Source organism: Nicotiana tomentosiformis, chromosome 12 (genome assembly GCF_000390325.3).
Source record: "Nicotiana tomentosiformis chromosome 12, ASM39032v3, whole genome shotgun sequence".
Lineage (NCBI taxonomy): Eukaryota > Viridiplantae > Streptophyta > Magnoliopsida > Solanales > Solanaceae > Nicotiana > Nicotiana tomentosiformis.
Genome location: NC_090823.1, coordinates 67,939,111 through 68,011,199, shown reverse-complemented (window position 1 = coordinate 68,011,199; position 72,089 = coordinate 67,939,111). Strand labels below are relative to the sequence as shown.

Sequence of the window (72,089 nt, the reverse complement as noted above, 5' to 3'; positions counted from 1 at the left end):
TTAGACCAATTTTAAGCACAAATCTGGCCATAAAGGCCCAAATCGGGAGCCCATTCCCCTCAGCCCACACACCCCATTAGATTTTACAACCCTAAAGACCCTAATTTCATGGGAGGAGGAAGGGAAAAAAAAGGGAAATCGGCCGTTTTTTTTTTGAGAAGGCATCCTCCTCCTCCTTCAAAATAAATCACAGCAACCATATCCCATTAGAAATAAAAATGCCTCCCTTTGCAAAACCAACGACCAACCCCCGACTTCTATCACCCTTACCCCCCGAACTTTATCCCTCTCGTTCTCATTGCTTCAAACTCGGCCACGTAAATGGCAGCGCCATCGTAGTCACACACGCACACACATAGAGATAGGAGGAAGAAGGCTAGGGTTTTGGGGATTTTTTCGGATAGAAATTTCTGGAGAAGACAGGAAAAGTTCTAGGGTTCTTTTCAACTTTCAGATTTCTTCTAAGCTTAGTTTGAATTCTAGAAAAACGAAAAAATAAAAAACTAAAAAAATAATTTGAGTTAGATTCTGGTTCGACTTTTTGTTTCCATTTCAAAAAAATATATATGAAAATACCCCAAAAAATATTTTTAGTTACTTCATTTCAATTTTTGGTTTTTGATTTAAAAAATAGAGTTTGTTTGAGGTGGCTTGAATCCGTCCACGGTTGTCATCCAAGGTTCGAGGTACGCGGCGTAATTTTCTATTGCCGCCGTTTTCCATTCTTGTTTGACTCTCGTTGGTGTTTCTCGGATTGATGCTCTTGACACCAGAATCTCACTTGTAATCGTACTCTTCGCCATATTTATTATAAAGCATTTTCAGGTTCCTTTCTGATTCCCTTTCTCCCTAATTTTAGTGTTGATTAAGCATAATGAGAGTTGATGCCTAATTGGCTATAGATTGTTTGATGCTTGGTTAATATTAGAGGAAAGTGTTGGCTCTTGAGATAAACAAACGAAACTCGAATGGATTTCGTGACTGTTAACATTACTGTGGTCGTAATGTGATTGTTTGCAATTTTCATGAATATTTCTGCTTGATTTGGCTGAGTTTACATGTGAAATGAGTTTATGAAATTATTCTTTGTTGTTCTCTATCTGTTATTGGCTTGGTTAGCTTTGTTTAGTTTCTAAAAACTGTATGAATCCTTGAATCTTAATCGAGTCAATCCCAGTAGTTTGTGTGTGCTTAATTCATCATTCTATCATGATTTCTCTGATGCTGCAATTTGATATGAATCTGCATAATCTCCTGCCCTGTTTTTCCTCCATGACTGACTGATAATCACATCAGAAAGCTTCCTTTTCTTTGCTTAAAGCTGTCGACATCCTTAGCCAAAGTTTTGATTAGTTTGGCCCTATTTTCAATTTTTCGGGTCCAAAGCCGTGAAAGCAAGGAATAATTGGTTGTTGAATTCTTGTGTTAAAAGATTGAGAAAGAATGTGAATATTAGGCATCTGACATCAATTCCATATGCTTGATATTTTCTGCCTCAAGGTTGATTTATCACTATTGGGATCTTTTAGCTCATTAAGGATAAAGCTTGGAGTAGGTTTTTAGTTTGTCATTTGAATTGAATTGTTCCTTTGGTTCTGGATTAATGAATTGGATAAAAAAAATTAAAAAAGTGAAGTTCTGCACTACATATTTTGTTTGGTCTTTAGGTGCACAGTGGCTTTAAACTATTTTCATATGCCAATCAAGTAACTATTATGTATATTGTTTGGTTGGATTTTTTTGGTGCCTTCATAGTAGAGTCGGTACATATAATTAGTCTGGAATTAGAGTGCACAATTTGATCTTAATTAAAGTGGGATTTCTTTTTTTTAGTGACTCTCCCAGATAGCTTAAGTTCATTCTTTACTTTTACTCTTTTAGTTTTCTTGTAATGCCTCTTTCTTTTGGACTTGAGTGCTTATTTGACTGGAGACTTTGTTGTTTGTGAATGATATTGGCCGTGGGTTTTGGGTTTAAAAAGACTGAAAGAATCCAAGCATGAATTGAACTTTCCATTTTTTTTACTTAGTTCTCTTTTATTTGCTGTATTTTTGTTTATCCGCTAGCAACATGTTTAGGCCGGCCACATTTGGGTAGGCAAACCTTAGGTCTTTTATTTCATTTTTATTTGAGGTGAGAGGTCGTTCCCTTTAGTTTATATTTGGTGAAATACCCCGTAGATTTTGTATATATTTTTATCCGGGTTATGTCCCGTAGTGAATGTAATTGGAAGCTGTAACAGACATCGTGGAGTGAGCATAGTATAGACTTTTAGTATTTTCCTCTTATTTTATTTTCTTTTATTTAGGTGGAGACGACCTCGAGCCTTTTGTGTGTTTATTTTTCTTTCGTGTGTTTTTACCTCAATTTGAGTATTCTTTAAAGCCAAATGGATCAAGTACGCAACCGTAACTTTCACGGGATTCGGGGAATGCCTAACACCCGCTCCCCAAGTCAAATAAACCCCCTTACTCTAAATCTCTGGTGCAGACTATGTTTTAGAGTCTAAATGTGTTTTCAAAAGGAAAAATCAATTTTAACCGGTGACCTGGCACACCGAAACCAAATGTCGGGTGGCGACTCTGAAAATCTTTGAAACACGAATTTTTGTCTCTTTCTCATTGAAAACCCTTATGAGCTTTACAAATCTTTTTATTTATTTTAAAGAGGTTTGAGTGAGGTGAAAAAATGGGTGTGACAGTACTATTATAAGTCTTTTGTTTCTGTTAGAAGCTCCGTAGACATAGTGTGGGTTGTATTTTATTTTGAGAAAGTTAAACTAAAATTGTTGTAATTGTATCACATATTCCACTTCAACTAGGAACGTATAGTGTACTATTTTAGAGACTACAAAAGGCACTGGCATTGTGCAGGCTTGCTCAACCGGGGTATCTTGGTTGACCATCGGTCGGGCTCCCCAATGTCGGGGCATGACAAGCTTGGTATCAGAGCCTAAGGTTTTAAAGTATCCTAGGAGACTTAGAGCCGTGTAAAGTAGAGTCCTTCTTATCGGTGTGTTGTCTACCACATCTATAATTAGGGGGCTACTTTGGCATTTAGGAATAATACCCTTCTTTGATGTTCTAGATCGTGTAATAAAGCTGATTATAAGACTGTTCCTCATTTAACTCGTGCATTGCTCTAATTTTTAGTACATGACAACTAGTAAGAAAGCAAGAACTGGCCAAGGAGTCGATGCCACCCCTGGAGTAGCAGTCGATTCTATACCTAATGATGTGGATGAGTAGCCGAGGGGTGAGGATAAACTACTACACTTCTTGATTCTACTACTCCTACTCAGACTGTACCAATTCCTACTCCTACTGAGGGTGCAGCTATTCCACCTCCAGCCCTAGCTTCCAGTCCCAGTATTTCTGATGTGGACCTTAGGGGAGCCATACAGATGTTTGCTCAGATAGTGGCTTAACAGGCCAGAGATCGAATGTTGCACCTGCTTCTTCCATCCAGCAAAGGGATTCTGCTAGTTCCAGGGTGAACAAATTTCTTCAACTAGATCCTCCGGTGCTCACAGGTACTAATCCTAAGGAGGACCCTAGGACTTTATTGATGAGATGCACAAAACTCTCCGAGTCATGCGTGCTACTAAGATGGAGGGAGTGGAGTTGGCCTCTTACCGCCTTAAAGAGGTGGCCTATTCTTGGTTCAAGATGTGGGAGGAGTCCTGTGAGGAGGGGAGTCCTCCGGCGAGGTGGAGTGAATTTGTCGGCACCTTCATTGACCATTTCTTGCAGGTAGCATGAATGTGTGGGAGTACCATATAAGGTTCGCGCGCCTGTCCAATTATGCCATCTATATGTTGCCTACTATGGAGGCAAAAGTGCGCCGGTTTGTGCAGGGCCTCCGCCCCTTAGTTATTAATGAGGCTGCTACAGCTGCCTTGAATTCCGATATGAACTATGGTAAGATGGTGGAATTTTCTCAAGCCATAGAGACCCGCAAATTGATGAACAGAATGGAGCGAGAGGGAACCAACAAGGCCCGGTCTACGGGCAACTTTGGTGGTTCTTCAGGTGATGGTGATAGGATAACATTCAGTGGAGGGTCGTCAGGGCCATCCTAGTCCGTTGCTCATTCTTCGGTTAGTGCACCACCATCAGGGCCCCATCAGCAGTAGTGGAGTCATTTTAGGCCAAGTAAAGGCAACAGGGGACCCCACCAGCAAGGTCGGCATGGAGGGAGATTCCGCAGCAGTAGAGGCCCCCATGCCCTAGGTGTGGTAGGATGCATTTTGGGACCTTCTTCATGGACCAACCCATATGCTACGAGGGAGGTATCAGGGGTCTCATTCAGAGGGATTATCATTCGTCTCGCCAGAGTATGGGCAGGGGTATGACACACCCAGCCAGTTCTGCAGGCACTACATCAGCAACACCTCCTCCCGCTCGATGCACTCCAGCATCTGCAGGGCATGGTGCAGCTAGAGGTGGTGCATAGAGTTCGGGAGGGCCCAGTTGTTTCTATGATATGAGGGGTCGCCAGAGTTCAGAGGCTTCTCCAGATGTTGTCACAGGTATACTTACTATCTAATCTCACTATGTATATGCTCTTATTTATCCCGGTTCTACTTTGTCCTATGTCACTTCTTATGTTGCTATGGAATTTGGGATAGTATTGGGACAACTTTAAGAGCCGTTCTCTATATATACTCTGGTTGGTGAGAATATTATGGCCGCGCGAGTTTATAGGGATTGTGTTATCACTGTGCATGGTCGGGACACCATGTTTGATCTTATTGAGTTGGGGATGGTTGATTTTGATGTACTAATGGGGATGGACTGGCTTAATTCATGTTTTGTGGCTTTATTGCCGAACCAGAACCAGAACCGTTAGGTTTGAATTCCTAAATGAGCTAGTTATTGAATGGAATGGGGATGATGTGGTGCCGACGGGTAGGTTTATTTCTTACCTTAAGGCCACGAAGATGATCAACAAGGGGTGTATTTACCATTTGGTACGGGTTACAAACACCGATGCTGAGGCACCTACACTTGAGTCTGTGCATGTTGTGAATGAATTTTCGGAGGTCTTTCCGGATGAGCTTCGTGGGATCCTACCCGGGTAGGGAGATTTATTTTGGGATTAATGTGATACCAGGCACACATCCTATATCTATTCTACCCTACAGAATGGCACCGACAGAATTAAAGGAACTAAAGGAACAATTGAAGGATTTGTTAGAGAAGGGATTCATCCGGTCGAGTGTGTCACCTTGGGGCGCACCGGTTCTCTTTGTAAGGAAAAATGATGTGTCAGTAAGAATGTGTATCGACTATCGGCAACTAAACAAGGTCACGATTAAGAATAAGTACTCGTTCCAAGGATAGATCACTTGTTTGACCAATTGCAGGGTGCTAGGTACTTCCCCAAAATTGACTTAAGATTCGGATATCACCAATTGAATATAGGGGAGCAGGATATTCCTAAAATAGCATTCAGGACCCGATATGGGCACTTTGAATTTCTAGTAATGTCTTTTGGGCTAACAAATGGTCCGGCAGCTTTTATGAATCTTATGAACCGAGTTTTCAAGCCTTTCCTCGACTCTTTTGTGATAGTGTTCATTGACAATATTCTGGTATATTCACAGAGTCGAGAGGACCATGTCGACCATCTTAGGGCAGCTCTGCAGACTCTGTATCAGCACCAATTGTATGCGAAGTTTTCAAAATATGAATTTTGGCTTGAATCTGTCACATTCTTGGGTCATGTTGTCTTTAGAGAAGGAATTAAGGTTGATCCTCAGAAGATTGCAGCGGTGAAGAATTGGGTTGAACACCTAGAACCTGGGGTTTCGTTATGCCAAGGTTTCGTGAGTCATTAATGGTTAGGTGCATTTGGGAGTAGAGTTTAACTCTTGGTTAGGCTGCTCTCCCTGGCACAAGCATTGCCCTGGGCCCTTGAGAGCCTTGGGAACTTTGAAATGTTAGGGGATTCAAAGTGGGCTTTGACCTTGAGTGGAATTCTACCCCTAGCCTCTAATCCATTGATATACGTTACTTCTTTCGGGTTTAGTATTTAATGACAACAAAAGGGTTTAAATGTAAATCATTTTGCACATGTGTAACCTCCACATTCGTATAACCTTTCATAATATTTATGTAATGTTAGTTGTTATATTTTGTTCAAGTCACTTACTTACATATTTCATGTATGATTGTATGTATAGAATATTATTTCTAATGTCTTTCTCTCTTTCTTTTTGAACATGTACAACCATTGGGCTTGCTGAGTTCTAAATGAACTCAAGCCCAAACCTCGTGTCATGCATCTAAAAATCTGGAGCTTATTGCTGTCCATTCCTGCTGATGGGCCTACCTCTTTCAGGCTCAAACCAAAGTCACTCGTCACCCCTTTACTTCTTCATTATATTTCGTTATTTATAATATTCTATGTGTATATGACGCTGCTTTAATCATATTTGATTTAATGTTTTACTTTATATTTTGAATTATGTAGACAACTTAGGCAAGCCTTGAAAGACACGGGGTTAAAGGAAATATTAGAAATATTAGGCAGTAACCAATTCTCCATTCATTAATCATGTACTGTTAACATTACTAATCTGCTATTCTTTTGCTAACCCTTTCATGAAAATTTTGAAGCTGCAAATAATTTAGCAAAGACGACAGTCCCTTTTTTTCAAAACCAGAAACGAATTGCACGACTAGTCTTCTAAAAGAAATCGACTCTTTCAAAACTTAAGTGTTGCCGCCCAACCGACTTTCAAAACTATTCCCTCAAGTCTAAGATTTAAGTGATTCCAGAAGCCAAGGTATAATATCTTAGACTCACTTGCTTTTATTATATTAGAATTATATAAACATCCATTCTTTAAAAACGAAGTGTTTTCTACATGCTTCATACAAACCATTAGTTTTTAAAACTCTTTAATTACGCCAACAGTAGTTTTCAAGACTCTTTCTAAACTTATACACCTTTTAAATCTCGGATCCCTTATATTAACATCATACTCTCACTTGGATAAATAGTAAGCCGTGCCTCTCTAATACTAATTAAGCATAATGCAAGCAACTAACCCTTTAAACCTAGTCTAAGTCCTATGGAGCTACCTCAGGTAGATTTTAAGGGGTGTCTAACACCTTCCCCTTAGAAGAACAAGAGCCCTTACCTAAAATCTCACCGGTTAGCAGACTAATAAACAACAGAGAAATCACAAGTTGAATCACGTTTTGACTCGTGCAAAATAGGGTGCAACAACATGGCGACTATGTTGGGGATTCAATCTTAGGTTCCGACCGTAGCAGACTTAGACTAGACTTGGAACATAGATTTGTTTGTACACTGCTTTAACTGTATTTAATTTGCAATTACATGCTTACCTGCCTTACTTCCTCATTATCATACCTGTTATTGTTACACCCATATCTATTATCGATTTGTATATCTAATGTAATAACACTTCTTCCTATCGAGTCTTGGCCGTACACTATCACACACAATGGCACATGAGGGGTTGTCTTTTACACCCCTCTGAACCTTCATTCAAAATTCCTTAGTTTCAGATAATGGCTTTTCATGTCAACTGACATAACTTCTCGCAGTTTTCGGTGCAATTCAAAAGTAAGAAACACTCCATTCTAGCAAACATATGTCATATTGCATAAGCCTTAGGTGAGTCGGTCTTTGGCATCGACACACAGTTAAGAAAGCCACCTTAATGTCAAAGGGTCATGCACCCAACGAAATGACTTATGTGGAAAGACAAACAAACCATGACGAGACACTTAAAGATCAGAAGCAAACACTTATCAAACCATTCCTTTACCTACTTCAGAAGTGGAAGAATATCTACCGAGAACATGGAGACGAGATCCGGACACACCTAGGAGCACTGACCTCTTTGCTAAACATCTGAGCTGACAAAGTGCTTACTCGCCTACTGATTAGAGTTATGGGACCCGGCCAAGGTGGTGTTCAAGTTTGCTGATTGTGAGTTAGTGCCGACATTAGAAGAACTTACCAGTTTCACGGAGCTACCATGTATAAGGAGAAAACTTATACTACCAGTAACCATGCCCAGTTACAGGTTTCTTGATGCTTTGGGTCTGGCAAATAGTCTAAGTTTGAGAAACATCAAGGATGGACAGGTATGACTAGGCTAACTGTTTGACAGGTTCGGACACCGTGAAAGTTATGAATGGTACTTGGGAGAATTTCAGTGTGATCAGGAAACATTGGAGCATCTCAGGCCCATAACATTCTCCTTTGTGTTGTTGGGATTGTTGGTTTTCCTGCAATGAAGAGGGAAGATCAATATCAACTTGTTACCCTTGGTTCTGGTGACATTCTGAGGCAACCTCCAAGCCACTCTGGTACCCATAGTGTTAGTTGAGATTCTAAGGGCTTTGTCTGTATGTTCTCGAGGGTATGATTTCTTTAAGGGTTGTAACCAGCTGCTTCAAATCTAGGCCATAAAGCATTTCTTTCAGTGATAGGCCACAGTTGACTACTTTCTGGGCATCAGCAAAATGATCTGAAGCCACAATAAGGGGATGAGATATTGGGTCTCCCCACAAGAACAAGAAGAGTGGAGAGAGATGCTGGCTAACCTAAGCGGAGAATGGGTCAATTGGAAGTTGTCATGGCTAGGAAGAAGGGAAATCCTAAGGACTCCTCAAAAATACTTCATTGAGCTAATAGGACTTGAGAGCATCCAGCCATACTCACCACTACGAGTTCTCAGACAGCTTGGGTTGATCCAGGATGTGCCTCTCTGGACGAGGACAACATTGTATGAGGACGAGGACAATGGACAGATCCCAATACCAAGGATAAGAAGGCTCCAAGAAGAGTGGAATGATCTGGTCACAATACCAATGGGTCAAAACATGTGGTGCACTCTAGAGAAGAACACGAGCTTGCCCGACCAAGCAGGGAAGATATAGCCTGGCTGGAGGACGCGGTGGTGGCTTTTCAAATATATCATCAGATCTTGCCACACTATGTTGTGACTACCTCCATGCACTGTCAAGTGGTCCAGGGGTCTATTGATCACATGATGCCAGCCGCTGAAGATGATGACCGAGTAGTGGAGTGTATCCAAATAGAATCCGAGATAAAGCCAGAGGAAGACCTAGAGGAAGAATCTGACTTCTATGACAATGGAGAGGAATTTCAAGAAGATCCCGAGGAAGAACCGGAAGAAGAAGCGGAAATAGGGAATCATTCCGAGGATGGTTACTAGAAGTTGGTTGATTTCCCCTCCTTTCCACTTTGTATCTTTATCCCCAGTATTCTTATTTCCCTAAGGGCAAGTTGTTCGAACCGATGCAATTCTATGAATGTTGGAAACAATCTCCTCTCCCGCTTATCTCAATCCAAACACTATCAATGAAAACAAAATTCGTTTCGGATCTGAATATGTCAAATCTGATTGTTTGTCAAATATTCGCGACTCAGGCCTACCTCCGGCAAAGAGAGGTCCACAAATTATAGGAAAACGCATTGTGAACTAACTGCTCTGTGTGACATGTTACTTGTATAAATGTCAAAACTGACTTCTGTTCTATTTATTTTTTCTTTCATTTCATACATTATTATTATTCACCAAAAGAAAAGTTGGTTTGTGTCGACCCAAAACTGGCGGAACCAGCGTACAACCTAAGATCGACAGGAAAGATGTATGTGACAGATAATCCGACTGAACATTCTCTGGTAATAGCTGATAACCCGGGGCGATCAGGAGATAAGTACGATATAAGGAATGATGAACATATGGCAAGGATGGCTGACGAGCTAAAAACACAACATAAAATTATGCTAGCTAGTCAAATATAGTATAGAAAATATCGTATCCATAAGGATTGGAGTTAAACAGTGTTTTTGTAGTTTACAACTTTATTGCTATTCAAGATGATCAACAATTTAGATTTGTGTTAATTAAAACTAACATTAACTAAAAGTCTAACTATTGGCTAATGACAACTGCAAGAAGAGTAAGCAATAAGATATCAAAGGGAGAAAATAGGGGTTGATTGGATAGGTGTAAGATACTTGTTTGGAAAATAACTCTAGTTACTTCCCATCTATGGTTCAAGTGAGTCTCTCGAATTGACTCTATTATGTTCAAACATTTAGTAGAAACTCCTCTCTCGATTAAGTATCAACTTTACGATATGAACTAAGTTAAGCTTGGTGAAGATATGCAAGAATTCATAGTTGATTGATCCCTAGAAGAACTTCTTTCGATTATCCTCATAACTAGGTCTAAACATTAATTCAACTAGCCTTTTTCGATTACTAACAATAATCAATGAATTCAACCAATAAGATAATTCAAAACATCACAAATTATCCTCTTTCGATTACATAAACAAATGAATATATATGCAACAATTAAAACACCCAAAACGCTTTAATATATAAAATTAGAGTTAATATCCACAAACAATTCTCAAAACACCAAATCCATCAATCCCTAAGGAAGAATTACTTCATGGATATGGAGAAATTCATCACAATTAAGTTTAAGTCAAAGGAAAATATAAAACATCCAAACCCTTGTCTTGAGTGAGGATGAAAGGTGAAATCCTCGTGCTCTTGCTTATCCCTCTTCTCCTTAGCTTCATTAGGTCTACATTATGTCAAAAGTCCTCAAAATACCATTTTTCTATGTGTATATACCAAGTAGGGTCGGGCCAAAACAAATACACCTTCTCCTACGCGAAAAAGACACTTTTTCGGAGTTGGACGTGTGCGGCCGCACACTTGGAAGTGTGCCCGCGAATTATTTACACTGTTCTGCCCCATATGTGCGGTAAGTGTGCGGCCGCGCACTTTCTGTGCACGTTTCACCATGTTCTGTTGGGAATTTCAAAGAACGTAAAGCATGAAAGTTGTATCCCTTTGAATTAGCGTTCCAACAATATTTTGTGAAGCCCAAACGGAGTTCCGAGCGAAAAGGTATGTGCATTTAACTAGACACTGCGCAATATGCCTACTCGATTCTACGTTTCGTTCCACTATCATCCATTGATCCCGAATACGATCCCTGCTTAATTGGAATGCAATAATCGACAAAAATATGAGATTATAGCCTACCATAAACACCCACACTTAAACCATTGCTCGTCCTCGAGCAATCAAACCACACTTTATATAGACACAACCTTACTAAGCAACTCTCCTAACTCATCACACCAAGAATATTTAAAATAGACTAAGCACAATAGTGTAACATCTTCACCTCAAGATTTGACTCACAAGTACCACGCATTATTCACAACTCACTCACTTACTCTAACATAGAGGTCAATGACATTACATTTCCTTCATGAATCATGTGCCCTCACACAACAATAGAGAGTAGTTCCACACACAAGAAAAATTAAGAACAATTAGGAACTCAAGATAGAAAGAATTCACTCACTCGCAGAAACAACATTCATATGCCACAAAAGATGAACCATAGGCTTGCCCGTAGTGTAGTACTCTACTAATTGAGCTCATTCAGTCAAGGATCAAGTAGGACTTTTAGCTAGTTGTTATGTAGGCCGCGGGACGGATAGGATACATTTAGATATAAGAGTGACTACACCTCCCTTAGCACTTTAATACATACATTTCATTGTTCAAACCCCACACTTATGTCAAACCATATTCCACCTTAAAATCGACATGCATTCACTCCCTATTCTTTATGCACAATTGCATCAAGAGTTACCACTTATCAATGAATCTCGTTCACAACAATATAACTATTTCTTGTTTTCTTTTCTTGTTCAATTCAAGTGGCTCTTACTTTTCCAAAAAAAGTGTACCTTTCTCCTTATTTCATTAGTTCCACTTAAAAGCCAAACCAACCACCCCACACTTCAACTTTTACAAATTTCTTAACAATTTTAAGTGCTCATGGGTGGTAAATGGTTCAAATAGATGGTCAATTCAAACAAAAGGGTAAGGCTTGTAATATGGTTACCAAAGAAACAAGATTATGGCTCAAAGGGGTTAACTAAGATACATGACAATTAGGTGGGTAAAACATATAAATGGCGTAACAAAGAAATGCCTATATCACTTCCAACACTTAATAAAACTACTATTTCGCTTTGCAAACACACGGGGCAAGTTCTAGAAATCAAATGCAATGCACAGAATAACACAAAACCTCACACACACATGGCACATAACTCACTCATGATTGGACTCATCAAGACACACTAGTCTAAGTAGTTAAGCAAAATTAAGATCATACGATTTAAGGTACTTATGTAAGAGTCAAACAAATTGAGCCTAAGCGTCACAACTAAAGCACTTACTATTCTCAAGGCATAATAAAGTCAAGATATATTGCTTAAATTCAAATCATAGCACAAGGTTTCCTACTACTAATAAAATAAAAACTAACTACACCCGGTTCAAACATAACCCTTGGAAAAGAACCGCGGCACAAAGAATAACAAAGGGGGAATTATTACACTAACTACAAAAGAAAATCTTTTTTTCTTTTTCTTTTGCCTTAATTCCATCAAGAAACCCGTCGAATGATATCCATCGTCAGGAAAAATCATACATTTTAATGCTTTTTATGTTTTTTTATAACTACTAAAACAACAAAAACTAACACATATACATACAACATACAATTATCCCCCTACCCCATACTTTAAGTTGTGGCATGTCCCCATAACATAATTAAAAAGCATAAGGTAAAGGAAACTTCACTGAATTTTCTTTTTTTCCAAGAACTTATGAACTCCACCCCTAATTCTGAGTTCAGTCCTCAATTTTGCTCCTTATGATTCTTTATGGAGCTCACTAAACCCAATTCTTCTGAGGATACCTACAAGACTTGCTCTTTTCTTTCTTTCGTGTCCTTATCTTGAGCGATGAATTTCTCGTTCAGGATCATCCTTAACTTGTTTCTGCATTCTTTCACAAGATAAATCCATGTAGCTTCTTGTAAATCCCCAAACATTAAATCCACATGATCAAGGTTAGAATAAGTCAATATTCCTCTGGTATGTCCAAGATCATTTGTTTCTAATTCTATTCTATTAAAGGTTGCAAATGTGGAAAGGTGGATGGGGGTTTGAACTCTTCTTCCGTTGCTTCACACTCAACCATAGCCTTATTTTTGATCATCTCAGTTGAATCATAGTCATCTTGAACAGTGGAAATCTCTCTCTGTGGATGCTCATCCTCTTGGGTAGGCTCATTCTCACAGGGTATCTCCTCCATATATTCACCATAACAACGCAATGAGCTTTTTGAAAGTGTACTTATTATTTGACTCACTTGCATTGTTAGGTTGTTAATGGCTTCATTATCTTGTGTAAATCTCTCTACTGACTTATTTATGAACTTATACACAAGCTCTTCCAAACTATCGTTCTCCCCTTGAGGTGGTTGTCTCACTTCGCTTCCATTTCAGTCATAATAAGGGTATTCATCCCAACCAGAGTCATGATTATGCCCATATGAATCCTCATACCTGTATGATCTAGAAATAGAGTGAGACTTTTCAAAATACGAAACATAGGAAGAATGCATACCTGCTTGACAGTCAACCCATAGATGATTTTCACCGCATTTAAAACACATAGCAGACCGCTAATAATATTCAGCCGCTAACTCTTCAACTGTTTTCTTAGGTTGGTTGTACTCCATCTTCACAACATTTAGAGTTCAATATATACAGTATCTTCTCCAACTTGTTAGGAACTACAAAACAATTCTTGAAAAGAAGTTAACTACTAAAGAAAATAAAATAGAAAAGGAAAAAGAAAAAAAACTAAAACCTAATTCCTGAATTAGCACCAAATACTATTTCAAACACCATTGATTACCAATCCCCGTCAACGGCGCCAAAATTTGACAAGCTAAAAACACAACACTAAATTATGCTCGCTAGTCGAATATAGTATAGAAAATATCGTATCCACAGGGATTGGAGTTAAACAGTATTTTCATAGTTTACAGCTTTATTGCTATTCAAGATGATCAATAATTTAGATTTGTGTGAATTAAAATTAACATTAACTAAAAGTCTAACTATTGGCTGATGACAATTGCAACAAGAGTAAACAATAAGATATTAAGGGGAAAAAATAGGGGTTGATTGGATAGGTGTAAGATACTTGTTTGGGAGATAACTCTAGTTACTTCACATCTATGGTTCAAGTGAGTCTCTCAAATTGACTCTATTATGTTCAAACATTCAGTAGAAACTCCTCTCACGATTAAGTCTCAACCTTACGATATGAACTAAGTTAAGCTTGGTGAAGATATGCAAGAATTCATTGTGGATTGATCCCTAGGAGAACCTCTTTCGATTATCTTCCTACCTAGGTCTAAACATTAATTCAACTAGCCTCTTTCGATTACTAACAAGAATCAATGAATTCAACCAATAAGATAATTCAAAACATCACAAATTATGCCTCTTTCTATTACATAAACAAGTGAATATATATGCAACAATAAAAACACCCAAAACACTTCAATACATAAAACTAGAGTTAATATCCACATACAATTCTCAAAACACCAAATCCATCAATCCCTAAGGAAGAATTACTCCATGGATATGGATAAATTCATATTAATTAAGTTTAAGTCAAAGAAAAACATAAAACATCTAAACCCTTGTCTTGAGTGAGAATGAATTGTGAAATCCTTGTGCTCTTGCTTCTCCCTCTTCTCCTTAGCTTCCTTAGGTCTAAATTATGTCAAAAGTCCTCAAAATACCGTTTTTCTATGTATATATACCATGTAGGGTCGGGCCCAAACAAATACACCTTCTCCTACGCAAAAAAGGACACTTTTCCGGAGTTGGACGTGCGCGGACGCACCTGGAAGTGTGCCCACGCACTTGGCCGCGCATTTTTCACATTGTTCTGCCCCATATGCGCGGTCAGTGCGCGACCGTGTATTTTCCGCGCACGTTTCACCCTGTTATGTTGCGAATTTGAAAGAACGTAAAATATGAAAGTTGTAGCCCTTTGAATTAACTTTCCAATGATATATTGTGGAACCAAAATGGAGTTTCGAGCGAAATGTTATTGGCAGTTTACTAGATACTGCGAAATATGCCTGCTCGATTCTTCGTTTCGTTCAACTATCATCCGTTAATCCCCGAATACTATCCCGGCTTAATTCCTTGGGCTTTTAGTCAGACTTCATAGCTCCAAATCACTTGAATTCATTCCATAACATCTACATAGCTCGAAATCACTCCTAGAAGGCATAAAACACACAATTAGTGCAAAACACTAGCGATTAAAGCTCAAACTCAACTAAAGTGCAGTAAATTGGAATGTAATAATCGACTAAAATATGAGATTGTAGCCTACCATCAACACCCCACACTTAAATCATTGCTCGTCCTCGAGAAATCCAACCACACTTTATATAGACACAACCTTACTAAGCATCTCTCCTAACTCATCAAACCAAGAATATTTAATATAGACTAAGCACAATAGTGTAACATCTTCACCTCAAGATTTGACTCACAAGTACCACCCATTATTCACAACTCACTCACTTACTCTAACATAAAGGTCAATGACATTACCTTTCCTTCATGAATCATGTGACCTCACACAACTATAGAAAGTAGTTCCACACATAATAAAAATTAAGAATTATCAGGAACTCAAGATAGAAAGAATTCACTCACTCTCAGAAACTACATTTATATGCCATAAAAGATGAGCCATAGGCTTGCCCGTAGTGTACTACTCAACTAATTGAGCTCATTCGGCCAAGGATCAAGTAGGACTTTTAGCTGGTTGTAATGTAGGTTGCGGGACGGGTAGGATACATTTAGATATAAGAGTGACTACACCTCCCTAAGCACTTTAATACTTTCACGACCCAAACTCCCTCTGTATAACGTTGTGACGACACCTAGTCTCTACGACTAGGTAAGCCTAACAAATTACTGAAAATAACAAAAACGAAAGTAAAACTTAACAACTATCTACAATAGATAACCAAATAAATAGTAATAATGCCACTCGACATTTACAATAACCAACACTCTAGTAATACACTAGAGTGTATTCCCAAAACCCGGAACATCATAAGTCACAAGCTACAGAAGGAAACTAGTATCTCTATACATTAGAGTCTAACAAAAGAAGTACGAAAGGTAAATGACATAGGAGAGAATAGAGGGGGAATCCGAGTTCTGCGGACGTAGTAGATGTACCTTAAAGTCTCCATACAACAGCAAGCACTCTCAGCTAGTAGCGGGGCTGATAAGAAGTACCTAGATCTGCACACAAAAATATGTGTAGAAGAGTAGCATGAGTACACACAATGGTACCCAGTAAGTGCCAAGCCTAACCTCGGTCGATTAGTGACGAGGTCAAGTCAGGCCCACTGGTAAATAATAAATAAGACAGGAGAGTATCCACTATAATAAGAGACTAGAATTTAACAAAAGGAAACACAACAAGGCAACAGTACAATACACAGGGGTAAACAGCAGGGGATCTCCTGAGATACCGTCTCGTAGTCCCAAAATAAATATATAGGGAGAACTCCCGAGGAACTGCCTCGTAGTCTCAAAAGTAAATATACAGGGAGAACTCCTGAGGTACCGCCTCGTAGTCTCAAAAGTAAATGTGCAGGGAGAACTCCCGAGGAACCGCCTCGTAGTCTCAAAAGGAAATGTACAGGGAGAACTCCCGAGGAACCGCCTCGTAGTCTCAAATGTAAATGTGCAGGGAGAACTCTCGAGGAACCGCCTCGTAGTCTCAAAAGTAAACACACATCTCAAATCGATAAATACAATAGTTAATAGCAAGATTTCTACAGTTATACTGATAAAGAACAAGGAAAAGCAGGAAAGCACGTAGACATGCGATATTAGACTAAACAGGATACTTACGCATATTGGAATAGCTCAACTAAGAATGAAAACAGACTAATACTCATTTAATCGGTATAACTCAAGTTAAAGGAAAACAGGTTACTTCTTAGTAAAATAAATCGGGTTTTACAACAAATAGCCCGTGTACATACTCGTCACCTCACATACACGACGCTCACATATCATAACAGTACCAAATCCTAGGGGGATTTCCCCCACACAAGGTTAGGCAAGCCACTTAACTCGAACCAAGCTCAATCAATTGGTAACGATGCCCCTTCCACAAATATCCGACTCCGAATGGCCCAAATCTAGCCAAAATAAATTTCATACCATAAATACAACTATAAGAAACTAAGCTAATTAATGAAAACAAAGTTAAAGCAAGAAATTAGAAAATCACCCCAAAAAGCCTCCCCGGACCCACGTCTTGGAATCGGGTAAAAGTTACAAAATATGAACACCCATTCACTCACGAGTCCAACCATATAAGAATTACTCGAATCCGACCTCAAATCACCTTTCAAATCTCAAATTTTTAGTCTAGGAAGTTTCTACCATTTCCCCCCAAATTTCCAACTCAAATCCCTAATTAGATGATGAAAATAATAATAGATTCATGAAATATAGTCCAATACGGGTTAGAATCACTCACCCCAACAATTTCCTTGAAGAACCCTCGAAATATCGCCTCACACTGAGCTCTCAAAGTCCCAAAATTGAAAATAAAAATCAAACCCTCGACCTTGACCTTTTCTGCCCACGCTCGAGGCCGGATTCCGATTCCGGATGTTGTAGTAGGTCTGTAATGTCAATTATGACTTGTGTGAAAAATTTGAGGTCAATCTGACATGATTTGATAGGTTTCAGCATCGGTTGTAGAAGTTTGAAGTTTCAAAGTTCATTAAGTTTGAATCAGAGGGTGATTCATGTTTTTAGAGTTGTTTGATGTGATTTGAGGGCTCGGCTAAGTTTACATGGTGTTTTAGGACTTGTTGGTATGTTTGGTTCAGGTCCCGGGGGCCTCGGGTGTGTTTCGGATACTTAACGGATTGATTTTGGACTTATGCAAATTGTTGAAGTTTTCTGGTTTCTGGTGTTTTCGCACATGCGGTGGGGAGACCGCATGTGCGGACTCGCACGTGCAGACTCGCACGTGTGGAAGGGAGCTCGCAAATGCGGCCCTGCTCTAAGTAACTTGTGGTCGTAGGTGCGACAAAAAGGTCTGCTTCCGCGAAGTCATCACCCACTCCGCTCCCGCTTCTATATCCCTTTTGTCGCACCTGCGACCACTAGTTACCCAGACCAAGGCCGCATCTGCGAACTCCCTTTCTCACGTGCGAGTCCGCACCTGCGGTCTCCCCACCACACGTGCAAAAACACCATAAACTAGAAAACATCATCATTTTGTATAAGTCCAAAATCAATCTGTTAAGCATCTGAAACACACCCGAGGCCCCCGGGACCTTAACCAAACATACCAACAAGTCCTAAAACACCATGCGAACTTAGCCGAGCCCTTAAATCACATAAAACAATGCTAAAAACACGAATCACCCTCCGATTAAAACTTAATGAACTTTAAAACTTCAAACTTCTACAACTGATGCCGATACCTATCAAATCAAGTCCGATTGACCTCAAATTTTACACACAAGTCATAATTGAAATTACATACCTACTCCAAACTACGGAATCGGAATCCTACTCCAGTTCAAGCCTAAATAAGCTACAGACCTCCAAAATACAAATCGGACACGCCCCTTAGTCCAAAATCACCCAACAGATCTAACAGGATCGACAGAACTCCATTCCGGAGTCGTCTTCACAAAATTCCGACTACGGTAAAAATCCTAAGGCTTGAGCTTTCATTTAGGGACTAAGTGTCCCAATTCACTCCGAAATCACAACAACAACCACTCGGCAAGTCACATATTTAGAAAAAGATACGGGGAAAGCAGTAAACATGGGATCGGGGTTATAACTTTCAAAATGACCATCCGGGTCGTTACAAATACATACATTTCGTTGTTCAAGCCCCACACTTATGTCAAACCATACTCCACCTTAACATCAACATGCATTTACTCCCTATTCTTTAAGCACAATTGCATCAAGAGTTACCACTTATCAATTAATCTCGTTCACAACAATACAACTATTTCTTTTTTTCTTTTCTTGTTTAATTCAAGTGGCTCTTACTTTTTCAAAAATAGTGCACCTTTCTACTTATTTCATTAGTTCTACTCAAAAGCCAAACCAACCACCCCACACTTCAACTTTTACAAAGTTCATATCAATTTTAAGTGCTCATGGGAGGTAAATAGTTCCAATAGATGGGTAATTCAAACAAAAGGGTAAGGCTTCTAATGTGGTTAATAAAGAAATAGGATTATAGGCTCAAAGGGGATAACTAAGATACGTAACAATTAGGTGGGTAAAACATATAAATGGCACAACAAAGAAATGCCTATATCACTTCCAAGATTGAATAAAACTACTATTTCGCTTTGCAAACACATGGGGCAAGTACTAGACATCCAATGCAATGCACAGAATAACACAAAACCTCACACACACATGGCACATAACTCACCCAGGATTGGACTCATCAAGACACTCTAGTATAAGTAGTTAAGCAAAGTTAAGATCATACGATTTAAGGTACTTATGCAAGAGTAAAAAAAACTGAGCCTAAGCGTCACAACTAAAGTACTTACTATTCTCAAGGCATAATAAGATAAAGAGATATTGCTTCAATTCAAATCATAGCACAAGGTTTCCTACTACTAATAAAATAAAAACTAACTACACCCGGTTCAAACAAAACCCTTGAAAAAGAACCGCGGCAGAAAGAAAAATCAAAGGGGAATTATTACACTACAAAAGAAAATCTTTTTATCTTTTTATTTCGACTTAATTTCCTCAAGAAACCCGTCGAATGATATCCATCGTCGGGAAAAATAATAAATTTTAATGCTTTTTATGTTTTTTTCTAACTACTAAAACAACAAAAACTAACATATATACATACAACAAACAATTATCCTCCTACCCCACACTTTAAGTTGTGGCATGTCCTCATGACACACAATTAAAAAGCATAAGGTAAAGAAAACTTCCCTGAATTTTTTTCTTTTCCGAGAACTTATGAACTCCACCCCTAATTCTGAGTTCATTCCTCGTTTTCGCTCCTTGGGATTCTTTATGGAGCTCATTAAACCCAATTCTTCTGGGGATACTTGCAAGACCCGCTCTTTTTTTTATCTTGTCCTTATCTTGAGTGGTGAATTGCTCGTTCAGGATCATCCTTAACTTGTTTCAGCATTCTTTCACAGGATCAATCCATGTATCTTCTTGTAAATCCCCAAAAATAAAATCCACACGATCAAGGTTAGAATAAGAAAAAAAAGAAGAAAGGTCAAGTAAATATTCCTCTGGTATGTCCAAGACCATTTGTTTCTCATTTTCTTCTATTAAAGGTTGAAAATGTGGAAAGGTGGATGGGGGTTTGAACTCTTCTTCCGTTACTTCACACTCAGCCACAGCCTTATTTTCGATCATCTCAGTTGAATCACAGTCATCTTGAACAGTGGAAAGCTCTCTCTGTGGATGCTCATCCTCTTGTGTAGGCTCATTCTCACAGGGTATCTCCTCCATATAATCACCATAACAACTCAATGAGCTTTCTGAAAGTGTACTTGTTATTAGACTCATTTGCGTTGTTAGGTTGTTAATGGCTTCATCATCTTGTGTAAATCTCTCTACCGGCTTATTTATGAACTTATACACAAGCTCTTCCAAACTATCATTCTCCCCTTGAGGTGGTTGCCTCACTTCACTTCCATTCTGGTCATAATAAGGGTATTCATCCCAACTAGAGTCAAGATTGTGCCCATATGAATCCTCATACCTGTACGAACTAGAAACATAGTGAGACTCTTCAAAATATGAACCATAGGAAGAATACATACCTGCTTGACAGTCAACCCATAGATGATTTCCACCGCATTTAAAACACATAGCAGACCGCTGATAATATTCAGTTACTAACCCTTCAACTGTTTTCTTAGGTTGGTTGTACTCCATCTTCACAACATTTAGAGTTCAATATATATATAGTATCTTCTCCAACTTGTTAGGAACTACAAAACAAACCTTGAAAAGAAGTTAACTAATAAAGAAAATAAAATAGAAAAGGAAAAAGAACAAAAAAACTAAAACCTAATTCCTGAATTAGCACCAAAAACTATTTCAAAAACCATTGATTACTAATCCCCAGCAGCGACACCAAAATTTGACGAGCTAAAAATACAACACAAAATTATGCTCGCTAGTCGAATATAGTATAGAAAATATCGTATCCACAGGCATTGGAGTTAAATAGTGTTTTTATAGTTTATAGCTTTATTGCTATTCAAGATGATCAACAATTTAGATTTGTGTGAATTAAAACTAACATTAGCTAAAAGTCTAACTATTGGCTAATGACAATTGTAACAAGAGTAAACAATAAGATATCAAGGGGAGAAAATATGTGTTGATTGGATAGGTGTAAGATAATATTTTGGGAATTAACTCTAGTTACTTCACTTCTATGGTTCAAGTGAGTCTCTTGAATTCACTCTATTATGTTCAACCATTCAGTAGAAACTCCTCTCTCAATTAAGTCTCAACCTTACGATATGAACTAAGCTAAGCTTGGTGAAGATATGCAAGAATTCGCAGTGGATTGATCCTTAGGAGAACCTCTTTTGATTATCCTCCTAACTAGGTCCAAACGTTAATTCAACTACCGTCTTTCGATTACTAACAAGAATCAATGAATTCAACCCATAAGATAATTCAAAACATCACAAATTATGTAATGACCCAAACTGATGGGCCATGACGAGTGCCCGAGTCCAACCTGTCGAACACCCCTAAGCATGCGTCTACGATATAAACATGAATTAAGGGTAGGTCATGAATATCATCTGTCAATAAACTGCTGAATTACGTGAATAACATACGTGAGGAAAACTTGTCCAAAAGACATATATATGTATACATGCAGAATACGGTAGGGAAAGCCGACAAGGCTACTATAGACAACTACATATCCAAGACTGGAAGCCAACAAGGCCACATACTATCCAACTATACATGACTGTCTACAGACCTCTAATAGAGTGTAAAACTGTATCAGCCTGTCTTCCTGCACCTGCGGGCATGAAACGCAGGGCCCAAGAAATAGGGGCATCAGTACGAATAATGTACCGAGTATGTAAGGCATGAAAATCAGTACATAAAAGACATAAAGGAAATGTGGAGTAAAGAATTCCACCTATGAGTCCAAATAACTTTGTAAATCCTGAAACGTTTATAGTGTCAAGCATATGCATATAAATGTCATATTATGAATAATTATAGGTGTACATAACATCATCAAGCCTCTGAGGGCATCCCATGATATCATCTCGGCCTTTGTGGGCGCAATCATCAACATATACAAACTGATCAGGTGGTGGTGCGTATATAACGACGTAACCTTTTTCCATATCCCAAACATATATAATATATGCGTATATAACGCAATCTAGCCATGGTAAATGTACATGTATAAATGAATTATATTCATAAGAAGTACATTAATAAGATTGCTCGGAATGTCATAAGATCAATATGCCTTTCGGATAAACATTATGAACAACGTATTTTTCTGAGTCCCATGAACAGAAGATATAATAATAATTGACATGGGGAATCAAGAACATAGGCACCCCTAGTACTTATATGAATATAGTCATTTATGAAATCTGTGTGTTTGCTTATTTCATTTGTATCATATGAATCATGCCAAAAAGAAAGAAGGGATAGCCTTAACATACCCGAGCCGATTCTCTTCACAATCCCTCTAACACACATCAATTGCGACAAAACACGCAATGGCAGATCGATGTAGGGTAAAATTTATATGATATTCTTGAGAAAGATTGTATCGTACTCCTTTAGAATCGAAATTTCACGCTGCTATAGTATTAAGCATTTTCATATGAATTTTTGAAGCAAATCATGTTGTCATTCAAATCCGTATAAAGTTGCTGAAGAAGATCCCTTACATTGTAGAGATATAAGCATCTCCTTTAAGTAATTTAGAGAGGTTTTTAATCTTAGTGGGTGTGGATCCCACTTAGGTGATGAGCTAGCCACAAAACACTCTTAAATATGCCACCATGCTACATGATTTAAGAGTCAGTTGTTGGGCTTTGGTCAATACTTCATTGGCTGCCACGTTGGGGGCTTATTAAGCCTATCCAAATATTTTAATTAATTAGTTAATCCCCCACTAAAACTTAATAATTACCCAATTATCCACATAATTAAGAATTATCCCAAATTACTTAAAATACTACTCACTTTTAACATACCTTATACACCTTACTATCATGGTCATGTGGTACCTTGTATGGTACTAGTCCATAAATACCGGGTATTATAGTTTGCATCGTATTTTATCCCAAATTGACAACCTTCAACGAAACCCATTTTTTTTGATTTGTTTACCCTCTAACCTTCACGGCACTTACTTATCGTCTGTTATAAATAGCATAAATGCTTATGTCCTCAAAAATTATCTCATTCCCGAGCTTACATCGATTAACTTACGGTGAAACTTTAACGTACAAAAGGCGGGATATAACATCCTCCCCCCCATAGAAACATTCATCCTCGAATGTTTAACGCTCCGGGATCTATATAAATTTTTGGCAAAGTCGCCTTTGTAATAGTACTACTACCAACCCTTCCTATAGAAAACTCAATAATCCAATGCCACATAAGGACACAATCATCAATAACGACAATAGCCTCACACGACCAATGGCAATAACTAACACAAGGATCCATACACGCACCTTAATGCTGTGATGTTTCAGTCAGATCCTCCTCTGGAAGAGGAAACAAGTGGGGATACCTAGACTTCATGTCTTCTTCAGCTTCCCAAGTCATTTCTTCCACATTATTATTTCTCCAAAGTACTTTCACTAAAGTTGCATCTTTAGTCCTCAATCTCTGAACCTGTCTATCTAGAATAGCAATGGGAGTTTCCAAATATGATAGCTGCTCTGTGACCTAAAAATCATCAACTGACACGATTCTGGAAGGATCTCCGATATATTTATGGAGCATAGACACATGAAAGACTGGATGTACAGACTCCAAGTCAGAAGGCAAGTCTAACTCATATGCTACCTGGCCTACCTTGCGTATGATCTTATATGGTCCAATGTACCGAGGGCTAAGTTTTCCTTTCTTACCGAACTACATAACACCTTTCATCGATGATACCTTTAGGAATACCCAATCGTCAACCTGAAACTCCAAGTCTCGTCGTCGATTATCCGCATAAGACTTCAGATGGCTTTGAGATGCTTATAGCCTTTCCTATATAAGTTTAATCTTCTCGATTGCCTGTTGTACCAACTATGGTCCTACAAACTTAGTTTCCCCAACCCGAACCATCTGATAGGTGACCTACACTTTCGGCCGTAAAGAGCTTCGTATGGAGCCATCTGAATACTAGTATGATAGCTATTATTATACGCGAACTCAATAAGCGGCAAATGATAATACCAACTACCCTTTAAGTCTATCACACAAGCCCGTAACATATCCTACAGTGTCTGAATAGTACGCTCAGCCTGTCCGTCTGTCTGGGGATAAAATGTCGTACTAAGACTTACCTGAGTCCCCAATCCTTTTTGGAAGGACCTCCAGAAATTAGCTGTAAACTAGGCACCTCTATCCGAGATAATAGATATAGGGACACCATGAAATCATACTATCTCCTTAATGTAAAGCCTTGCATAATGCTCTGCGGAATATGTAGTACTAAAGGGCTGAAAATGGGTTGATTTTGCAAGTCTATCAACAATCACCCATATAGAATCGAACTTATGCTGGGTACGAGGTAAGCCTATGATGAAATCCATATTGATTACTTCCCACTTCCAAGTCAGAATCCCTATAGCCTGCAATAATCCACCAGGTTTTTGATGCTCAATCATAACCTGCTGACAGTTAGGGCATTGAGCAACAAACTCTGCTATATCCTTTTTCACTCCGTCCCACCAATATATTTCCTTGATATCATGATACATTTTTGTTGCTCCTGGATGGATAGAATAACGAGAATAGTGAGTTTCTCCCATAACCTGCCGATGCAGCCCTGCAACATTAGGGACATATAATCGCCCTCGATACCTGAGGACCCCATCTTCTGTAATCTCAAATGCTGTTCTTCTCTTTTTGAGAGGTCGTATCCCTATAATGAGCTAACACGGGATCCTCGTACTGGCGTTCCTTCACTTTAGTTACTAAAGAGGATGCCGTCGTGTCTTGAATAGTAATTCCAGTATCACCTGAGTCCAGTAATCGAACTCCAAGACTAGCTAGCTGATGAATGTCATGGGCTATCCCACTCTTCTCTAGTTGTAAATATGATATGCTACCCATAGATCTACGGTCGAGGGCATCAACTACTACATTCGCCTTCCCTGGATGGTATAAAATATCAATGTCATAGTCTTTCAATAGCTCCAACCATCTCTTTTGGCATAAATTCAATTCCTTTTGCTTGAAGATAAACTGAAGGCTCTTATGATCTGTATAGATATTAACATGAACGCCATAAAAGTAGTGCCTCCACATCTTTAGTGCATGAATCACCATAGCTAATTCTAAATCATGGGTCGGGTAATTCTTCTCGTGCTTTCTTAGGTGTCTAGATGCATAGGCTACAACCTTACCATGCTGCATCAGCACACAACCCAATCTAATGCCCGAAGCATCACAATAGATAGCATAACCATCGGTCCCCTCTGGGAGCGTAAGAACCAGTGCTGAAGTTAATTTGTCCTTCAATGTCTGGAAACTGCGTTCGCAAGCATCAGTCCATTGAAACTTAGCTCCCTTCTGAATCAACTTTGTCAATGGTGCTGAAAGGGAAGAAAATCCCTCTACGAATATCCTATAATAACCTGCCAAGCCGAGGAAGCTACGAACCTCCGTCGGTGTTGTAGGTCTAGGCCAAGTCTTTACTGCCTCAATCAACCCGGACACCTTCACCCGAAATAATATGCCCAAGGAAAGCTACAGAATTCAACCAGACTTCACATTTAGAGAATTTTGCATACAACTTCCCTTTTTTTAGAACTTTGAGCGCAGTACTCAAATGATCTACATGCTCAGTCTCTGAACGAGAATACACCAATATACCATCAATAAATACAATCACGAATAGATCTAGAAAGGGCCTGAACACTCAGTTCATCATGTCCATAAATACTGTTGGGGCATTAGTCAAATCGATCGACATAACATGAAATTCAAAGTGCCGGTATCTGGTCCTGAATATTGTCTTCAGAATATCCTTCTCCTTAACCCTTACCTGATGGTACCCGGACCTCAAGTCTATTTTCAAGAAACACTTGGTACCATGCAACTGATCAAATAAATCATCAATCCTCGGGAGTGGGTACTTATTCTTCATCATCACCTTATTCAACAGTCTATAATCAATACACATCCGCAAGGAACCATCTTTCTTCCTCACAAATAACACAGGTGCTCCCCACGGTGATGTACTAGGTCTGGTAAAGCCTTTTTCAAGCAAGTCCCTTAGTTGTTCCTTCAAATCTCTCTGATCTACTGGTGCCATTCTATAGGGAGGGATAGATATTGGCTGAGTATCTGATAATAGGTCAACAGCAAACTCAATTTCTCGCTCTAGAGGAAGACCCGGAATCACATCGGGAAACTCATTAACCACAGGGATAGATTGAATGTTTGGTGACTTTACTTTTACATCCTGTACCCGAACTAAGTGATAAATATAACCCTTTTTGATCATCTTCCTTGCCTTGAGATAGGAAATAAATCTACCTCTAGGCGATGCCGTATTACCTTTCCATTCCAAAACAGTCTCCCCTAGGAATTGGAATCGGATCATCTTTGATCTACAATCAACATTGACATAACAAGAAGCCAACCAATCTATACCCATTATAATATCAAATTCTACCATATCTAACTCGATTAGGTCTGCTACTGTAGATCGACTATGAACTACTACTATACAATCTCTATATACCCACCTAGCTATCACTGGATCCCTAACAGGTGTGGATACCTCAAAAGGTTTAACCAACTCAATTTTTATTCTAAACTTACTAGCAACCAACAGAGTAATATATGATAAGGTGGAACCGAGGTCAATTAATGCATATACATCATATCAGGAGACTGAAAATATACCTGTAAAAACATCAGGTGTCGACTCCTGGTCCTGGCGACCTACTAATGCATAAATGCAGTTCTGAGGACCGCTCGAGCTAGATGCTCAACCTCTGCCTCTACCACGACCGATTAGTGCTTGTGAACCTTGCCTAGGGGGGCGTACTGATGATGACGAACCAACTACAGATCCCACTGGCTAAACTATACATGTACCACCTCTCGTTGGCCAATCTCTCATAATGTAGCATGGATAACCATAATTATAACAAACACCCAACCCCATACGGCACTGCCCGACATGATGCTTACCATACTGAGCACATCATAGCAAGGGCGGCCTTGACTCACCCCTATACTGAGAACTTGAGGCCCTGGAATTCTAACTAGGCCCTAAATATATAGAACGATCAAATCTCCTATCGGCAAATTGAGGGGTGTGCTAGCCGATGGCTGGGTTGGATACCTCGGGTATTGTTGTCTCTGACCACCTCGAAACTCACCAGAAGTACCGGAAGATCTCGCTCTCTTACTTTGGCCCCTATAATGCTCACGATCGGCCCTCTTCTTCTATTTACGCTCCTCTACACCCTGAGCGTATGCCTGAATATGACAAATATCCGTGCATGGCTGAAGTGAGACTGACATACAATCGTTAAGTAGGTGCAGCTCCAACCCCATCACGAACCGGTGAACCCGATCCTCCATCTTAGCTACAATAGTGGGAGCATACCTAGCCAACCAATCAAACTGAAGGTTGTACTCCCGAACACTCATATTACCTTGCTGAAGAGTCAAGAACCTATCAACTCTGGCCCGTCTAAGCTCTGGTGGCAGATAATGATGAAGAAAAACCTCTGTAAACTCATGCCATACCGCTTTAGGGGCATCCCCACCTCTGGACAACTCCCAAGACTCGTACCAATTAACTGCAGCTTCCTGAAGTCTATAGGAAGCTAGCACCACTGACTCAGTCACAGTGGCCTTCATTACCCTCAAAGTCCTCTGCATCCTATCGATAAATACCTGAGGGTCCTCATTTGGATCTGCTTCAGTGAATACCGGAGGGTCCAAATTAATGATATCACGAACCATCGCACTGATGGCCTTATCTACATGACCAATACATACTTCCTGACACCGAGATTGTGCAGCTACTAATCGAGTCAATAGCTGAATAGCATCTCTCATCTCCTAACTCGGTGCATCCGGCTGAGGAGCTGGTTGTACAGGGGCAGGCGCTGGAGCTGGTGCCCCTCGAAGCTCCTCTGGAGAGGGCGGGGTATGTGGAGTCTGAGGTGGAATCTCACTATGAGACTCTCCCCGAGCCATGGTAACTCGTGGAGCTCGACTAGTAGTCTCATCAGCCACAGACTTGCCCTTCTGGGTGGCTGTAGCCTTCTTAGGCATCGTTGTAAACGTAACATATCGTTAGGGAAATGAATCCTTATATCGCACGATCTAAGATAAGAAAGGAGGATAACATCCTATATGTCCTGTAGCCTCTTGTTTATAAATGCGGTGCACAATACACTCATAAACAAGACTCTACTAGACATGATCTATAGACAACCCTAGGACAGAACTGCCCTAATACCACTTTTGTCACGACCCAAACTGATGGTACATGATGAGTTCCTGAGTCCTACTTATCGAACACCCCTAAGCATGCGTCTACAATATAAACATGAATTAAGGGTAGGTCATGAATATAATCTATTAATAAAATGCTAAATTACGTGAATAACATACGTAAGGAAAATATGTCCAAAAGACATATATACGTATACATGCGAAATACGGTAGGGCGAGCCGGAAAAGCTACTATAGACAACTACATATCCAAGACTGAAAGCCGACAAAGCCACTTACTATCCAACTATACATGACTGTCTACATACCTCTAATAGAGTGTAAAACTGTATAAAGGACGGGACTGGGCCCTGTCGTAACCATATATGTATACAAACACATCGTACCAAAACTTAAAGCAGCTCCGGATCAAATGGAGAATACCAACTCTCATTGATCAAGGATACTAAGAAGAGGGACCGTCAGCCTGTCAACCTGCACCTGCGGGCATGAAACGCAAGCCCTGGGAAATAGGGGCATCAGTACAAATAATGTACTGAGTATGTAAGACATGAAAATCAGTACATAAAAGACATAAAGGAAACGTGGAGTATGGAATTCCACCTGTGAGTCCAAATACCTTTGTGAGTCCTGAAATATTTATAATGTCATGTATATGCATATAAATGTCGTATTATGTATAGTTATAGGTGTACATAACATCATCAAGCCTCTGAGGGCATCCCATCATATCATCTCAGCCTCTATGGGCAAAATCATCAACGTATACCAACTGATCAGCTGGTGGTGCGTATATAACGCCGTAACCTTTTCCTATATCCCATACATATATAATATATGCGTATATAACGCCATCTTGTCATGGGTCAATGTACATGTATAAATGAATGAATTGCATAAGAAGTACATTAATAAGATTTCTCGGAATGTCATAAGATTAATATGCCTTACGGATAAACTTTATCAAGTTCGTATTTTTCTGAGACCAATGAACAGAAGATATTATAATAATTCACATGGGGAATCAACAACATAGGCACCCCTAGTACTTCTATGAATAAAGTCAATTATGAAAGCTGTGCGTTTTCTCATTTCGTTTGTATCATATGAATCATGCCAAAAAGAAATAAGGGATAGCCTTAACATACCTGAGCCGATTCTCTTGACAATCCCTCTAATACACGTCAATTTCGACAAAACACGTAACAGCAGATCGATGTAGGGAAAAATCCGTATGATATTCTTGAGAAAGATTGTACCAAACTCCCTTAGAATCAAAATTTCACACTGCTATAGTATTAAGCAGTTTCATATGAATTGTTGAAGCAAATCAAGTTGCCATTCAAATCCGTATGAAGTTGCTGAAAAAGATCCCTTACATTGTAGAGATATAAGAATCTCCTTTAAGTGATTTAGAGAGGTTTTTAATCTTAGTGGGTGTGGGCCCCACTTATGTGATGACCTAGCCACAAAACTCTCTTAAATGTGCCACCTTGCTACATGATTTAAGAGTCATTTGTTAGGCTTTGATAAATAGTTCATTGGTTGCCACGTTGGGAGGCTTATTAAGCCTATCCAAATATTTTAATTAATTAGTTAATCCCCCACTAAAAATTTATAATAACCTAATTATCCACATAATTAATAATTATCCCAAATTACTTAAAATACTACTCACTTTTAACATACCTTATACACCTTACTATCATGGTCATGCGGTACCTTGTATGGCACTAGTCCATAAATGTCGGGTATTATAGTTCGGACCGTATTTGATCCCAAATTGATAACCTTCAACGAAATCTATTTTCTTTGGTTTGTTTACCCTCTAACCGTCACGGCACTTACGTATAGCCTGTTATAAATAGCATAAACGCTTATAACCTCAAAAATAATCTCATTCCCGAGCTTACATCGATTAACTTACGGCGAAACTTTAACGTACGAAATGCGGGATATATATGCAACAATAAAAACACCCAAAACTCTTCAATACATAAAACTAGAGTTAATATCCACAAACAATTCTCAAAACACCAAATCATCAATCCCTAAGGAAGAATTACTCCATGGATATGCAGAAATTCATCACAATTAAGTTTAAGTCAAAGGAAAATATAAAACATCTAAACCCTTGTCTTGAGTGAGGATGAATGGTTAAATCCTTGTGCTCTTGCTTCTCCCTTTTCTCCTTAGCTTCCTTAGGTCTAAATTATGTCAAAAGTCCTCAAAATACCGTTTTTCTATGAGTATATACCAAGTAGGGTCGGGCCCAAACAAATACACCTTCTCCTACGCAAAAAAGGACACTTTTTCGGAGTTGGACGTGCGTGACCGCGCACCTGGAAGTGTGCCCGTGCACTTCGCCGCGTACTTTTCACACTGTTCTGCCCCATATGCGCGGTCAATGCGCGGCTGCGCACTAACCGCATACTTTTCACCCTGTTTGGTTGCGAATTCGAAAACATGTAAAACAGGAAAGTTGTAGCCCTTTGAATTAGCTTTCCAAGAATAGATTGTAGAGCCCAAATGGAGTTACGAGCGAAATGTTATGTGCATTGTACTAGACACTGCACAATGTGCCTACTCGATTTTTTGTTTCGTTCCACTATCATCCGTTGATTCCCGAACATGATCTCGGCTTAATTCCTTGGGATTTTACTCAGACTTCCATTCTCCAAATCACTTAAATTCATTCCATAACATCTACATAGCTCGGAATCACTCCTACAAGGCATAAAACACACAATTAGTGTAAAACACTAGCGATTAAAGCTCAAACTCAACTAAAGTGCAGTAAATTGGAATGTAGTAATCGACTAAACATGAGATTATAGCCTACCATCAATGGCCTAGGAGATGGAATCTTTAAGGGAGGAAGTACAACATATCCAGGAATTGGCACATCTGGCCGTGACAATGCTCCCACAACCACCTCATTTTCCTTTTCTAGATTCAATCACCGACAACTTTCTTTCTACCACTCGCTAAACTAAAAACACCCCGACTTTGGTCCCTACCACTCAGATCATACCTCCAGTAACCCCTGCATACCCACCAAATCCTCCTATCCACACTCCCTACGTACCACATTACGTTCAGACGCCATAAAACCCACCTGTTACCACCAACAAAGTTGACCAGTACGCCAAAATTGAAAAGGGAAGCTAGGTGTAAGGAGGAGGAGTCAGTGTCTGAGAAATTACAAGCATTGAGAAAACAAATAAAGAACCTCCATGTCACTTGGGTGAGAAAACGTCTAGACTATGAGGATCTATGTATCCATCCTGATGTGGATATGCTGGCAGGGTACAAGCCTCCAAAGTTCGATATCTTTAAGAGACTATTGTGACAAGTTAGTTGGAGTTGGAAGAAACGAGAAGTTGAGGATGCAGTTATCATAAGAAGCCTAACAGGGTGTATGTAAGCACCCGTAAAAATTTTAACCAAATCTCTCTTGGGTTTTTGCAGAGGGAGTTCTGCGGTGCATTATGCGACCGCAGAACGAGTATGCGGATCACATACTGGTTGAATACCTGAGCCGTAAGTTCAGGCCCCTGAGGGCCATTACTGCGGTCACTTTGCGGACCGCATAACCATTATGCGGTCGTATATGCGACTGCAGACCTGTGTCGGGGCACCATTTTTCTTAATTTAAAACCCGACCCCCATTCCGTTAAAACACCCCCTTTAGACTATTTTGAGCTCATTTCCTAATACTATAGAGTGAGAGAGGGAGCCTTAGAGTGAGAAAGTAATCCTCATACATTATTCTTCAATTAGTACTTGAAACTTTGAAGATTATCAAGGAAGGCAATCTAGGCCTCCATCCTAGAAGTAAGAATCTATACACTAGCCTTAAATTTTTGAAACTTATACTGAAAATGTGTAATTAATAAGATGGTCCATGGGTATGAGGGTTGTTTATCTTACATGCATGTGTGGTAAAAAGAGTGCGAAAAAGGGAACTAGAACCATGAATGTTTTCCTACTTTTGGGTTAAATTTGTATATTGCTAAAATAGATTGAGGTTGCTAACGGTTTCGGATAATTGTAGACTCTAAAGAAGCGCAATTGAGGTATGTATGGCTAACTCTCTTCTTCCTAGAATCAAACTCCTGGTATCCGAATATTTGGTGTAAGTTCCGACTTGATCATACTAGAATTGTTTGCCTTAGTATGTTAGGTTGGGAGATTCATGTTCCCTAATTGTTTTAGATGTTTACCATGTCATCATGCTACTTGAGAACATAACTATGATTTTCCAAGCTCCTTTCCTTACGTGTGAAATGCCTTATGTGAAGGTACTCATAGACTTGAATTGTAAAATGTGCCAAAGTGCCAAGAACTATTTAATAAATGAGGTTGCATGTGTCATGAAATGAAAGACGTGAAAGATGTGAATTGAGTGAATACTTGAAAGAGGTTATGTCTCAAGTGAGATGTCTTAGCCGATCGGGCCGAGATCGGACTCCATGCCGTACACATGGTGGCATTTGTATTGGAATTATTGATTTATATTGTGGACATGGATATGTCTCACTTGAGATGGCTTAGCCGGTCGGGCCAAGACCGGACTCCGTGTAAAAACACGGTGGCATTGTGAGTTGTGGCTTGGCACTAAAGATTATTAATCTAAAAAGATGGAAAGATTGAATTGGAAACTATGTGATCCTTACTTGGTGTTTTCTTTGTATTTATATGAAGTACTTATTAATTATTATGACTGCCTTCTCTTTGTTTCACTATTCATTATACTAAGATTAGTGTTTGCCTTACATACTAGTACTATTCGACAGAACTAACGCCCCTTTTGCCGGGGGCGCTATGTCTTTGAATGGATGTAGGTTGTTCCATCGCAGATAGTGCCGATCGCAGATAGTGGTGCTCTCTTTATCTCCTCACAGCAGTTTTGGTGAGCCCCATTTCTCCTAGGGGTCATGTAGTCCTTCTTTGTATTAGTTTTCACATTTTGAGGTATAGCTGGGGCCTTGTTGCCGGCCTTGTCATGTTGCTCTTTTGTATCCTTAGAGGCACCGTAGAAATTTTTGTGGGTCATGTATGTATGTTGGGGCGGTCGTTGGATCGAGTTGTATTTTGGAAACTTAACTATGGCATAATGCATATAATGAAAAATGAACTAGCAACGTTTATATATTTATATAACTGATCTCTCCCCTGTTTTACAAATAGTGACGCATTCCCTTTTTGGATCATGAATGAGTTAGGTAGGAAAGGTTTACTAGGCTTGCTCGACCGGGTTCACTTGGTTGAGCGCCGTTCGCGCTCTCCGAGGTTGGGGCGTGACAAACTTAGTATCAGAGCCTAAGGTTTTAAAGTGTCCTAGGATGTCTCAGAGCCGTGTCTAGTAGAGCCCTTCTTATCGGTGTGTTGTCGACCATATCTATAATTAGGGGGCTACTTGGACATTTAAGAATGATACCCTTCATTGTTGTTCTATATCATGCGATAGAGCGGAATGTGAGGTTGTTTTCCCCTAACTCGTGCATTGTTCTAACTTTCAGTAAATGGCACCTAAGAAGAGAGCGAGATTTGGCCAAGAAGCCAATGCCACACCAGGAGTGGCTATTGATCCCTTACTTGATAATGCGGGTGAGGATAATCCCCCTACTATCACATTGCCTGATTCGTCTACTCCAGAACAGACTACCCCAGTTCCTACACCCGCGGAGGGTGCCACAATCCCTCCCGCCGATATACCTGTTCCACCTATAGCCCCAGCTCCAGGTCTCGGTATTTCTGATGGGGATCTTATGGGAGCTATTCAGATGCTGACTCAGTTAGTAGCTTCTCAGGCCCAGAGGTCAAATGTTGCACCCACCTTATTTAGCTCGCAAGAGGATTCTTCCAGTGTTCACAGGTACTGATCCCGGGGCAGACCCTTAGGATTTCATTGATGAGATGCATAAGACTTTCCGAGTTATGCGTGCTACTGAAATAGAGGGAGTAGAGTTGGCCTCTTATCGTCTGAAAGGGGTGGCATATTTCTGGTTTGAAATATGGGAAGATTCTCGTGAGGAGGGGAGCCCTCCGGTGAGATGGAGTGAGTTTGCGGATGCCTTCATAGACCATTTCTTGCCTACCAAGACTAAGGCACACCGTGCTGTGGAGTTTGAGACCCTTAAACAGGGTAGTAGGAATGTGTGGGAGTATCATACGGAGTTCATGCCCCTGTCGAAGCATGTTGTTCATATGATGCCGACTATGGAGGCAAGAGTGCATTGATTTGTGCAGGGCCTTAGCCCTTTGGTTATTAATGAGGCTGCCACGGCTGCTCTAAATTCTGACATGAACTATGGAAGGATGGTGGCATTTTCCCAAGCGACGGAGGCTCGAAAGTTAAAGCTCAGGATGGAACGGGAAAGTAGTAGTAGGGACCGATCAGTGGGAAACCTTGGGGACTCATTCGAAGGTCGGAGATCAGCTTTTCGGGGAGGATCATCAGGGTCATCCCAGTCTTATGCTCAGTCTTCAGCTAGTGCCCCACCATTAGGGCACTATCAGCAGTAGGGGAGTCGCTTTAGGCCTAGTCAGGGTAGCAGGGGGTCCCACCATTAAGGCTGATCAGGAAGGAGATTCTAGCAGCAGCAGAGGGCCCCATGCCCTAAGTGTGGGAGGATATATTCGGGAGTCTGCTACCTGGACATGCCAGTATGTTTCAGATGCGTAATGAGAGGTCATATTCAGAGGGAGTGTCGTGCATCCCGTTAGGGTGCAGGCAGGGGCACAGCTCAGTCATCCAGTCCTATAGCTGCCACATCTTCAGCACACCCTCCAGCTCGAGGCTCTCCAGCACCCACGGGGCATGGTGCAACTATGGGTGGTGCATAGAGTTCGGGAGGACCCAGCCAATTCTATGCTATGAGTGGTCGACAGAGTGCAGAGGCTTCCCCAGATGTCATCATAGGTATATTGACTGTTCAATCTCATGATGTGTATGCCCTTATTGATCCCGGATCTTCTTTGTCCTATGTTACTCCTTTTATTGCTACGAGCTTCTGGATAGAGTCGGAACAACTTCATGAGCCGTTCTTTGTATATACTCTGGTTGGCGAATCTATTATGGTCGCAATAGGTTTATAGGGATTGTGTTGTCACGGTGCGTGGTCGGGATACCATGGCCGATCTTATTGAACTAGGAATGATTAATTTTGATGTAATAATGGGAATGGATTGGCTTTATTCATGTTTTTCCAACCTCGATTGCCGAGCCAGAATCATGAGGCTTGAGTTTCCTAACGAGCCAACTGTTGAGTGGGAGGGGAATAATGTTCTACCAAAAGGTAGGTTTATTTCTTACTTAAGGCTACAAAGATGATCAGGAAGGGGTATATTTACCATTTGGTTTGAGTTATGGACACCACTGCTGAGGTGCCTACCCTTGAATCTGTACCAATTGTGAATGAATTCCCCGATGTATTTTCGGATATGCTCCCTGGAATTCTTCCAGACAGGGAGATTGATTTTGGGATTGATATGATGCCAGGCACGCAGCCTATATCCATCCCACTTTATAGAATGGCGCCGGCAGAATTAAAAGAGCTAAAGGAACAATTAAGGGATTTGCTAGAGAAAGGTTTCATCTGACCGAGTGTATCACCTTGGGGCGCACCGGTTCTCTTTGTCAGAAAGAAGGATGGGTCGCTGCGGATGTGTATTGATTACCGGCAACTCAACAAAGTCACAATCAAAAACAAATACCCATTGCCTAGAATAGATGATTTGTTTGATCAATTACAAGGTGCTAAGTTCTTCTCCAAAATTGATTTGCGGTCCGGGTACCATCAATTGAAGGTAAGGGAGCAGGATATTCAAAAAACAGCTTTTAGAACACGGTATGGGCACTTTGAATTTTTGGTAATGTTTTTCGGGCTAACAAATGCCTCGGCAACTTTCATGGATCTTATGAGTCGAGTCTTCAAGCCGTTCCTGGACTCCTTTGTGATAATATTCATTGATGACATCCTTGTGTATTCACGAAGTCGAGAGGATCACGCTGATCACCTCAGGGCAGTTCTGCAAACTCTTCACGAACACCAATTGTATGCAAAGTTCTCGAAGTGTGAATTTTGGCTTAAATCTGTCACATTCCTGGGTCATGTCATCTCTGGAGAAGGAATTAAGGTCGATCCTCAAAAGATTGCAGCGGTGAAGGATTGGCCTAGACCTACTACTCCAACAGAGATTCACAGTTTCTTGGGTTTGGCCGAGTATTATAGGAGGTTCGTGGAGGGGTTATCCACTCTTGCCTCCCCATTGACTACCTTGACACAGAAGACGGTTATGTTCCAGTGGTCCAATGCTTGTGAAAGGAGTTTCAAGGAATTTAAATCAAGATTGACTTCGACGCCAGTATTGACCCTACCAGAGGGCACCGAGGGGTTTGTGGTGTATTGCGATTCTTCAGGGACCGGTCTTGGGTGTGTGTTAATGCAACATGGTAAGGTAATAGCATATGCTTCAAGGCAACATAACAATCATAAAAAGAACTATCCAACTCATGACTTAGAGCTTGCGGCAGTGGGTTTTGCATTAAAAAGTTTGCGACATTATTTGTATGGAGTCCACGTAGATTTATTCATAGACCACAAGAGTCTTCAATACATTTTCAACCAAAATGAATTGAACTTAAGGCAGAGAAGGTGGCTTGAGTTGCTCAAAGATAATGACATCGACATTTTGTATCATCCGGGGAAAGCTAATATGGTGGCGGATGCTCTTAGTTGGAAATCGATGGGTAGTTTTGCTCACTTGGAGACATGTCAAAGGCCCTTGGCCCGGGAGGTTCACCAGTTGGCCGGTTTGGGAGTTTGTCTTACGGACTCTAGTGAAGGGGCAGTGATTGTGCGGAATAGGGTGGAATCATCGCTTTTGACGGAGGTCAAGGAGAAGCAATACAGTGATCCAATGTTGGTGCAGCTGAAGGAAGGGATTCATAAACATAAGACTACGACTTTTTCTCTTGGCATGGATAACGGTACATTACGGTACCAAGGAAGACTATGTGTTCCAAACATAGATGGTCTTCGAGAAATAATCATGGCAGAAGCTCATACTTCTAGATATTTCGTGCACCAAGGTTCTACAAAAATGTATCAAGACCTCAAGGAAGTTTACTGGTGGAATAACATGAAGAGGGGTGTGGCGGACTTTGTGGCAAAATGTTCAAACTGTCAACAAGTGAAGGCCGAGCATCAAAGGCCCGGTGGGTTAGCTTAGAGTATAGAAATTTTAATGTGGAAATGGGAAATGATAAACATGGATTTTATGCTAGGGTTACCACACACTCCACGTAAATTTGACTCAATTTGGGTGATCGTGGATCGACTCACGAAATCAGCACACTTTTTGCCGGTTAAATCCACCAACACTGTGGTACAATATGCTCAGTTGTATATCAAGCAAATAGTCAAGCTTCATGGCACTCCAGTTTCCATCATTTTTGATCGAGGGTCCCAATTCACAACTAATTTTTGGAAGAAGTTTCAGCAAGGTTTGGGTACACAGGTAAATCTTAGCAGGGCTTTCCATCCACAGACTGACGGGCAGGCAGAGCAAACTATTCAGACGCTTGTGGACATGTTGCGTGCGTGTGTGCTTGACTTCAAGGGTAGCTGGGATGATCATTTGCCACTCATAGAATTTGCTTATAACAACAGCTTCCATGCTAGTATTCAGATGGCGCCATTTGCGGGCTTGTATGGTAGGAGATGTTGATCGCCGATTGGGTAGTTCGAGGTTGGAGAAGCTGAACTAATAGGACCAGACCTTGTACATCAGGCTATGGAAAAGGTTAAGATCATAAAGGAGCGGTTGAGAACTGCTCAGAGTCATCAAAAATCCTATTCGGATGTTCGTCGCAGAGACTTAGAGTTCAAGGAAGATGATTGGGTGTTCTTGAAGATATCTCCCATGAAGGGGATCATGCGGTTTGGAAAGTAAGGAAAATTAAGTCCGAGGTATGTCGGGTCGTATAAAATCATTCAAAGGATAGGTCAGGTGGCGTACAAGCTTGAACTACCACCTGAGATGTCATTAGTACACCCGGTATTCCATGTGTCCATGTTGAAGAAGGTAGTTGGAGATCCGTCCGCTATTGTGTCGGTTGAGACCATGGAGGTTAGTGAAGAATTGTCATATGAAGAAATTCCGGTTGCTATTCTTGATAGGCAGGTCCGAAAGTTGAGAAACAAAGAAATTGCATCTGTGAAGGTGCTATGGCGAAACCAACAAGTCGAAGAAGCTACTTGGGAAGCCGAGAATGAAATGAAAGAAAAGTACCCTCATTTGTTTGAATAGCCATGTAATAGTTCTATGAAGTTGTTTCCCTCTCAAAATTTTGTATCACTTGTTCGGCTAATATGAAGGCACTACTTTCTAGTTATATGTCCCCCCATGAGGCTTTGGTTGGTGTTATTTTGCATTCTGTTGTGTCATTTAATTCTATATATGTTGCTAAGGTGTGTTTCGGGGGCTCTCTGACAGGTGGATAGGCCTAAATACAAAGGAAACTCTGGCAAAATTTTCAGAAAGTTAGAAAGTAAGGCAAATTTGGGGCTGATGGTATGTGGCATGACTGAAACTGTGTTAAGTGAACCTTGATCCTCATTCAAGGACGAATGATCTTAAGTGGGGGAGGATGTAAGGACCCGTAAAAATTTTAACCAAAAACTCGGGGTTTCGTGGTGCCAAGTTAGATTCCTGCGTTATTATAGTAGAAATTCTTGGCGGCAAGCTTGCGAGTCGCGGTTCGGACTTTTTGGATTGAACAGTACCCTACGGACTTAGAGAAAATGTTTTGCAGAAGGATGCGTTTCTGCGGCCCATTATGCGGCCGCATAATCACTCTACGGACCGCATAATGGCCGCAGAGTGAAGCAGTACGTTGGCCAGTTTGAGGTCAGCTTTCCGATCGATTATGCGACCGCATAACCACTATGTGGACCGCATATCGATTGCATAATCCCTCTTGGGTTTTTGCGGAGGGAGTTCTGCGGTGCATTATGCGACCGCAGAACGAGTATGTGGACCACATATTGGTCGCATACCTGAGCCGTAAGTTTAGGCCCCTGAGGGCCATTTTTGCGGTCACTTTGCGGACCGCATAACCGTTATGTGGTCGCATATGCGACCGCAGACCTGTGTCGGGGCAACATTTTTCTTAATTTAAAACCCGACCCCCATTCCGTTAAAACATCCCCTTTAGTCTATTTTGAGCTCATTTTCTGATACTATAGAGTGAGAGAGGGAGCCTTAGAGTGAGAAAGTAATCCTCATCAATTATTCTTTAATTCTTGCTTGAAACTCTGAATATTATCAAGGATAGCAATCTAGGCCTCCATCCTAGAGGTAAGAATCTATACCCTAGCCCTAAATTTTTGAAACTTATACTGAAAATGAGTAATTAATAAGATGGTCCATGGGTGTGAGAGTTGTTTATCTTGCATGCATGTGTGGTAAAAAGAGTGTGGAAAAGGGAACTAGAACCATGAATGTTTTCCTAATTTTGGGTTCAATTTGTATATTGCTAAAATAGATTTAGGTTGCTAAGGGTTCCAGATAATTGTAGAGTCTAAAGAAGCGCAATTGAGGTATGTATGGCTAACTCTCTTTTTCCTAGAATCGAACTCCTGGTATTCGAATATTTGGTGTAAGTTCTGACTTGATCATATTAGAATTGTTTGCCTTAGTGTGTTGGGTTGGGAGATTCATGTTCCCTAATTATTTTTGATGTTTACCATGTCATCATGCTACTTGAGAACGTAACTATGATTTTCCAAGCTCCTTCCCTTATGTGTGAAATGCCTTATGTGAAGGTACTCATAGACTTGAATTGTAAAATGTGCCAAAGTGCCAAGAACTATTTAATAAATGAGGTTGTATGTGCCATGAAATGAAAGATGGGAAAGAGATGTGAATTGAGTGAATACTTGAAAGAGGTAATGTCTCAAGTGAGATGGCTTAGCCGATCGGGCCGAGATCAGATGCCATGCCGTACACATGGCGGCATTTGTGTTGAAATTATTGATTTACATTGTGGATATGGATATGTCTCACTTGAGATGGCTTAGCCGGTCGAGCCGAGACCGGACTCCATGTAAAAACACGGTGGCATTGTGAGTTGTGGCTTGGCACTAAAGATTATTAATCTAAAAAGATGGAAAGATTGAATTGGAAACTATGTAATCCTTACTTGGTGTTTTCTTTGTATTTTTATGAAGTACTTATTGATTATTATGACTGCCTTCTCTTTGTTTAACTGTTCATTCTACTAAGATTAGTGTTTGCCTTACATACTAGTACTATTCGACAGTACTAACGTTCCTTCTGCCGGGGGCGCTACATCTTTGAATGGATGTAGGTGGTTCCATCGTAGATAGTGCTGATCGCAGATAGTGGTGCTCTCTTTCTCTCCTCACAGCAGTTTTGGTAAGCCCCATTTCTCCCAGGGGTCATGTAGTCCTTCTTTTGTATAAGTTTTCACATTTTTAGGTATAGTCGGGGCGTGGTTGCCGGCATTGTTATGTTGCTCTTTTGTATCCTTAGAGGTGCCGTAGACGTTTTTGTGGGTCATGTATGTATGTTGGGGCGGTCGTTGGATCGAGTTGTATTTTGGAAACTTAACTATGGCATAATGCATATAATGGAAAATTAACTAGCAAGGTTTATATATTTATATAACTGATCTCTCCCCTGTTTTACAAATAGTGACGCATTCCCTTTTTGGATCATGAATGAGTCGGGTAGGAAAGGTTTACTAGGCTTGCTCGATCGGGTTCACTCGGTTGAGCGTCGGTTTATAGGGCATTTTTGATGCCCAATTTCGCGGCCACTATGCGACCGCATAACTGTTTTGCGGGCCGCATTCTTGTCGCATATCCCTCATTGGGATTTTTTGGAGGGAGGTTCTGCGGTGCACTATGCGACCGCAGAACCGTTCTGCGATGTATTATGCAACCGCAGAACAGGTCTGCAAGCCGCATAGTGACCGCAGACCAGGTCAGTTTTTTTCCTGTTCTGGCATCAATTTTCACGATCGTTTCGCGGACCGCATAACAACTATGCGGTCGCATATGCGACCGCAGAACCCGTTCCGAAGCATCAATTTTGGGGTTTTTAAACCCGACCCTATTTCGTTAAAACACATCCCATGGACCATTCTGATAATATTTTTTGATATTTTTAGAGTGAGAGAGAGGGTCATATAGGGAGAAGTGATCTTCATCACATTGCTCTCCAACTCTCACTTAAAATCTTGAAGATTATCAAGAGAGGCACCTAGGTTTTCTTCCTAAGAGGTAAGATTCTATTACCCCTACTCTTAATTTCAAAATGTAACTAGAATGGGCCACTAGTAGGGTAATTCATGGGGATGAGAGTGCTTACCTTGCATGCATTTATCCTTGTAGTATGAGGGAAGATTGTGAGCTAAGGATGATAGAGAATGGGTTGGGGAACGAAGGAATCTTCCACAAAAAGGGCCTTAAAACATTGATGCGCACCTAGTGTTTGATAATATGCTCAAATGAGCTAAAACCATGTTCATCTTCCTAATTTTGGTCCAACTTGTTATATTTCTAAAATAGATTGAAGTTGCTAGAAATTTTGGATCATTTTAAAGTTTGAGAAGCTTAATTGAGGTATGTTGGCTAAACCCCCTTCTTCTTAGAATCGAACCCCACGGTGTTCATGTAATTGGAGTAAGCCCTTGATCATTATAGAATTGGCGATTTCTAATGTGTTTGTGGTGAAGGATGTAAGTTCAATATTTATTCTAAATGCTTCATCATGTTATCTTGTTATTTGAGGATGCGTTCCAAATGTGGAATATGTGCTAGCAAGGTTAAGACTTCATGTCAAGATCAAAATAAAGGTTGCTATGCCAAATTATATGAAAAGCCTCTATGTGTCTAAAACTCCCAAATTGCTCATATGTGAATTTAACGTCTTGAATGGGAAGCCTTATTGTTGTTGATAATAATAATAATGTTGGAATGTGGAAAAGAACTTGAATTATGAAATACAGCCTAGCGCCAAGAATAACTTTATAATTGGGGCCACTCGTGCCATTTTATTGAAAGTGTGGGAAAGAAATATGAATTGAGATGACGGATTGAATATGGGTGATGTCTCAAATGAGATGGCCTAGCCGATCGGGCCGTGATCGGAGGCCATGCCGCACGCATGGTGGCATTGTGCTGGAAATTATAATGAAATTGTGGTAATGTCTTAAATAATATGGCCTAGCCGATCGGGCAGAGATCGGACTCCATGTAAGAATACGGAGGTATTATGAATTGTGGAATATCGGTACTAAAGGTCACCCAACCTAATAATATGGAAATTGCCTTGAAAATGTATATGATCCTTAACATGTTGTTTTACTGTTATTTGAAGCCCTTATTGAATTTTTGACTGTTCCTCTTGTATTATTATTCATTCTATTGAGTTGGTGTTTAGCTTTACATACTAGTGCTATTCGACGGTACTAACGTCCCTTTTGCTGGCGGCGTTGCATCTTTAAATGGATGCAGATGGTTACATAGCAGACAGTGTTGATCACAGATAGTGCTGCATCCTCTTCTCAGCTGACTCGGTGAGCCCCATTTCATTCCGGGGTCATGTATTGTACCTTTGCTTATATTATGGTCACTTTTTGAGGTATAGCCTGGGCCTTGTTGCCGGCACCATCTTTACTCTCTTTTGTATCTTTAGATTCTCCGTAGATACTATGTGGGTTGTATATGAGTGGTGGGAATGTTAAACAAGTATATGTTGTGTTTGATCACTTGTTCATATCAGACTATAAGAATTTGTGTATTTTGAGACTTAAAGGCGAAATAATTAATGAAATCACATCTTTTCTTGATCATGGGATAATTGGGTAGATAGTATCTATCAAGCTTGCTCGGTCGGGTTCACTCGATTGAGCGCCGGTCGCACTTCCCGAGGTTGGGGCGTGACAAACTTGGTATCAGAGCCTAAGGTCTAAAGTATCCTAGGATATCTCGGAGCCGTGTCTGGTAGAGTCCTTCTTATCGGTGTGTTGTCGACCATATCTATAAGTTGGAGGCTACTTGGACATTTAGGAATAATACCCTTCTTTTGCCAAGGAGCCAACGCTGCGTTGGGAGTGGCTGTTGACCCTTTACTTGGTGAGGCAGGTGAATACCCGAGGGGTGAGGATAATCCCCCGACTACTACACTACCTGATTCCACTACACCTGTTCAGGCCACACCAGTTCCTGCAACTACTGATGGTGCAGCGTTCCCCCAACTGATATTTTGATTCCACCTCCAGCCCCAACTTCCGGTTCTGGTATTTCTGATGGGGATCTTAGGTAGCTATATACATGCTAACATACATAGTGGCTTCTCAAGCCCAGAGATCAAATGTTGCACCCACTTCGTCTAGCCAACAAGGGGATTCTAGTGGTTCTAGGGTGAACAGATTTCCTCAGTTGGATCCTTCGGTGTTCACAGGTTCTAATCCCGAGGAGGACCCATATGACTTCATTGATGAGATGCATAAGACTCTCCGGGTTATGCGCGGTACTGAGACGGAGGGAGTAGAGTTGGCCGCCTACCACTTGAAAGGGGTGGCATATTATTGGTTTGAGCTGTGGGAGGACTCTCGGGAGGAGGGGAGCCCTCCAGCGAGATGGAGTGAGTTTCCTGATGCCTTTATAGACCATTTCTTGCCTGCCGAGACTAGGGCAGCCCGTGCCGTAGAGTTTAAGAATCTTAAGCAAGGGAGTTGGAGTGTGTGGGAGTATCACATGGAGTTCACGCGCCTGTCAAAATATGCTATTCACATGTTGCCTACTATGGAGGCTAGAGTGCGCCGGTTTGTGCAGGTCCTTAGCCCCTTGGTTATCAATGAGGCCGCTACAGCTGCCTTGAATTTGGACATGAACTATGGGAAGATTGTAGCATTTGCTCAAGCTATAGAGGACCGTAATTTGAAGAACAGAAGGTTGCGAGAGGGTACCAGCAAGGCCCGGTCCGCGGGTAACTTTGGGGAGTAATTTGGTGGGGGAGGATCAGCTTTAAGGAGAGGGTCATCAGGGCCAACCCAGTCTCATGCTCATTCTTCAGCCAGTGCACCGCCAGCAGGGCACAGGGCAGCAGGGGACCCCACCATCAGGGCCGATCAGGAGGGAGATTCCCGCAACAGTGGAGACCCCGATGGAGCGCACTGGTTCTCTTTGTGAGGAAGAAAGATGGATCACTGAGGATGTGTATTGACTACAAGCAGCTCAACAAAGTCACACAATCAAAAATAAATACCCACTACCAAAAATAGATGATTTGTTTGATCAATTACAGGGTGCTAGATACTTCTCAAAAATTGATTTACGATTCGGGTGTCACCAATTGAAGATTGGAGAGCAGGATATTCTGAAAACAACTTTTAGGACCCGGTATGGAAATTTTGAATTTTTGGTGATGTCTTTTGAGCTAACAAATGCCCTAGCGGCTTTCATGGATCTTATGAATCAGGTTTTCAAGCCTTTCCTCGACTCCTTTGTGATAGTGTTCATTGACGATATTCTTGTGTATTCACGAGGTCGGGAGGACCATGCCGATCATCTCAGGGCGGTGTTGCAGACTCTTCATCAGCACCGATTGTATGCAAAGTTTTCAAAGTGTGAATTTTGGCTTGAATCTGTCACATTCTTGGGTCATGTTATCTCTGGAGAAGGAATCAAGGTTGATCCTCAATAGATTTCAGCAGTAAAGAATTGGCCTAGACCTACAATGCCCACCGAGATTCGTAGTTTCTTGGGCTTAGCAGGGTATTATAGGAATTTTGTGGAGGGGTTCTCTACTCTTGCCTCTCCATTGACTAAGTTCCAATGGTCCGATGCTTGTGAAAGGAGCTTCCAGGAGTTGAAATCAAGATAGACTACGGCGCCGGTGTTGACCCTGCCAGAGGGTACAGATAGATTTGTGGTGTATTGTGATGCTTCAAGAATTGGGCTTGGGTGTATGTTAATGCAACATGGAAAGGTTGTAGTATATGCTTCTAGGCAACTCAAGAATCATGAAAAGAATTATCCAACATACGACTTAGAACTTGCGACGGTGGTTTTTGCATTGAAAATTTGGCGTCACTATTTGTATGGGGTCCATGCGGAGGTATTCACGGACCAGAAGAGTCTTCAATATATTTTCAAACAAAAGGAGCTTAATCTGAGGTAGAGAAGATGGCTTGAGTTACTCAAAGATTATGACATCGATATTCTATATCATCCGGGGAAAGCTAATGTTGTGGTGGATGCTCTTAGCCGGAAATCTATGGGTAGTTTAGAACACTTGGATGTATATCAAAGGCCATTGGCCAAGGAAGTCCATCGATTGGCTAGTTTGAGAGTTTTTCTTACGGAATCTAATGAAGGAGGGGTAATAGTGCAAAATAGGGCTGAATTATCGCTTGTTATGGAAGTCAAAGAGAAGCAACACAACGATCCCTTTTTGGTGCAATTGAAGGAGGGGATTCAAAAACATAAAACTATGGCTTTTACTCTTGACATGGATGATGGTACACTAAGGTACCAAGGGCAACTATGTGTTCCGAATGTAGATGGTCTCCGGGAAAGAATCATGACTGAGGCTCACGCTTCTAGGTATTTCGTCCATCCAGGTTCTACAAAGATGTATCACGATCTCAAGGAAGTCTATTAATGGAATGACATGAAAAGGAATGTGGCAGACTTTGTGGCAAGGTGTCCGAATTGTCAGCAAGTGAAGGCGGAACATCAACGGCCAGGTGGGTTGGAACAAAATATAGAAATTCCAATGTGGAAGTGGAAAATGATTAATATGGACTTTATGGTAGGATTACCTCGCACTCCGCGCAAGTTTTACTCAATTTGGGTGATTGTGGACCGACTCACGAAATCAACTCATTTCTTGCTAGTTAATTCTACCGACACAGCGGAACAGTATGCTCAGTTGTATATCAAGGAAATAGTCAGGCTACATAGCACTCCAGTTTCTATCATTTCCGATCGAGGGGCTCAGTTCACGGCCAATTTTTAGAAGAAATTTTAGCAAGGTCTGGGTACTCAGGTGAATCTTAGTACAGCCTTCCATCCACAAACTGACGGGCAAGCAGAGCGGACTATTCAGACACTTAAGGACATGTTGCGTGCTTGTGTTATTGATTTCAAGGGTAGCTAGCATGATCATTTGCCACTCATAGAGTTTGCTTATAATAATAGCTTTCATGCTAGTATTAAGATGGCACCATTTGAGGAATTATATGGTAGGAGATGTAGATCTCCCATTGGGTGGTTCGAGATTGGGGAAGCAGAGTTGATAGGGCCAGACCTTGTACATCAGGGTATGGAAAAAGTTAAGATCATAAAGGAGCGGTTGAAAACTGCTCAGAGTCGTAAAAAATTCTATTCGGATTTTCGTCGCAGAGACTTGGAGTTCAAAGAAGATGATTGGGTATTCTTGAAAATTTCCCCCATGAAAGGTGTAATGCGATTTGGTAAGAAAGGGAAATTGAGTCCGAGGTATGTCGGGCCGTACAAAATCAATAAAGGAATTGGCCAGGTGTTATGCTCCGCAGTATTATATTACGATGATGTTACACTCCGCAGTAATTTATTACGACGATGTTACACCCTGTAGTATTATACGTTGAATTTGTCGTAATATAATTGACATCAATTATAGGACAAGATTATTTGGAGATTTTAAGTATTATGCTATTTCAAACAAATGATGAGTAAATTCGTGAAGGTAAAAGGGTAAACGAATCAAAGAAAATGAATTTCGTTGAAGGTTGTCAATTTGGGATATAATACGATCCGAGCCATAATACCCGGTACTTATGGACTAGTACCATACAAGGTACCCCATGACCACAATAATAGAGTACATAAAGTGTGTTAAAAGTGAGTAGTATTTTAAGTAATTTGAGATAATTCTTAATTGTGTGGGCATCAATCCACGTGTAAGTAGCTAGAATGACTAATATTCACTACTTAGTAGGTGGACGTGGATACACCTAAAGAAGAGGTTCTCTTATGATTAGCTAGCTGGAGGAATGGCAACACATTTGATCAAAGTGTAACACGTGTGAGATCAAAAAGTTCCACGAAATCATGTCACTTTTGGAGACAAAGTGAAACTATTTCCTTTTCTCTACTACTACTAGAATATTAGTAGAACTCATTTAATTAAAAAAGGGATGATGCTTGAGAATTTCTTGAGCAGCAAAGCAAAGTAACGATCTTAAGAAAAAATTTCATACGAAATTATACTGCGTAATAGCAACGGGATTTTGCGATTCTAAGGAAGTACAGTGCAATCTTTCTCAAGAATATCATACGGATTTTCCCCTACTTCGATCAGCCGTTACATATTTTTCGCTAAGGACGTGTGTTAGAGGGATTGTCATGAGAATCGGTTCAGGTATGTTAAGGCTATCCCTTCTTTCCATTTTGGCATGGTCCAAATAATACAAATGAAACGAGCAAAATAAGCAACTTTCATAAATGACTCTATTCATAGAAGTACTAGGGGTGTCTATATTCTTGATTCCCCATGTTAATTATTATTATATCTTCTGTTCACGGGTCTCAGAAAAATACGTAATTGATAAAGTTTATCCGAAAGGCATATTGATTTTATGATATTCCGAGAAATCTTAGTAACGTATTTCTTATGCATTTCATGCATTTATACATGTACATTGACCCATGACCAGATGGCATTATATACGCGTATATTATATGTATATGAGATATGGGAAAAGGTTATGGCATTATATTCTTACCACCACCTGATCAGCTGGTATACGTTGATGATTTTGACCACAATGGACGAAATGATATGATGGGATGCCCTCAGAGGCTTGATGATGTTATGTACACCTATACCTATGCATGAAATGACACTTAGACGCACGTGCATGACATTATAAATGTTTCAGAATTTACAAAGTTATTTAGATTTACAGGCGAAATTCTTTATTCCATGTTTCATCTTTGTCTCTTATGTATTGATCTTCATGCTTTACATACTTGGTACATTATTTGTACAGACGTTCCTTTGCTTGGGGATGCTGCATTTCATGCCTGCGGGTCCCAATATATAGGTTGAGAGCCCTCCAAGTAAGCTATCAGCTCAGCGGAAGGTGTTGGTGCGCTCCATTTGCTACGGAGTTGCTATTGGTCAGCATGATTAGGACATGTGTTGATTGGTATGGCGGGGCTCTGTCCCAACCTTTATGACATTTATGTATCCTTAGAGTCTTGTAGACATATGTCGTGTACGTGAAAGATTGTACGCCCTTATCGGCCTATGTTTAGTGTAATTTTGGTCTTATAGGCCTTATGTCACATGTATAAGTTTTTATGTTTTATTGGGTCATCTTTTATTGAATATTTCCTTATGTTTATTCTGGTTAGCCCATGACGGCCCGTTTAGCCCATTTGCTAATGACAGTACGAAAAGAATGATATGTAACGTTGGTACTCGGTTGAGTAAGGCACTGGGTGCCCGTCGCGGCCCATCGGTTTGGGTCGTGACAAAAGTGGTATCAGAGCAGTTCTGTCCTAGGGAGTCTACAAGCCGTGTCTAGTAGAGTCTTGTTTATGGGTGTGTTTTGCACCACACTTATAAGCAGGAGGCTACAGGGGATTTAGGACTGTCACTCATTCTTTTTACTCTAGATCGTGTGGTAGAGCTCAGTTGTAAGAACTCAATTTCCTAAACTCTATCTTATTCATAATACGACGATGCCTACATCTAGAAAGACGGTTGGTAAGGGATTGAATGCGGCTGTGGAAGAGTTGAGTCATATGAAGTCAATTTTGCATCATGCTTATGATGAGTTAATACAAGGTTTCCAGCAGATCTTGTGTGTACTAGGACATGTGAGCTTCTGGAAAAGGATCCCTAAGGCAAGAATATCTATCCACCCATATGGTGAAAGCCAATGAGAGATTCAGAAGCTAGATACAAGCTTCAACAAGTAAAAGAAGCAAGATGAAGAAGGGTACGAGGTACTCAGCTAGTGAATTTTATCATTACTTACCACTCAGGAAGGGAGATATAAGCATTTTGAGTTACATTCCATAATAACAGAGGTATGTACAATTGGTCACACCTATCTCAGTTATGCCCTATGGGAGATGATAGATATAGTTTAAGAGAAGGATATGATATCGGGATCAAGTTGGGGTTAGAGTAACCCAAAATGGTGCATGGATTGTTAGCATTAGTTGATACTTTTGAAGGATAGCGCAAATGTGGTAATAGATCTCCTTGTGAGACGCCCAGATAGTGCACTCTAGAATAGTACAACTAGATATGAATACTACAAATATAGGCACCGGAAGCCTTGAAGGGATAAATATTACCTTAGTGTGGCTCCCGTCCCTAGTAGAGAGATAATGTTAGGCAACCCGAAGAGCCGGTGGATGGAGGAAGGGGAGCTAAAAGCAAAAAGGTGTCTTGTTGAAGTTTTCTGAATAAAGTAACACACAGAAATGTTAGCAGGGAAACAAGAAGAGAGTTAGTGAAGCATTATGAGTAAGATGTGATACATGGATCACAACGGTAGATCGAAAAAAAAGAAAAAAAAGTATTACAGAGTCTATAGTCAAGTGAAGGAAAAGACGAGAGGTCACAGGCCTTGAGACAATAAAAGAGTATAGGCCATATAGTCATATACTTATTTCGAGAAATAAGTTCGTGACTCCAATGCGACTATTAGAAGGAAAAGTTAGACCCCAGAATAACAGAAATCAGTATGGACTGGTGAACAAGATAAACTAAACATGAATTAGGTACTGAGTGATTTGATAATGGTCGGCATCATGATAATTTCAGATTTCGTTCTGGCGATAATAGAATGGACAACAAAAGAAGATTCATGAGAAATTCAGAGAATGGTCATTCAGGAAGACGCTTCCCTAAAAGCAAGTAATGTGAGCAAAGTTAAGCTTAAGGGATTGTATGTGCCAGTTATACTAAGTATCACCTCGCTAGTAAGGAATTTTGTTATCCTTGGTATAGAAGGATTACCGCAAGGCGAGTAAGGGTCATCAATGATGTGAAAAAAAGCCAAAGACAAAGAGGTAAAACATCTATAGGCAGATAGTTGTAGCCTTAAATCTTAGTACTCCCCTAAAAGGGGGAATATGAAGTGATGTGGCATTAAGTCAGAATTAAGTGGTTATAGTAACTATGGAATGGTAAAGGAAGAATGCGATAAACATGAGAAAGGAATGAGATTACATTTATCCAAATCCTACAGATATGCTACGATTCCAGAACATTATGCAAGCATGGCGTCAAGGAGAGGAAGTATGGGTTCCTCCCGAGATGTTATTGATAAATAAGGAGTCAGTGCGAGACGTAAGTTAAGAGAAAGGAAATAACCCAAGAAAGAGTTCGCGGAGTAATGATATGAGAATGGGCCAACGAATAGTTAGTAATTGATTCAGGAAGAGCCTAGTTATGGCTAGTCAAGAGGATACAGACAAATCAGTAGGTCATGCAAGATAAATATAGTATAACGCAATATAGTAAATTCAGCCTCGCAGTTATGACATTGTAATACTTGAGATATATTCGGATAGGAGTTGAGAAAGTTAAAGGTACCATATGAGTGTTAAGGAAATAAAAGAGAATGTCACTGGGAAGACAGTCAAAACTTCAGTTTAGAAGCAACCATACGAGAACATGAGTGTGGAAGTAAATAACTAAGGATAATTATAGGTGAGTACGAACATCAAGAATTCCATCAAGTATACAATGTAATAAGATCGTAGCTTTACAAGAGTCAGGGGATCTTACCTAGGTACTACAACGAAAGACTAGATGAGGAATTAAGGAATGAGGCTTCAACCTAAGCACAGTGACCTAAAGAGGAAATGGTTTTGTAAAAATAGTCTCACTACAACATTGTATGCACTCCATAAGAAAGTGGCGCCTACCGTGGCTAATGAACGAGAAGTAAAATCAAAAGTAATATTCGAGATCAAATGAGTTGCAGAAAAATTATAGCATGCGTGGGAACTAAGATAAGCTAAGTATGCACGCAACAAGGGGGCAGAAAGACCAGGAAAAGTAATAGCTTATGTTTAAAGAAAGATGAGAAGGAACGAAAGGAATTATTCGATCAATGATCTAGAGTTAGCTATGCTATGAACACACCTAAGATTTCGGAGTATTATCCATGCAGCATATATACTGACAATCATACAGATGTAGAATACTCTGGTATAAGTTAAAAGAAAGAAATGAGTCCATATCATAGACAAGAGATTGAATTGTTAAATGATGGTATCACGAATATTCCATAGCGTCTATGAAAGGCTAAAGTAATAACTAATACCAAGAGACATAGATCGGAAGATAGCTTAAGCCTACATAAAGGCTGATCAGAAGGAAGAGGAAACTAAAGAGTTACATCAACAAAGTAAATCAGGAGTCTAATTATTGGACCCAGAAAATTATAGAAATCATGATCGAGAGCATTGCTAGATCACCCTTAATATCGGCAGTACAAAAAAGATAGTACAACAATCATAGTTATAATGGCTCTACAATAAAGCCAGTTAGAAAAGTAACAACCTCATAAGAAGTCAGTATGAAGCTCCCACCAGATTGTAGTATTATAATAGAGCTTCAAGTTGTGGATGTGAATCATACCTATGTGGAAGGGAGGTTATGAAAGAGATAGAAGATATGATGTGAGAGTTTAAGGTAAGTAATGTAAAGGTGAACAACGTATGAGATACACAGGTGTAGAAGGTTGTGAATAATCTATACATCAGATAGAAGACTAGAACCACTAGGATTCAGTATCCATGAATGATAGCGGCATCATCGGTAGCATGTATTCCAGCCTATGGTTTTAGGTATCGAGAAGCCTGATTAAGAGAGTAAAGAAGATTTAGAGATGATGTGATGTCTTTCTTGATGTTCCAGAATGACATAAGGAAATATATGATGCAAGCAAGTTGAAAGGTTGTGACTAATATAAATAGATAGGTGTAGGTCGCAGGCTATTGTATGGTAAAGCGGTAATGTTCTAGAAGACATGAGTAAGGATAAGAAAGGGCGAGTGAGAAGGTGACGAGAATGGATAAGTCCTCGGGATTAAAATACCCACGGAATGTGAATCACATTGGGATGCTATGAAATACGGTTATGGAAGCATGGTATCCCCCCCCCAAGGTGGATTAGTCTAATCATTTCAGATGTTTCCTGATGAGACGTGAGCCCTAGCGGCAATGTATTACGTAAGAAGTTTCAAGTCTTCAGTGGTAGAATGTAGATCAACATTGAAGTGAATCAACAATGGATGGACAAAAGTTACAAAGTATGAGATGAGATTAGGCTATCAGTCTTAATATGAACAGTGATGAAGATTCATTAAAGGACTCAGATTTATACATATAGGATAAGCAACGAGCATAACCTTGAGTTTGGTAGCAGACCTCAGTAATGGTACATCTAAGTAAGAGTTATGGTATAGTATGACCTACCTAGATGCAGTAACGTCATGCGGGTAGATAACCGTGTCTATGAAATAAGATATAGCAATATTCGTAAGTTCGACAAAGTACCGAGCGAAGAACTTCAGTGTACTTATAGATGCCCAGTGGGACATCTTGTCAAGCTCTATATATATATTCACAAAGTGAGACCTAGATATTGGCTAAAAAACATCGGAGGAAAAAGGAAATAAGAGTCGCATAGGCGCACTTACAAAGTCAGAGTCGTACAGGCTGCATGATAGAATGTAGCAATAGTTACGAGATTGGAAGGATTCCGACCACAAGTCGTGGAATGAGAAAGAGGCCTAAAGGGGGGAATGCCTTCGTCTTTGGATTTATTAATAGAACAGTTGCCTAGATGGCAAGGAGAGAATACTAAACTATTCGGAAGACATAGATTTTGAAAATGATAAGTGCATCAGTCAACATTCTAGGACAAATGCTCCAAAGGGGGGAATGATGTTACGCTTCGCAGTATTATATTACGATGATGTTACGCTCTGTAGTAAATTATTACGATGATGTTACACCTTGTAGTATTGTACATTGAATTTGTCGTAAGATAATTGACATCAGTTCAAAGACAAGATTATTTGGAGATTTTAAGTATTATGCTATTTCAAACAAATGATGAGTAAATTCGTGAAGGTAAAAGGGTAAATGAATCAAAGAAAATGAGTTTCGTTGAAGCTTATAAATTTGGGATATAATACGATCCGAGCCATAATACCCGGTATTTATGGACTAGTACCATACAAGGTACCACATGACCACGATAATAGAGTACATAAAGTGTGTTACAAGTGAGTAGTATTTTAAGTAATTTGAGATAATTCTTAATTGTGTGGGCATTAATCCACGTGTGAGTAGCTAGAATGACTAATCACTGCTTAGTATATGGACATGGATACACCTAAAGAAGAGGTTCTCTTATGATTAACTAGCTGGAGGCTTGGAAACACATTTGATCAAAGTGTAACACATGTGAGATCAAAAAGTTCCACGAAATCATGTCACTTTTAGAGACAAAGAGAAACTATTTCCTTTTCTCTACTACTACTAGAATATTAGTAGAACTCATTTAATTGAAAAGGGGGTGATTCTTGGGAATTTCTTGAGCAGCAAAGCAAAGTAACGATCTTAAGAAAAAATTTCATACAAAATTATACTGCGTAATAGCAACAGGATTTTGTGATTCTAAGGAAGTACGGTGCAATCTTTCTTAAGAATATTTGTCAGCATGATTAGGACATGTGTTGATTGGTATGGCGTGGCTCTGTACCGACCTTTATGATATTTATGTATCCTTAGAGGCTTGTAGACATATGTCGTGTACGTGAAAGATTGTACGCCCTTATCGGCCTATGTTTAGTGTAATTTTGGTCTTATAGGCCCTATGTCACATGTATAAGTTTTTATGTCATATTGGGACGTCTTATATATAATATTTCCTTATGTTTATTCTGGTTAGCCCATGATGGCCCGTTTAGCCCATTTGCCAATGACAGTTCGATAAGAATGATATGTAATGTTGGTACTCGGTTGAGTAAGGCACCGGGTGCCCGTCGCGGCCCATCGGTTTGGGTCATGAAAAAAGTTGTATCAAAGCAGTTCTGTCCTAGGGAGTCTACAAGCCATGTCTAGTAGAGTCTTGTTTATGGATGTGTTGTGCACCAGGTGGCATACAAGCTTGAGCTACCACCCGAAATGTCATTAGTCCACCAGGTATTCCATTTGTCTATGTTGAAGAAGGTAGTTAGAGATCCATCAGCTATTGTGCCAGTTGAGACCATTGAGATTAATGAAGAATTATCATATGAAGAAATTCCAGTTGCCATTCTTGATAGGAAAGTCCGAAAGTTGAGGAATAAAGAAATTGCCTCCGTGAAAGTGTTATGGCGAAACCAGCAGGTTGAAGAGGCCACGTGGGAGGCCGAGGAAGAAATAAAGAAGAAGTATCCTTACTTGTTTGAATAGCTATGTAATCCTTTCTTTTTATGAATTTTGTATCACTTGTTCAACTAATGTAAAGGTATTCCTTTAGATTATGCGTTACTTATAAGGCCACGATTTGTATTGTTATGAGTTTGTTACTCCGTTGAGTTGTGCATATGTTTGTAAGATGTGTTTCTGGGGCTCTCTGTCAGGTGGATAGGCCTAGTTACAAAGGAAACTCTGGCGAAATTTTTGGAAATTTGAGGAATTAGTTAAATTTGGAGCTGCTGGTGTGGAGTATGAAAAACAACTAGGCTGTTCAAGGTACTAATAATGTACCCTAATCCTCATTGGGCAGTAGTACGAATTTCTGTGGCCCATTCTGCGGCCGCAAAACCACTTTGCGAATCGCAGACTGGTCACAGAGTGGGTAGATTTCTGAGGCATTTTTGATTCCCAATTTCGCGGCCACTATGAGACCGCATAACCATTTCGCGAGCTGCATTCTTGTCGCATATCCCGCCTTGGGATTTTTTGGAGGGAGGTTCTGTGGTGCACTATGCGACCGCAGAACCCTTCTGTAGTGCATTATGCGATCGCAAAACAGGTCTGCGGGCCGCATAGTGACCGCAAACCAGGTCAGTTGTTTTCCAGTTCTGGCATCCATTTTTGCAGTCATTCACGGACCGCATAACCATTATGCGGTCGCATATGTGACCGCAGAACCCGTTCCGGAGCTTCAATTTTGGGGTTTTTAAACCTGATCCTATTTCGTTAAAACGCATCGCATGGACCATTTTGATCATATTTTCTGATATGTTTATAGTGAGAGAGAGGGTCCTAGAGGGAGAAATGATCTTCATCACATTGCTCTTCAATTCTCACTTAAAATCTTGAAGATTATCAAGAGAGGCACCTAGGTCTTCTTCCTAAGAGGAAAGATTCTACCACCCAAACTCTTAATTTCAAAATGTAACTAGAATGGGACATTAGTAGAGTAATTCATGGGGATGGGGGTGCTTACCTTGCATGCATGTGTCCTTGTATTATGTGGGAAGATTGTGAGCTAAAGATGACAGAGAATGGGTTGGGGATGAATGGAATCTTCCACAAAAAGGGCCTTAAAACATTGATGCACACCTACTGTTTGATAATATGCTCAAATGAGCTAAAACCATGTTCATCTTCCTAATTTTGGTCCAACTTGTTATATTTATAAAATAGATTGAAGTTGCAAAGAATTTCGGATCATTTTAGAGTTTGAGAAGCTCAATTGAGGTATGTTGGCTAAACCCCTTCTTCTTAGAATCGAACCCCACGGTGTTCATGTAATTGGAGTAAGCCCTTGATCATTATAGAATTGGCGATTTCTAATGTGTTTGTGTTGAAGGATGTAAGTTCAATATTTATTATAAATGCTTCATCATGTTATCTTGTTATTTGAGGATGCGTTCCAAATGTGGAATATGTGCTAGCAAGGTTAATACTTCATGTCAAGATCGAAATAAAGGTTGTTATGCCAAATTGTATGAAAAGCCTCTATGTGTCTAAGACTCCCAAATTGCTCATATGTGAATTTAACGTCTTGAATGGGAAGCCTTATTGTTGTTGATAATAATAATAATGTTGGAATGTGGAAAAGAACTTGAATTATGAAATACGGCCTAGCGCTAAGAATAACTTTATAATTGGGGCCACTCGTGCCATTTTATTGAAAGTGTGGAAAAGAAATATAAATTGAGATGACGGATTGAATATGGGTGATGTCTCAAATGAGATGACCTAGCCGATCGGGCCGAGATCGGACTCTGTGTAAGAACACGGTGGTATTGTGGATGAAATTGTGAAAAGGGTTGATGTCTCAAATGAGATGGCCTAGCTGATCGGGCCGTGATCGGACGCCATGCCACACACATGGTGGCACTGTGCTAGAAATTATAATGAAATTGTGGTAAAGTCTCAAATGAGATGGCCTAGCCGATCGGGTCGAGATCGGACTATGTGTAAGAATACAGAGGTGTTGTGAATTGTGGAATATCGGTACTAAAGGTCACCTAACCTAATAATATGGAAATTGTCTTGAAAACGTATATGATCCTTAACTTGTTGTTTTACTATTATTTGAAGCACTTATGGAATTTTGACTGTTCCTCTTGTATTATTATTCATTCTATTGAGTTGGTGTTTAGCTTTACATAGTTGTGCTATTCGACGGTACTAACGTCCGTTTTGTCGGGGGTGCTGCATATTTAAATGGATGTAGGTGGTTACATAACAGATAGTGTTGATCATAGATAGTGCTACATCCTCTTCTCAACGGACTCGGTGAGCCCCATTTTATTCCGGGGTCATGTATTGTACCTTTGCTTATATTATGGTCACTTTTTGAGGTATAGTTAGGGCCTTGTTGTCGGCACATTCTTTACTCTCTTTTGTATCTTTAGAGGCTCCGTAGACACTATGTGGGTTGTATATGAGTGGTGGGAATGTTAAACAAGTATATGTTGTGTTTGATCACTTGTACCTCTCAGACTATAAGAATCGGTATATTTTGAGACTTAAAGGCGAAATAGCTAATGAAATAGATTAATGTTATATTTATGAACTTCCTTATTACTAACTAATAAAATCACCTATTTTCTTGATCATGGGTTAATTGGGTGGATAGTATCTAACAGGCTTGCTCGGCCGGGTTCACTCGATTAAGCACCGGTCGCGCTTCCTGGGGTTGGGGCGTGACGCAGGGGAAGCACTTACTTTGTATACTTGACAAGATCCACGAAACTGAAGGACATGGCAGGATATGGCGTACGATTTCATGAATCGCTTCTGATTCAACACAGAGATCACTCCCGATAGATTGCACTTATAAGCTTGCAGAAGAAGCCATCAGAGTCATTCCAAGAAAATGCATGTCGATTGAGATAAGAGGCCGCCAGGGCACAACCTCGATTGGATGGCAGTGAAATGACAAGGTATTTCTTCAGGGCCCTGGAAGGGATTTACCTCGATTTATTAAAGTCCAGCAAGGTACAATCCATGGTGTCACTGCAAAAAGCTAGTAAAGATATCAAATCAAGGTCAATAGGTAGTGGAAAGAACATAAAGTAAGAGGTATCAGCAGTCGTCCTTTATTATCAACCTAACACACATCATGGAAACACCTCTTATTCCCTAAACAACCATTCCCCACCATAACATGCTTATCCTCCAGTCTACAACACACAACCGTATTACCATCCCCAACATCAATATAACTCGCCTCGAGCCCAAAACAATCCGAACCCACCATAACCATACGCTCCTGTTCAAAACACCACTCATCAAAATCGACCAACCTATGCACCCCGACCAATCCCTAATTTTGAAGAGAGAGGTCCCATAAACTACACCCCGATTGCTGAATCTCTGCTCAACTGTTTGAAAGATTGAGAGAGCAGGTTTGATTCATCCAATAGAAGGAAGGGTTCCTGAGTATCCCTCAAATTATTTTGATACAACCAAAAGGTGTGTGTAGCACTCAAACGTACCTGGGCATGATACTAAAAATTGTTTCAAGCTAAAAAATGAAATTGAGTCATTGATCAAAAGCGGATCCATTTAGTGCACTCTGGCTCCGCCCATTGTGAACTGCAATCCACTGCCAAATAACCTAAATCAAGGGCTAACATGATCACCTTGGATGAAGAATACGATTTGAAAGGAACCATAATCACGATAGGAAATGCTGAGGCCGCAAGGGTCCTACTTAAAAGGACTTCGATGAACACGGTACAATTGAAACCTACGATGATGGTTCAGACTTACTAGCAATAGCCCTCCTCTGCTATGAGGGACGGAGAGGATTGAGAATACAAAACAATCTCATGGATATATCAGCATAAGGGGAAAGCCAAGATGACATATTCTGTGATGGCCCACAGTATGACTAGGTCAGGGAGGTGCTACGCTCCTAAGAATGCAAATCGAGGGAATCTGGAAAGGGAATAGATTTAGAGAAGAAATATAACAGATCGCGATGCCGCAGAATTCTGGAAGAGGATGTCAACCAAGGTATACTCCGTGGAGGAACAATTGAAGAAACCTCCGGCATAAATATCAATCATGGATTTACTGATGAGTTCTGATAGTCATAAAGATGGCCTGATGAAAATGTTAAGTAGGGTGAGTGTGCCGAGAAACACCACTAGTGAGGCACTGGCAGCAACCATTGGGAAAATGGTCGAAGCAAATATGATCATTTTGCGAAGAGATAAGCTTCCTATCGAAGGCGTGGGTCACAACAAAGCTCTACACATCACTATCAAATATGGAGATAAGGTAGTGTCCCGAGTACTGGTTGATGAAGGATCATGAGTCAATATTTACCCGCTCTCTACTCTACGAGAGTTGGGTATCCACCTGAGAGAAGTCAAGGAAAGTCATCTAAGATTAGGGGCTTTTGATGAGTCGCAAAAGGATGTTATTGGATAGATTTATTTGGCTATGCAGATCAGACCAGTTGATTTTTCCAAACTATTCCAAGTGATGGATATTTCCTCTTCATACAACTTACTACTAGGAAGACCCTGGATACACATGGCAGGGGCCGTGCCATCTACCCTACACCAGTACATGAAATTTGAATAGGGTTGTCAAGAGATCGTAGTCCATGGTGAATAGAGCTAGTCAGCTTATCTAGAACATGCAGTCCCATTCATAGAAGGACTAGACGGGGTCACTTTCCATGCAGTTGAGATCATGCAAACCACCGAAATAGAATAGACGAAGCAAAACTTGGGTATGCAGTCACCGTATAGATCAAAGATCGCCATGAGGGAAATGATGAAATATGGATATAGACCAAGAACCGGGCTGGGAGCCCGATCAGATGGGATAATAGAAATGATTGAGCCAAATGGGCCGAAAGGAAGAGCCGACATAGGGTATCAGCCTCTGATTGGGAAGACTTTTACAGGTTACCTTGGGAAAAAGGCTATTATGCCGGAGCATGTTTCGGGTACGGTCCAGAGCTCAGCGCCAGAGGACGACATCGTCGGTGGGATGGTAATGTTGTTCATGACCATGATTGAGGAATGATGTGAAGGAATTTATATCAAGCCACCGACCATTCGGAATGCCGAACCAGGAAAGGACCTGCAGAATTGGACCGCTAGCCCATCTTTGGTTCGTCGGGAGTCTTAGTAGTGTGGAATTGTAAAGTTTTTGAATAAAAAGCGCACGGTCAATTGAGGCCTGAACCGTATCTGTACCCTTTTGTCATTTGCCTCTTTGAACGCTCAGGCATTCCTGTTTTGATGAAATAAAAAGAATTTCTTTCTTAAAATTATTGCAACTTTATTTACTACTTCATCTATACTTAGTTTTTCTTTTCAGTAATCAAAACAATAAAAACCTGTGCTCCGCGATTGTGACATGTAACGAAACCCTCGAGCAAAATGATCCAAATTACGAGGAATACGAAGAGAGTATGAATCGAGATAATCTCCCACAAGAGATCGAATAGCTAGAAAGCCAGAAAAATCCAAACATTGAAGAGACAAAAGAGTTAACCTCGGAAGCCAGGAAGATGTAAAAGAAACCCGAATCAGCATCCATCTAAAAGCAGAGTAGAAGGAAGAATTGGTCGACCTCCTCCGACAATACATCGATGTGTTCGCATGGTCGTATGATGACATGGCTGGTTTAAGTGCTGACATCATTACGCATCGATTGCCTACCTATCCCGCTAGACCACCGGTCAAACAAGGACCTAGAAAATTCAAGCATGACTTGAGTTTGAGGATAAATAAAGAAGTAACCAAGCACATAGAGGCAAATGGAGTGAGGGTCACCAACTATCCCACTTGGTGGGCAAATATTGTCCCAGTACCCAAAAAAGATGGGAAGATCAAAATATGGGTTGATTACCAAGATCTTAACAAAGCCAACCCGCAGGACAATTTCTCTTTACCAAACATTCATATCCTCATCGACAACTGCGCGAAGCATGAACTACAGTCGTTCTTGGATTGTTTCACCGGGTACCGCCAGATCATGATGCACGAAGAAGATACAGAAAAGACAGCCTTCACTACACCTTGGGGAGTTTACTGCTACGGATTTATGCCATTCGGTCTCAAAAACATTGGTGCTACTTACATAAGGGCCATGACAACCCTCTTTCATGACATGATTCACAAAGAGATCGAGGTATATGTGGATGATGTCATCATTAAGTCTCGTAAAAGTTCATAACATTTGGACAACCTAAGGTAATTTTTTGAATGTTTATGGAGGTATAGTTTGAAGTTGAACCTTGCAAAATGCTCATTCGGGGTCCCTGCTGGAAAATTTCTAGGTTTCATCGTAAGTAGAAAAGAGATAGAATTGGATCCCTCAAAGATCAAAGCCATTTAAGAGTTTCCACCGCCCAAGAGTAAAAAAGATGTGATGAGTTTCCTGGGTAGATTGAATTACATCAGTTGTTTCATAGCCCAGTCTATAGTAATTTGTGAACCTATCCTCAAATTGCTGAAAAAGGATGATGCCACAAAGTGGACAGAAAAGTGTCAGAAAGCCTTTAATCTAATTACAGAGTATTTATCAAATCCACCAGTGTTGGTTTTTCCCGAGCCCAAGAAGCCATTGTTTTTGTACCTGTCGATCTCAGATAACGGATTTGGATGTGTGTTGGGACAACACGATGAAACCAGAAGAAAGGAGCAGGTCATCTACTACTTAAGTAAGAAGTTCACACCATGCGAGGCCAAATACACTTTGGTAGAGGACACTTGTTGTGCTTTGACTTGGATCACCCAGAAATTGAACCATTATATGTCAGCATGCACCACACATTTGATATCTCGGCTTGACCCGCTCAAGTATATCTTTCTCAAGCCGATGCCTACAGGAAAGCTAGCTAAACGGTAGATTCCTCGTAGCGAATTTGACATTGTGTACATAACCCAAAAGGATATCAAAGGACAAGATTTAGGTGACCACCTTACATAGAATCTAGTGGACAAGGATTATGAAACCACTCACTATGTACATTCCCGATGAGGAGGTGTTTTTCGCCGGAAAAGATATCGCATAGTCATACCTTGGATGGAAAATGTTATTCGACGGAGCAGCAAATTTCAAAAGAGTAGGAATTGGGGCAGTCCTAATTTTGATATTAGGATGGCACTATCCAGCATCAGCAAAGATAAGGTTCCCTTGCACCAATAATATGGCAGATTACGAAGAATGCATCATTGGGATCAGGATGGCAGTTGACATGAACACAAAGAGCTTTTGGTCATAGGGGATTCTGATCTATTGATACATCAAGTCAAAGGGGAGTGGTCTACCATGAACGTGAAGATCCTTCCGTACCTACACTGTGTAAAAGATTTATGCAAGAAGTTCACAAAGATTGAGTTCAAGTACGTTTCCAGGATCCATAACGAGTTTGCTGACACTCTTGCAACCCTATCATCCATGATTCAGCATCCAGATAAGAATTATATCGACCATATTGAGGTAGAGATTAGAGATCAACATGCGTACTAGTTTTATGTAGATGAAGAGCCCAATGGAAAACCAAGGTACCACGATATCAAAAGATTCCTTAAAACAAGAGAATACCCGGAGAGTGCTACTACTAGTTAGAAGCGAGAGCTCAGGAGGTTGGGAAATCACTTTTTCCTTGATGGGGAAGTCCTGTATAGGAGGACCCTAGACATGGGTTTGTTGATATGTGTAGATGTCGCTGAAGCAACCAAACTATTAGAAGAGATACATGCAGGAATGTGCAGACCCCACATGAACAGTTTCACCTTACCTAAGAAGATCTTGAGAGCCGGATACTTTTGGATGACCATGGAAAGCGATAGTATCTGCTACGTGCAGAAGTGTCACCAGTGCCAGATCCATGGGGATTTCATCCGCGTTCCGCCTAATGAGTTGAATGTAATGCATTCTCCTTGACCGTTCGTCGCTTGGGGCATGGATGTGATTGGAACAATAGAGCCCACTGCATCAAATGGGCACCATTTCATCTTGGTAGCCATTGACTACTTCACCAAATCGGTCGAAGCATCTACCTATAAGGCCGTCACAAAGAAGGTAGTGGCGTATTTCATCCGAAACAACATCGTTTTTCGACTTATGATACCCGAGTCAATCATCACTGACAACACAACTAACCTCAATAGTGATCTCACGAGGGAAATTTGCTAGAAGTTTAGAATTGTCCACCGCAACTCCACATCCTAGAAACCACAAATTAGTGGAGCAGTTGAAGCAGCCAACAAGAACATCAAGTGAATTCTGTGAAAAATAGTGGACAATCATAGGTAGTGGCACGAGAAGTTATCATTTGCCTTACTGAGTTATCGAACCACCATGAGAAGATCCATTGGGGTGATGCCATACATGTTGGTATATGGTATCGAAGAAGCTGTGATACCCGCAAAGGTTGAGATACCATCCTTAAGAGTCATCCAAGAAGCCAAGTTAGACGATGGAGAGTGGATACGGGTCATACAGGAGAAACTCATGCTCATTGAAGAGAAGAGAATGGATGCAGTATGCCATGGTCAGTTGTATCAAAATAGGATGGCCAGTGCATTTAACAAAAGGGTGAAGCCTTGCTAGTTTACACCAGGGCAATTGGTTCTGAAGAAAATCATCCCCCACCAGGAAGAAGACAAAGGAAAGTTCACACCGAATTGGCAAGGTCTTTACGTGGTCCACTGAGTATTGTCAGGTGGAACTCTAATCTTGGCAGAATTGAATGGAAGAGTCAGCACGAAGACTATCAATTCAGATGTAACCAAGAGATACTGAGTTTGTAGGTAATAGGGTTAGGGTTTGGCTGTAACAGAACTATGCTCAACCTGATTTCCCACGGAGGGATACGCAGGCAACCCACGTAGGGTTCAGTTTCTCTCCCCCCTTTTCTTTTGTAATAGAAGATCCAAATATCAATTTTGTATGTTGCTCGAAACTACGCCATGACTTGATTTTCGCTTGAAGGAATATGTAGGCAATCCTCATCGGATTTAGTCATATTTTGTAACTGAACTAAATTATAGCCTAATTCCATTTGGATACGTAGGTAGTCTGAGTCAGACTCGGCCATTCGATTATTAATCTCATCATTTTGCATATGTTGTAATCAAACCACATCTTGACTTGATTCCGTTTGGATATGTAGGCTGCCTGAGTCAGGCTCGATCATATTTATCATACTTTCTTTATCATCATCCACGAACTATGTTTGTTTCACCCTATTTTGTACTAGTCAAAAAAAGAAAAAACTTGTAGTTTCTCTATTGTTGATGAAAGAGAGTTGCCACTAATATTTAAAAGTATACTAGTGTACCTATTTAATTACTAAAGTCATATTCTTTATTAATCTGCTAACCGATGCAATTATGGGTAAGGGTTCTTGTTCTTCTTAGGGGAAGGTGTTAGGCACCCCTTAAAACCTACTTGAGGTAGCTCCATAGGACTTAGCCTAGATTCAGAACTAATTATTTGTATTATGCCTTAACTAGTGCTTTAAGGGTATAGCTTACCTTATATTAGGACAGAATACCTAAATGGGAGGGTATGATTAAATAAGATGGATTTAAAGAAATGTTTTAGTATATATGAGGTTAAAAAGAAAATTTTGAAATATGGAAATGTTTGTATAAAATATAAAAAAGACGGAAGCACTTTTTCCCCTAAATCATGGAGGTTTATGTCATTTGGTTGTGGTGAAAGTGCTATGCAAATGATTATAAGATATACCTTGGTCTTGAAGTAGAAAATTATTTGAAAGCCATTATTTTAGGGTAGCAGCAGCTTAATCTTTCGAATTATTAATTCCTTTTAGAAAGACCAAATTTGCGACAATTATGATTTTTTTGAAAGAGGGACAACTGCCTTTGTTAAGCCTTTGAGCCTAAAAAATCTTTAAGAAAGGAGTTAGTAAAACATGATGAATAAATAACATCTTACGATTAGCGGATATGAAATTAATCGCTAACTAAGGCTTCTTTTAATCCTAGGTTCTTTAGACTTGCCTAAGTCATTCACATGATTTAAGGTATAAAGTAAGGCATCCTATCCAATAAGATAATTGTTGCATACATGTGCAAGATGAAACAACGAGAGTGCAACAAAAATAACAAGGCAATAAATCTAAGGTGGGGAAGCAGTAATATTAAAGGAGTAAAGGATAGGATAGGACTAGTTTTTGGGCCTCAAAGAGACAGGCCCAATAGTAGCAATACGGGCAACGACAGACTTCGAATTTCAAGAAACACAACAATGTTGTACTTGGGCATGAGTGCCTTAAGATCTTGGAAGACCCAAACAATTGTACATGTTCAAAGAAACGAGAAAGTCATTAGAGAATAATACTCGACACACGTTCATACATGAAACGAGAAAAGACTTGTAAGCAAAAATAAGATGGAAGTTACTAACAGTATCTAAACATTAGGAAGGTCACACTAATGTGGTGGATATGTATAGCTGATGGTCCACATTGAAAACCTTTCGTTGTCATTAAATACTAAACCCAAAGAGAATAACGAGTGTCAATGAATTAAGGGCTAAGGAGAGAGTCCCACTCAAGGTCAAAACCCCCTTTGAATTCTCCGACACTTCAACGTTCCCAAGGGTCTCAAGGCCTAGGGCAATGCTTATGCCGGGGAGAGTAGCCCAACCACGAGTCAAACTCTACTCCCAAATATCCTTAACTACTAACGAATCATTCTTCTCTATAGGTTTAAGTGCCAATGAGTCACTTTCAACGTGAATCAGTCACCATAATACCATACCACATAAGTATACCCTTCTCTTAATCAACTTTGTTTATTCTAAAGCTCAAGACTTGACTACTTCTTCCTAAGACTTTTCAACAACATACTGACAAAGCATCATGTTAAACTCAATTAGTAACAATAGGAAGTTCATCTGAAATTTATAAGCTACGCCTGTCTTGTTCATGCAGGCTTAATGAAGCTATTAGGACAATAAAGACATGCACATGGTTGTGGAAAGCAAATACACAAGTTTCGAAGGATCAGATGGTTGCAGGATCCTCAAGAAATAGCATTCAAGTATATTCATGAGATGTTCTAACCAAGGTTAAGACATTATAGACAGGGTTGGGTTTCAAATATGATGAACTCAAGTCAGTAATTCTATTAAAGGAGCTCAGAACAATGGAAACTGTGTACTAAGAAGATCAAGGTTCAGCTGTACAAGTTATGGGTGATGATATAAACATGATGAAGTTCTATTAAATCTACCAACATAACAGTTAATGCTCAGTCACAACAGATGCAATTATAGCCCAATTCCTAGGAGATAATTTAAACTGAATGAGTAACAATTGATAGAATACATATAAAAATAACTGCAGAAGTTTATTAGAATTTAGCCTAGCTACCTTAAGGTATTGTCTTATGAAATGAGACTTAAAGATGTGATCAGTAGTTATAAAAATGTAAAGACCTTTACATTAATTTCAATAGCTCTTTAGAAACACTCATGTGAAGAGAGAAGACATCCTAAGTAATTGAACTGATATACTTCATCTAAATAACAGCCTCGAAATTAAACCTTAAGTATTCATATCTGTTCTAGTGGAGCTTACTAAATATATAACCTCAAGTACAGAGTAACAAACTATACTAAAACAAAGTTAATATGGTGGACATGATGGCTATTGCAGAGCATCAATGAGGTCAGAAGTCAGAACAAGTGTGGGAAGTCACTAGGGCATCTATAGCTAATCATAGGAGATGATAAGTTGCTTAATTCCTAACCATGTTCATCAGGGTGACATAATAATCAATTAATAGTAATTCGAGATACAATATCAAAGCATAATAGTCGATCATATACGACTCATTATAAGCAGAAAAACAATCAATTCAGAACTGATAACAGACATTATAAACAAAGGCAATCAATAGAAAAAAACTACAGTGTGGTCATATTTCAAATAAAATAATCAAAAGAGAAGAAATTGGTGTACGCTGACCTCCTTTCGAGCAGCAAACCAAACAAATGTTTTTCTTAGCCGTACAGGAACCAAAGATTCAAACATTGAGCAGTGAAAGAACTCAGAAACGAAAAAGAGAGCCAGAAATCAGTAAGGGACCTAAACTTTTATAAATGAAATCTTAGTGTTTCTTTTGTGTTCGTGTTTTTTCGGTCTATTATGTGAGAGCATTGAAGGCGCTATTTATAGTGCATTCAATTCCGTAGGGTTTCATAGATTAAAACCCAGTAGTAGAGAGTGAGCCAAGTAATGCAAGCAAAATCGAGTGTAAAATCTGAGAGACCGAGGGGCATAGTGGTAGTTTTTACCTTAGTGGAGAGAGATTGACCGTTTAAGGCAAACCCATCGGACACAGTTCAAAACCCAGAGGTCACTGCATTTGACCTCGGGGTACAGAACCCTCATGATGAAGCTCTGAAAGGGCTTCATGCATGCTCCGATTTGATGGAGCACAAGCCAGATTGAACGATTTGAAGTTTCACTCTTTATCTAGGGTTTCAGATTTGGGATTTTGAATTGTAACGATGGAATTGGAAATGTTCAAGCGGGATTCGCGGTGTAGTAGGTGCAAAAGAGGTGATTTTGAGTGATTTCGACTAACTTTGCATAAATTTGTGCAACATTTTGGACATTAATGGGCTGACGACTTGACAGAATATAGAGGAAAAGGGGAAATTAGGGCGGCCGGTCAAAGAGGGAATGAGTAGGGTTTGAGGTTTCTCAAAGTTTAAAATGGGAGATGGAACGTGAGTCGTTGGATCCGTTGATCAGTGGCTCTGATTGTTACGATATTTAAGGATTTTAGAAATAATTAAACTTGGAAAATCGACGGCCGTTGGATTCTTGTGATCCATCGATGGAGATAAAACGTGACAGGGAACAAGGTTAAATCTTGTCCGTTGATGATATGAATCAACGGCCTAGATGGTGTTTGTTTTTGTGAGTGAATTGGACGTGCGATGTGGCACGATCTGATTGGCTCAAATATAGTAAAAATTATAAATATCAAATATACCATTAATTATTGTAATTAATTATTTGGGAAATAGTATATTTTCTAAATTATCACACTAGTTTTGAATTATCAATGCAGTAATCTAATTAATCTAATTTTGAGAATTAATTTGTTAGATTAATTATAAAACATATATGTAAAAATTATTTTAATAATATAATGAGTATATTTGTAATTACGTAATACTAGTTTATTAATTTAAAAACTAATACATAATTAATTTTATAAAAATAGGTAATTATCGATATAAAATAATTTCAAAACATTCATTGTAAATTATTAAGTATAAATAAATAAATTTTAAAAGGGAGGGTCAAAATTAGCCGTCAACAGCTGCCCCTCTTTGACTGGAGACGAGGAAAGAGTTTTCGGGCAAAGAAATTGAACCAAAGTCAATTTTGTCTCGACATTAGGCACACATTGCATGAGTGGCATGGTGATTACAAATTGCAAGATTTAGGGAGAATTAAGGAGGATTTCAGGAAAGATTTTGGAGAGATTGGGGCCTAATTCTGGCTTTGAATTGCTTACATACCTCGGGCTTAACGAGGATCATGCCTCATTTAGTTCTGGAGTGAAGATATTTTGAGGAAGAGATACTCGCATGAACTACCCCAGTATGGTATTATGACGATATGGCGAGACAGAGAATTGGGCACTCATGATAGCTTAAATTTAGCGGTTTGATTTGAAGGGTTTGAAGATTTGGAGTTTCACTGTTCGTTTTGTGTCTCAACTTGGATCCTTCGCCCGATTATGAGTTTGTTGTCGCACATAGCATTGTAGTTTGGTTTAAAGAGTTCCACATTGCGATGTGTGTTCCTACAAAAATAAAATACACATATACCCATGCATTGTAATGCAGGATATATTAAGATGTAATGTAAATGATGCAAGAATAATGATGTCTGGCTGCCGGCGAGCCATTATTTGGGATCGGGATGATGGGATACTTGATCTTGACTCGATTTGTTTGTCGGTTGTGTACCGTTCTACAGATGTCGGAGCATTGAAGAGTGTCTCCGCTTGTTGGGAGAGCTTGACTTATATAGTGTGTCTCTACTTGTTGGGAGAGCTTGATTTGTAATGTGCGTCTCCACTTGTTGGGAGAGCTTTTTACTAAGGAGATGTCTCCGATTTTTGGGAGAGCTTGATTTGTAAAGTGCGTCTCCGCCTATTAGGAGAGCTTTGCATTGAAATGTAAAATAGTCTTCACTTAGGAGTGACTGCCTAAAATCGTAATCATGCCTAAAGCTGCATGAGCTAAACGTCAAAACATTCAAAGTGATAGCAAAGGAAAGAAAAGCATGCCCAAGAGATACTTTTGACTGCGAAGCTAGGTTACAACCATTGATTGGCAGAACGTTGGTGACGAGGTTTGCGACTGTCTATTCTGGCCTCCGTTGTGACGGAGCGGCGATGTGGATTGTTCTGTTGGCGAGATGAACAGTTTTCTATTTACAAGGCTTTGATTGGCGAAGTTGACGTTCGATTTGTACAGGGCGCTCTAATCAATTGAGCTGACATTTTGCTATATAAAGGACTTCAATTGGTAGAGCTGACAACTCGTTTGTACAAGGTGCTCCGATTGGTTGAGCAAGCGATTTTCTATATATAGAGCTTCAATTGGTGAAGCCAATGACTCATTTTGTACAACATGCTCCGATTGTTTGAGCAGACGATTTGCTATATACAGTGCCCTTTTCGTATCAGCAGGTGGACTCCATAGTACCTGCAAAGAATATAAAGATTAGCTTTAGTTGTACTAGGAAAATTCAAGTAAAGGAGAAAGGGAGATAATCCCCGGAAGGTGGAGGATTCGTCATTTACCCAGTGTGGTCTCAACGCTTCATTTCTTCCTATTGACCCTACAGTCAAAGAAAAATTCTTGGGGGGGGGGGGGAGGGGTGAAGTTGGTTTGTGTCGACCAAAATGTGGGTTTGCCTCGGCCTTCGATATGGTTATGCCGCGAAGTTCGGTCGGTAAAATAAATTACTGTATTTTAGAAAACATTTTGAAAATACATTATTTTTCAGAAAAATGTCGTCGTTCCGAATTATGACATGTTACGAAAAGTACTCCACATGCGAGCATCTCTTCTTTAAAACTTTGTCCTGTTGACGTCAATCCTTTGCGATGCTTGATGATGTGGCTGCTTGCCATTGTGATTGCATCCTAATTCAAACTAATGTATTACAAAGGTTTTCCTAAGGTTATGACCGAACCCTTTCAGGTTGCCTACGTATCCAAAATAGAAGCATGTCTGAACGTATTCGCGGAAGATGATATAATATGATGAAGATGATCGAGCCTGACTCAGTCACCCTACGTACTCAAACAGAACCAGGTCAACGACATAGTTCGATTACAATAGATGCAAAAATGATGAGATTAAGCATGAAATGGCTACGTGTCCAAATGGAATCCGGCCAGAACGTAGTGCAATTACAAAAGCCGACTAAATCCGATGAGGAATGTCTAGGTATTCCTCTCTAAGGAAATCAAGTCGGTGTAGTTCCGGAGCAACATACAAAAGTGATATTTTGTTTTTTTATTACAAAATAAAGGGGGGAGAGAAACCGAACCCTACGTGGGTTTCCTATATATCCCTCCATGGGAAGTGAGGTTTAACGTAGTTGTGTTACAGCAAAAACCTAACTCTATTTGTCTTCGAACATAATATCTCTTGATTCCGTCTGAATTGATGGGTTTTGTGCTGATTCTTCCATCCATTTCTGCCAAGATTAGAGCTCCACTTGATAATGCTCGGTGAACCACGTACTAACCTTTCCAGTTTGGTGCAAACATTCCTCTGGCTTCCTCTTGGTGGGGAAATATTTTCTTCAAGACCAACTACCCCAGTTCGAACTGGCGAGGCTTCACTCTCTTATTAAATGCACTGGCCATCCTGTTCTGATATAGTTGACCATGGCATACCACATCTATTCTCTTCTCGTCGATGAGCATGAGTTACTCCTGTCTGACCCATATCTACTCTACATCGTCCAACTTGGCCTCTTGAATGACCCTTAAAGATTGTATCTCAAGTTCTGCAGGTATCACAGCTTCAGTGCCATATACCAACATGTACGGCATTACCCCGGCGGATGTTCTCATGGTTGTCTGATAACCCAGTAAGGCAAAAATAGTTTCTCATGCTATTGCCTATGATTGTCCACTATCTTTCATAGACTCCTCTGGATATTCTTGTTGGCTGCCTCGACTGCCCCATTCATTTGTAGTCGGTAGGCTGCGGAATTGCGGTGGACAATTCTTAACTTCTCGCAGATTTCTCTCATGAGGTCGCTGTTGAGGTTAGCAAAATTGTCAGTGATGATTGACTACGGTATTCCAAATCTGCAGACGAGGTTGTTCCTGACGAAATCTGCCACTACCTTCTTTGTGATGACCTTTTAGGTAGATGCTTCGACCTATTTAGTGAAAAAGTCGATAGCTACTAATATGAAGCGATGCCCATTTGATCCAGCGGCCTTTATAGGTCCAATAACGTCCATGCCCCAAGCGGCGAACGACCAAGGTAAACCCATCACGTTTAACCCATTTGGCAGAACCCGGATGAAATCCCCGTGAACCTGGCACTGGTGACACCTCTATACATAGCGGATACTATCGCTTTCCATTGTTATCCAAAAGTATCCATCTCTCAAGACCTTCTTGGCTAATGTGATCCCCGTTCATGTGGGGTCCGCATGTTCCTGCATGTATTACTTCCAATAACCCGGTTGCCTCGGCAGCATCTACACATCTCAACAAACCTAAATCCGATGTCCTTCTGTATAGGACTTCCCCATTGAGAAA

The 72,089-nt window shown here is 40.2% G+C and overlaps 3 protein-coding genes across 3 annotated transcripts in view; 1 reads left to right on the top strand and 2 right to left on the bottom strand.

Moving 5' to 3' along the window:
- Positions 1–27,709: 27,709 nt before the first annotated feature.
- Positions 27,710–28,330, bottom strand: LOC138902805 (uncharacterized). The gene has a single exon (XM_070190706.1). It carries the CDS (start codon positions 28,328–28,330, stop codon positions 27,710–27,712), a length of 621 nt encoding a protein of 206 aa, XP_070046807.1.
- Positions 28,331–36,106: 7,776 nt separating this feature from the next.
- LOC138902804 (uncharacterized) lies at positions 36,107–55,493 on the top strand. The gene is made up of 6 exons (XM_070190705.1): positions 36,107–36,329; positions 37,326–37,730; positions 43,843–44,013; positions 44,123–44,295; positions 54,964–55,137; positions 55,434–55,493. The coding sequence occupies exons 1-6, from the start codon at positions 36,107–36,109 to the stop codon at positions 55,491–55,493; spliced, it is 1,206 nt and encodes a 401-aa protein (XP_070046806.1).
- Positions 55,494–71,261: 15,768 nt separating this feature from the next.
- LOC138902803 (uncharacterized) overlaps positions 71,262–72,089 on the bottom strand; it is a 1,680-nt gene continuing 852 nt past the window's right edge. The window contains exon 3 of the mRNA XM_070190704.1: positions 71,262–71,393. Within this exon, the coding sequence (XP_070046805.1) occupies positions 71,262–71,393 (132 nt within the window). The remainder of the gene's footprint in view (positions 71,394–72,089) is intronic.

Excerpts from the sequence above, each read along its gene's own strand:
- LOC138902805 (XM_070190706.1), bottom strand. The coding sequence starts at position 28,330 with ATGAGAGATGCTATTCAGCTATTGACTCGATTAGTAGCTGCACAATCT.
- LOC138902804 (XM_070190705.1), top strand. The coding sequence starts at position 36,107 with ATGGACACCACTGCTGAGGTGCCTACCCTTGAATCTGTACCAATTGTG. Across the intron at positions 37,731-43,842 it reads TTCTCTTGGCATGGATAACG|GAATAATACCCTTCTTTTGC; the intron begins GTACATTACGGT and ends TTGGACATTTAG. Across the intron at positions 55,138-55,433 it reads TTGCCATTCTTGATAGGAAA|GTGGATAGGCCTAGTTACAA; the intron begins GTCCGAAAGTTG and ends GCTCTCTGTCAG.